Here is a 72,089-nt window from a genome sequence, read left to right as displayed (position 1 = left end):
TGCAGAAGCAACTAAACCCAGAGGACAAACACTTCAAAAATGGACAGTTAGTATGAAGGGTATGCAGCAGAACGACTCACTCTTTATTCATAATGCATGATATGTACCATCAATCAACATGTCTCGTCACAGGTGGTCTGACTTTTTTTTTTTTACCTCATCCCATCCGAATATACAACCCTCCTCGGTGTCCCACAAACTCTCATCCCCCCTCCCCGAACCTTTTACATGCCATTATAAAGCCTCTCCTCACATATGCGTCCGCACGTGGACAAAATGAGCAAGGGTGGGTGATAGGGGTGTGGGTTGAGGTAGATTAGATAAAAACTCACTAATGCTTTTAGATGGATGGTCTAAAAGCTGCAGTCCCTCCCCCCTATACGGACTCCGGGGAATACAGCCTGGTCCTTGATAGCAGACAGCAGGAGCCGCCAACACGTTAGTGGAAGGTATCAGGTTTGCTCCTTTTGTTGGAATGGATCAAAGCTAAAAGCCACCACACCAGTTTGCCCCTATTTTTGTTCCATATTAAAAGCGATTAATGCTGTACAGAACATGCTTCCTAAACATAGATATGGAGGACTGTGTCCTGCTGAATAACCTCTGCAGTCTGCAGTAACAGCTGTGTCTCACCCTTTTAGCTCCCCCTCTTGAACTCAAAGGTTACGTAGCAAACCGCTGCTACACAACTGGAGGCCAAGGGCGTGGATTTGTTGCCAACTCTTGATAATCAGTGTAGCGTCAGCTGTCTGTATGGTTCCCAATATCCAGAGTCAAACGGATCCAGATGGGAACGCTGGGATCGCATTCCCAACAGGAAACAATCCACCCGAGGGCCCATGGCTGGCACCACACACACACACACACACACACACACACACACACACACACACACACACACACACACACACACACACACACACACACACACACACACACACACACACACACACACACACACACACACACACACCACTAATCAAGATCCTTCTTCAGTGGAATGTATACGTGTCGGGAAGAAGATGAGAGGGAGACTGGGAGCGTGTGCATGTGAATATGTCACTAGTTCCGCTGGGAGAAGTGATAATTGGTAAGTCATCAGTACATCCATGACGACCCTGGATCAGCAACTGAGCCAACATACAAAGCACTCGTATAACAGCTCAGTACTGGGGAACAGATACTTAATCAATGGACTATCATGGGTGTGGTGCTACGATGGACATGGTCTTCCTCTAAATGGCTGGCCATAATATATTTGCATTATTGATTGTTATATCAGCTATATTTGCTATATTGGGTTACACCATCGACAAAGAATCAAACGAGGGACAAGCACACATAAGTTTGAGATACTCAAACAAACACACACATACAGATGCACACCACAAAGGATAAAATGATTCAGACCACTATCCTGGGTGCAAAGGCTTGTCTCAAAGTAAACCAACAACTTCAGTTAGCGCAGGCATACTACGTTTTCTTATAAAGCCCCCTGAAAAAGACTTGCCCATGGGAGACAAATCTCTCTGGGACGAGTACAGACCAAGCCCCAACCACAGCGAGTTCTACCAGCATCCAATGCGGAAGTGACAAACATTGCAGTAGCACCGGGTGGCCACTACAAGGTGGTACCAAAAGTGAGCAATTCTTCGTTGACTCACTTGTTAAACAGGCCGTTTTCATAGTCTTATTAACCTATTTACAGCCTGGTCCAAAGAACCATTCTAGTCAGTATGTTTCAGACATGCAAACGGCACGCTTTTTGGCACGAGTCGCTTTTTTATCATACATTTTGGGGACCTGTGTGGTTCGCGGAGATCCGAAGAGTTTTCTTTCAGGGGGAGGGGGGGGGGGGGGGCTCGATCAGTGCGCGCGTCGAACGGTGCGCGCGTCGAACGGTGCGCGCGTCGATCGGTGCGCGCGTCGATCGGTGCGCGCGTCGATCGGTGCGCGCGTGCAGGTGTCAATAATCCGTAATCTGACTTTCTTAGCCCCCTCGAATCTTCAAAGTAAAAGTGACTCCGGAAATTATTATTCACAGCCCTTGCCGTCACGTCGATAGATAATTAAACAGCAAGCGCTCCGACAGGGTCTCCCGAGGCGTCGATTTACTGAACCTACGATTTACAGTACCTACTAGTTTTCAGAAAACTTCGATAACTTTTGGATGTGGAAGTGGATAGGGTAGGCTACACCACGGGATGAGACCACTGCCACATAAATAAAGGTAAGACGCAATCTTTTTGCTTAAGATTAGCTGGTGCTATGGCGAGGTATTTTGTGTCAAGTGGTCGGCTCCTGCCTACATGCAGGTTAACAGGGAGTTTTGATTAATGGGTACATAATGCACTCAAAATATGTGTATAATTTATAAATTGTCTCCAAATAGTGTTAAAAGTCCAGTTTTGGGAGTTTTTGGCCGTAACGGGTGTTTTCTAACGCAATTCGGCGATGACGTCATGTTGGGATCAATAGACGGGTTTCTTGTGTACAAACAATACTAGGTGCGCGCGCAGTCAGGGGGCAAAAGCCTGCTTCGGAGTGAACTGATATCAATGTAGATGCCGTATTGCTTGTAAGTTCTCCCTGACACAGTTGCAATAAAATGTCATTTTACTGAAAAATCGCTTTGTTTTTCATTGCATCACAAATCATAAAAACACTTGCTGAAATGTCCATGAATTTCACTCAACTTACCAGGTTTCGACGGTTGTTTTAGATGTTTCCAATATCAGGAGCACGGTCATAATGTTAGTTAATGCTAACAAAGTTAAAGTAAAAATGTTTACGGCGAGGCTTCTTTACGGCCTGCCAACATTTAAAAAAAAAAAAAAAAACGCCAATGTCACTGTAAATATAGTTTTACACTACAGGTCTGACAGCTTGTTAGCTAGGTCTTGACAGAGATGGCTCAGACTAATTACATCAACAGCCTTAGCAGCTCAGACTGCACCGATTACCTGAACAAACTGGTCCTCAGCACTGGTGAGAAATTACCAGACCCATATAGTATTCCGAGTGAGGAATGGATTGCAGATATGTCCAAATGGCCAGCTATAACATGGCCCGACATATACAGTTATCTGATTGAGAAGCCTAGTGTGTACACTAAGGACAGTTTGCGTGCATACAAATCTTTGGACGCATATAATTATGTTCTTTGTGGTCATGTGCAAAACTTAAAATGTTTTGACACAAGTTCAGGGTTTTGCGCTTTGAGGGCAGGTGTCCTGCCCAGTCAGAGACAGGGACTAAAGGCAAAACCTTATGATGCCTGGGTGTACGTGCACAGGAATCTAGGGTACATCCTGACAGCTAACTGCACATGCATGGCAGGTTAAGTCTCACACAGCAGATATTGTGAGCTTCTGAATTCACTTATTTTTACTAATAGATCTATCCATCGCACCAGTCTTGCTTCTTGTTGCAGCCATGCTGCAGCCATCATGTGCCAGGTTGAGTTAACAGGGCGCAGACGCACCGAGGAGGAGGTCGCCTGCACTTCCCAACCAAACAAGTGGAAGGACATGTCCCGCAAAAGGGTTGAGCCACAAAAGTTGAAAAACATCAACTTCAGCCGACCAAAGCGACACCTGACTGAGCTGCCTGAAGTCCATCATACACCAACACCCCAAAACATACCAGGTAGCCTATGAGAGTGAACACGCTGATACATGTGAACTATTACGCACAACCGTCCGCAGTGGATTGAATCTTCAGGAGAGTGACGGCTATTAGCCTATTATATATTGGTATAATTTAGGCAGTGTGCGAAATAACCGTGATACTCGCTCGCTCTCGATCCGCATATTAAAAATAAAAACTAGTGAGGAAGAAATAGGCCTACAAACCCCCCGAATATTGACGAGTATTTCGCACACTGAATTTATGTAATAATGCACAAATAATTTCACATTTTTTTCTGCAGGGATAAATTAAACGCAATATTTACAGATCAAGCATTTTAATAAAATCATAGCCTAAATGTTATTTTAAAATTGCTCCCTCTTATGTGACAATCCTTACAAATACATTTCCTCCTTCACTCAGCAATTACAACGGAAGATCTTCAGGCCCTCAAAAACATTTGTCCAGAAGCTGCTATATTCACATCCATCAACACAGCTGCAGACTCGGACACAGACACAGCATCAGACTCTCGCCGCCTTTAGGACCTTCGGGACCCCAATCCGCCCTTTTAATGGCCTGGAGCCACAATCTTCTTCTTCTCTTGGCAAAAGGATGAGATCCTCTTGGGATATTAAACAGTTTCCATCCATCCTTTTGCCGATTCGTGCAGTTTACAGCACAACAGCTCCTGGTCATTTTCGTTCTCCGCTGACTCCGCTGGTAAACAAATGACAAATGTCCCGCTTTCTGCCCCCTGGCTGCGCGCGCACATCTGCGATGACGTTGCACAGAAACCCGTCTATAGCAAACTGCTAAAATAGTACCTACTTTTTCGCATAACATTCCGTTTTGTGATACCTAACAACATTAAATACAATAAATAACAGTTTAAATCTTAATTACCAACAAGCAAATTGCAGAAATTCGTTGGAAAATAAACCCTGCAACACAGCAATTGATTTTAGCCATAGCCACCAAGTAACATAACTTAACCACGGTTTGCGTTCGTACAGTGTTGGGTATATTGGGGATGACGATAGTGGAGTCGGTGGAGTCAGTCTCTTGTTGACACAAAGTGACTTTTGGTCATTCTTGCTTTGCTTGAATTCTTTAATTATTGTGGTGGGGAGTGCATGAGTTTTGGTCAGAATGCCTGATTAGATTGGATGGATGCGTGTTGTGAATTGAGAACAGCCACCTCATGATGTGATATAGCGTTCACTGACAGGGGATATCGCTGTCATTTATTTCTGAAAATAAGCCCCGACAGGGCGAACCGAATCTTGTTTCGCCCCTATTTTCCTGATAATGACGGCGTTCTATACGTTATCCCTTACATACAATGATGTTTAGTTCATATCTCCATGACAACACTGAGGGGGGTGAATTTTTTTTTAGCAGGCTCGTTTTTATTTTATTGGAGGCTAAATGTATTAATATTAGGGGCGCAGTCTCTTGAGTGACAGCTAGCCGCTGACCCTCACCTCGCCTCGGAGGCTAGTTTTCAGGATTAGCATGCTATCTCTGTCATCTTGACCTCGACTGCGTTCATTCCGGTGCCAAGATGCCTTGATCTGCGGTCAAATGTACTAATGGCACCAAGTGGCTTTCGATGGCACCACTAAGCGCGAGTATGTGGGAGCATGATGGGAGCGTTGAATGTTGGGAAATGTATTTTGAGTTATAGGCTCGCCAGTTCCGCTCGACTACTAAAAAACTACATTTCCTGAACATTCACACGTTGAGGAAGAGGCTTTGTAACGGTCGCGGGAAATTCACTTTTTAAGCTAAACAGAAAAATGAAAAGGTATTTCCCTGTATACGGAAGTGGCTGGTCTATGACCAATCAAGGAAGTCTATGTTTTGTAAATATTGCCTCGAGGTAGGGGAAAGGACATCAGAGGTTAATAAATAAGTGTTTGTTCAATTTGTAATAATTACTTAATTTGTTGAATGTGTTCACCACTTCTGGCGGCTGATGTTTTAAAAGAGGCTCTCATAGTCACTTTACTATTTAATATGTTCATTGTCACTTTACTGTTGTTAAATTTGTTCATATAGTGTTACTTTTGTATATACGTTCATATAGCATTTTTATTTTTTTTCACTGTAGTATACGTGCTACCAAAATTATTTTTGTGCTACTGAATTTTTTCGCTGGCTAGCACCATTGCTACCATTTAAAAAAGTAAGCGTACAGCCCTGCCGTCACCTAGATGGGCGTATCTCCCTCCCCCCGCCGTCATATAAATGCCCTTTTTTGGTTAGGAGTCAAATTATGACAAGATGGCAACACTCATAAGTCAAGAGAATTGGATGCAGTTGGAATAACTGAGGTCTGCCCGGATGCTACATCCATTTTATATACTACGTATGGAACAGACACAGGAAAGACGCATTGGCTTTCAGAAAGTACATGCCTTTGTAATAGAAAGACAAATTGGAAATTAAGCTCCCGCTTCCACACAAAACAAAATGTCAAAAACGATAAATTGAACAATATTAAACACATCTAAAGTACAAACAGAGACTAGTAAACGTGGAAGGGGCGCGTCAGTAAATCCGGAATCTGTAGCAGGCCAATGAGTGTGAGAAGGATGGGGAATGGCCACTGTTAGTGTGGAGGGGGTCCTAGAGATTATCGAGCGCGTAAACGTCTATGAGAAGGAGAAAGATTGGACAACCTGCTACATGCATTTGAACAATAAGCAAGCAAACTATTTACTCGTACTTCCGACCTTCAGCTAGTGGGCCAGTGCTATTCAGAGTCATGCACGGGTCCCGCACCCTCCCATACCCGCAATACTTAAAACCGCATCCGACCCGTGTTCCGACAGTAGCGTGAATTACATTGCGCACCCGACCAGACCCTCTATAAATTGATTACGACGCCCGACCTGCACCCGAAGGAAAATTAGAAGCACTATCTGGTGTTTGGTGCAGTGCTTTAGATTGCTGTGCAAAAAACCACATCATCCACTGTTGACGGTTTTAGTTGACTCCGGTTTTAGGGGCGCAGTAATAGATGGGGGTCCGGTGGTATCCCCCCAGAAAATTTTGAATTTGGTCGATTTGATTTCCTGTATTCTGGTGCATTTTGGGGATGGCCATTACCTATAACTTTCTATTCATTCAGATTCATAGCCTACATCCTGACTTGCAGGGCCTGGAGAAGCTTACACTGCATATTCAGACCTACTTTATGGCCATTTCACCAGCACCAGCACCACCACTATTTGACCCATTGTTGTTATTCTGATATTGAGCAACAAAAGAAAAGCGATACCATTGGCCTGGAGCGCATATTCTTGGGCCGATGAAAATCTGTCTTGATAGACAGCAGAATGTTAACGAGCTTATATTGACTTCAACGTGGCCGGCGCCCCTGACTTGGAGGAGGGCTTTATTTCAAGTGAGCAATAAATAGCCTAGCCAAAATCATTGATGTCCAGACGCATTAAAAGGTTGCTGGCAGTGGCAAGGACGGTCTATCACACAATTAAACAAGGATAAACGTTACCTAGTTTCGTTGATTTATAATAGTCGATCAATAGTTGGCAGATACAGTATATTCGAGTTAATATTTCATGGAGGGGCGGCACCCTAGCGCCCTCTTTTGACCCACCACCACTGCCTCCGCTACTGAATAACATCACCAACAAGTCTCGCTCGCAATCGCAAAACACTGCGACCAACCCGCGCTGTTCAGGCGTCCGACTCGACCTGCACCCGACACAGTACATTATTTTTCACCCGTTTCTTCCAAATTGTGCATGTACCCGAACCCGTGCAGGACTCTGCTTCAGGTGCCATAAAGGGCTTTTCACACGGGAGGCGTTTGTCGTGCCTGCTAATGCATTCTCAATGGAGAGGCGAGCGGGCAAAGAGGAGGCGCAGCGTCCTGTCAAGCGGCACGACGACAAACGGGCTCACTCGTTCTGTTCTCGTCGAACGCATGCACATGTGGAAACCGTTGAGACAAAATGTGAAACAGAATTTGAAACAGCACATTGTACTTTCTGCATCTATCATCGAAATATTTATTAGTAATACAGTGAAAATTAGGAGAAATGCAAGTGTTGATTTAAGGTGTGTGCCACTAAAATGTCTGGTTGTACCCCAAATATTTTCATTTGGGGGCCACAGTGCTCCTAGTGAAAAATGTTGGAGCCCTGCACATATTTGTTACTCACTTCTTGGCCACGGCAGATAGGTGAAAAGCCAAGCAATCGTGCTGACCATATAGGACCAAACCACTAGGCTCAGTTCTTACCACTTGGTTTGATGCTTATATCCCACATTTCCCCCGTGTGTTATCCCTCAGTATTGGGCTTACCTTGGTGAAGAGTACAGAGAGATGGGTCTCACTGCCAAGAATCCAAATAGGGAACTTTGGAGACTTGAGGAATGCCCCGACCTACGCAGACACACACACACATTTGCATCAACCATCACCAACAGTTCGTATAAAGTTTCATAGAAGCGTTTAATCTGAATATATTCAGAAAGAGAGTGTGATGGAACATGAACCATTTTGACCCTCAATAAATAATCCAGGAATAAAGTGTGCATTAACCGTATTCAATTACACATTTCACTGGCAGACACATGATTTAACGATCCCATGCTTTAATTAACTGCATCATATCCAGCTAAATTACTATATTCATACTAGGCCAATAAATAAAATAAGTGCAAGACAAAAAACATTCCGTTTTATTAGGAATCAATCTCTATATAAGATTTTCCATGATACAATACTATGGCTTACCTGGGAGCACATGAACACTCATAAGACTATCATATTTTGTTGCTATATTTTCCACTCAAAACCTAATCAATGTGCATGCTGATTTTTATGGTAAAGTGTCAGAGTTTGGGAATTCTGAGTTGAGGCAGCTGCTCTCCCAGCACATATTTTCAGACGGGGCATGTTGCTGAGATTAGAGCTTTGTGTAAAAGATGTGTTGCGCTTAGTACAAAGTACTATCAATTGCCTTGTTTACACCTACCCGATAGTGGGCCCCGATGGTGCCCGATGGCTAAATCAGCAGCTATCGTTATAACATCGGCAAATAGCGTGGTTGCATCGGGAAACACTTACTCTTCCCGGGAACATCGTTAGACAACGGGAAGAAACGGGAAGAAATGCTCAATGATCGGGCAACATCGGCAAAGAACGAACATGTTTGTTAATTTTGGGTCTATCGGGGTAGAATCGGTTACCAGGGGTTGCTATGGGCTAATCGGCTATAATCGGTAATAGAACGGGAGTATAACGTAAGACATCGCAAATCGTTCGGGAATTTTCCTGGGCACATCGGCTATATTCGTTAATCTTCCGCGCTTTATCGTGTTTTATCGTCTTTATATCGGCAACCTCAACACACGAAAGACCCTCGAGAACCCTAGACAAATAACGATTGTGAGTGACCAGATTGTGTTAAGGAAGACCCTCAATCTGCCACTTGGGTATAAATAGGGGGTGATGGATGGATGTCCGACTTTTATAATTACAGGGTACTTCGCCCATTTAGAACCGGCGTTCTATTATTATAAAATCGCTATTGTAATATAAATAGTCTAAACCAGTCTCCCCTTTGCCTTCTCCCGAAATGACGCCAAATGACGCCAAACGCGCCATTTGACGTGTTTGGCGTCATTCGAAATGACGTCAAATGACGCCAAACGCACTTCGGGTGTCTTCCCTGGCATAAATCGTTATGTTATCGTTATAACATCGGGTATGTGTAAATGCTACCCCGATAAATTGACCCGATCATACATTTTTAGCCCGATGTCACCCGAATCACCCCGACTTCCACATCGGTGGTCCATCAGCCATTAGCGGCCATTAGCGGGCTGGTGTAAACGGGGCAAATAGTAGTAGACTAATTATGGTATTTTGGTTCGGGTTGGTGAATTTCTAATTCCCCCAATGCTTACTTGAGGTTAGAGAGCTACATGTTTAACCAGGAAAGTGATGTGCTTGTACCTTGCAGTAGCGCAGAGACTCCATCAGAGTAAGGAAGCCAACAGATGCTTGTTTATGGATACCATGCAACTCTGGACACAAAAAACACATTGGAAATCATTTAGAAAAAAAGACAGGGACAAGTGTACAAAACACCTAAGGTGCTTGCACACCGCCGTGCTGCAACCGCTCTTATAACCGCCTCGTTGGCGGAGGGTTCAGCACGGTGGTGTGAAGGGCCAGGCGTTTTCAAAAGCGGCTGCTGCTGCCACCGCCGCCGAAAGTTAAAAAAAAGAAAAGAAAAAAAAGCTGAGCGGTAGGGCAAAATCTGTGCACGTTCACGTGGTTGGCAACCGCTTCCTGGTCTACAGCCGCTTTTGTAACCGCCTCCCTTCCCTCATTGAAATGAATGGAGGCGGCGAGTTGCCTCGCGCGGTGTGAAATCAGCTTTAGGGGGTACTTCTGCAAAGCCTACACTTTTATGACAAGAGTGCCCTCTAGTGGCCACAGTTCAGATGTAACTCAATACATTTTTATATACAGTGCATGAACAGTGTACTTACCGTTTGTGCTGCATATACATTGTATTTTCAAGCGTGTATGCTTTCATGCAGAAAGGTAATCATTTAAACAGGCCCTCAAAACCCAAGTTTTCAAGATTGCTTTCATCCCATAAGCTCCTCCCCTTCTCTCCCCTTCCTCCTAACTATCCCTAGTTTGTCCACCTATTTCGGTTATCTAGCTACCTGTTTAGGTCTATCCTATTTTAATTTTTTTTACTTACATACGTTCTTATTGATTCTTATTGTTTTATTTTGTGTTTACTCTGTAAAGAGTCTTGGAGCATTTAGAAAAGCGCTATACAAGTTTATTGCACCCTTACGTACTCATGCCAGAGCACTCCCTGTCCCCGTCCCAGACGTTCGAAACAGCATGGCCAGTCACAAAGAGGTTCACCAGACTCTGACTGTAACAATCAGAGCAGATGACAACAAGGCTTAGAACAATGGCACATACATTTTCTGAGATAATTGATCAGAAAATAAAACACCAATCCCTAACAAAAAGGAAATGTACACGCTGTTGTTGCTAGGGGTCTAGTACCTGCCATGACCATGCACAGGGTCTATGAGTGGCTCCATTGTGTCCTGGATCTCATTCTTTATATTTTCAATACCCTACAGAAATAGAGAAGCATAGATGATTACTAGGGCTGTAACGATACACAAACTCACGATTCGGTTTGTATCACGATTTTTGACCAACGGTTCGATACATCCCACGATTTTTTGAAATTTAAAAAGCATTTTATTTAAACAACACTTATATACCAATTAACTTAATGTAACATTTAATAACAAATAATTTGGAACACTGAATAGAAAGAATACTATTAAAGTATAGCTAAATGAATAAAGAAATAACGTGTGGGAGGATGCTTTTTTCAACTGTTTGGTTGGTTTGGTCAAATATCCTTATTAGCACTTCTTATTAGGCTATGTAGCTTAAATAATGACATAATCAGGCCGTATAGAATGCAACATGTTTAATAGCCTAACTTTCAATAGATGGAGAAAAACCTGAATGTCATGAACGTCGCAACGAGGCGTTACGAGTAGCATATGTGTGTGCGCCAGAATGGCAATGTGCGTATGCGTGTGTGAGTGACGTCAGCGAGTGAGTGGACGAGCGAGGAGAGCGAGCAGTAGCGCGTGCGTCTAGTGAAGAAGCGAACGAGTCCGGTAGAATAAAGTACCCATCCTGTCAATAATCGGTGGCCGCTTCATTCCGACCTATAAGCAGACAAACTGCCAGTCAAATCAGACAAAACACTAGAGACAGGATCACACAGGCCCCCTCTGGATAAATGTCGTTCATATCGCATATGAGCACTTCGACGGCTGTGGAGAAATGCGATCCTCCGTAGCCACGGAGGATTGCAGTCGCATACTTACGGCATCGATAGGAGGGGGCGCTGTCAGCAGACTATTATTTAGACAAATTATTAGCAAATTTCAATCGGACAATTTGACCACAGAGTTAGAAAGGGCGTATCGCGCTTCTGCCTTCTCACACCGCGAGACAGGTTCGTGGCTTTGAGTATCGCGATTTTCGGTTTGATACGCGTATCGTTACAGCCCTAATGATTACAATTAGGATTTTTAAAATCCTGATGGATTAAAACAAAGTGGTTACTAATTTACGTTTCAAATTTTGAATTATTGGTTGGGAGAACATGAAGAAATTCAGAAAACCAACATTCCCAACAAGTGACATAAACTAGCTATTCCCATTCATACTTGTACACCTTTGTGAGGATGACAGAATACAGGAACAGCAGGACTCCACAGCCTCCCCTCCAGGTCAGATAGAGAGACAGCATCTCCTCCCTCAGCTCAGACAATGACTGAACAGTCCGCTTACTGGAGGAAGAACACACATTGAATAGACAAACCCCAAAGACAGACAATAAATAATGCTTTCCTGCCAAATTGACGAACAGTTTACAATCAGTAGATTCGGAAATGCTCATTTTCGCCCTTAACTCCATCTTTGTACACACTAGAGCCCGACCGATATATCGGCAGGCCGATATTATCGGCCAATATCAGGCATTTTTCAAGCTATTCGGTATCGGCATTTATAATGGCCGATAAATGATTAAAAAAAAAACAAAAAAAACACGCCCAAACCCGCTGATTCAGCCAGAGTTAGGCAGAGTGAATGACGGAGATCGACGGAGATCATCGGTGTTGCTCATGTGTGCAAGTGTGTTCATGGTAAGTTGGCAACTGTCACGAGACAGACATTGCTTGAATAACAATTAAAAGAAGATCCCCATCAATTCTCTAAAGTCGATAAGCATGACTTAATTCATGACTACCATGTCCAGGTTTGCCGTTGTTACGTGTTAGCTGAGAGTGAAAAGGATTACTACAAATAACCAATGTTAGGGAAATGTGTTTGTTTTGTTGCGCGTTTCTGGATTTTTTTTTTTTTATATATATATATATATATATATATATATATATATATATATATATATCGGCCGATATCAGCATATCGGATTTTTAAATCACAAATTATTCGTATCGGTCTTAAAAATTCTATATCGGTCGGGCTCTAGTACACACACACACACACCCTTTTACATTTCTGCATTTTTAGCAATGCTTTGCGCTTTTCATTCAGCTGTCACTTTATTTTTTTCCAACCATTTACTTTTTCTTAAATGGTGTGCATGTTTACTCCATTTAGACTTTTGAACTTTTGTTCAAATCCCTTCATTTGATTTAAGCCAATTAACGTTTCTTTAGGTCTTAATCTATGTGGCTTTATTAAAAAATATTTTCAACCTCACTTTGTACTACAGCACTCACCTCCTTTTCTGCAGGAAATGCATTTTCTAGTTCATTATTATGCCTTTATATCGATGGTGAAAATATTAAATGGACAAATTAAAGACACTACAATTATTACTCTGGCCCAATAAAGTGTGTAATGCCAACCTACTGGAGGATGCTGTGAAATCGCTCAAAGCCAAGGTCCTCAGCAGACACAGTAGCTATGCAGACAAAAACACACCTTTACTACAGAATGACAAAATGAAAATCCCTCTGGCTGTGAGCAACAGCAAAACACAAAACCTTATGTTAGCAATTCATATCTTTTCTAATTCAAATCACATTTCACTTTAACAATTATTTGATGGTTGACTCACTGGGCTGCAGCTCTTGTGGTGCCTGGCTGCTCTCCGGCTCTGGCGTGCACCGTGTCTGTGATTGTGTCCGTGGTTTGGCATGGGTGATTGCATGAGGGGTCTGCCCCTTAGCCCAGGAGACCAGGCAGTAGCTAGTTGAGGGAGTAGAGCAGGCCGACTCCAGGATCTCACTCAAAGTGGAACACAAAGCAAATTTCTGCTCCTCTTCTATAGGACCAATAAATTTGCAATGAGTTAGGATATTATAAGGATATTATACAGCAACACCCTTTGTTGCTGTATCAGTGTTGACAAAATTATTAACAGGGACAGTTTTTAAATTAATTATCATAAAGCCACAAGGTCCATTTAACCCACCCAGCACTAAAAGGTCAACCAGTTTACCTGAAATGTGCCTCCAGTTTGGACTTTCTTTGTTAAAGAGAACATACTTTAGAAGAAAAGCCTGCAAAAGGTAATTTAGCATAAACAAGTATAAGCGTTTTCATCAATCACTTGTTGGATTTATAGACCTCAATGGAACATTTAAAAAATGTAGTTACTAACCTGGACTGGGGCAATGACGGCACATGGTCCTCCTTCAAACTGCTCCAGTGCTGAGTGTTCATTTTCACTGAAAAGAAACCCTGTGCCACAAAAGATCACATCAGATGGCTTTCTACAACGTCAGAAGAGAACATTCATTATAATTGTGTGATAAGAACAATGTCATTTCTCGTACCTTGGGTCCACCTCCGAAAGATTGAAGCCGATACACCACCACTCGTGGGTCTCCCCCAGACCAAATCCACCACCTCTTTATTCAATTCCGACATGACTTTTTGGGTGTTGGTGAATACAACCCGCACTCTTCTTTGGTCTAACAGCTCAGGGTCAGGAGAAGAGGTCCACTCAGAACAGCTCGCTAGCGGACGTTGCGTTGCTTGCTCCTCGCTCGTCGTAGGTTGGCCAGTCCGGTCCGTTCAGTCGACGGATGTTGCATCGGCCACAGGACGGCCTGGTGGCTGGACAGCTTCACCTCAGTGACCGGCTTCAGACGGGCGGATAGAAAGAACATCAACGGACCAAGACAGCCTGTCGACACACGGGACAGACACACACGGGTCGGTTAGGTCTGTGTCTCTGGCACAAGCCCAGAGCGCTAGTTACCGAGGCTAAACACACCGAGACGTGACACGGTACACATCAAGGTAACAATCAATCAGGTCACATGCTTATTCTCTCAACAGCACCCTGGTTATCCCATGATTGACATCCACTCACCTCTTATTAGGTGTGTGTGCAGAAGTAACGACACATGCGGCTATGGTAACATGATCTCATAGTTTGGTTACTAACAAAATAATCTGGTTAGCGTAACTTATTTGGGAGAACACGTTAGTAGGCTGTTATAAATAAGGTTTTACTTGAAACAGATGAGCTGGCTAGCCAGTGCTACCGCTGATAGCAGGAGGAGGCTACCAGCAGCTAGTAATGCTATGTCATTCAAGTAATTTTCGTTAAACGGCGCTAAATACCACGAGTCACTGCTGTTTGGATATCAATAGTGAAGGTCGTACCTTTTGTTACTTCAGATTCACATTCAGACAATGTATATCCGTGTTACATGTGTTTGGCTTTCCTTGTTTTACTATGACCAACGGCTCTGTCATTCGTTTATTTACAACGTCACGTGACGTGGCTGGCCATTGGTCCAAATTCAGAACGTGAGCTGGACGTGAACGTCGCTGGCCATTGGTCCAAATCAAGAACGTCAAGCAGCGTCAGTTGGCGCAACATGGTGTGTTCAATCCTCGGACGTCAGACTACCGAGTCAAAAGTCGAAGATCTCCCAGCTTTCGTGAGGCATTTCTCGAAGGCACGCCCCCTTTTTGTCTTAATCTTTCGGAAATCTAAGAGTAGACCGAGAGCAGTGATGACGCTCTCAACAAAGTGGCGGCGCCCCTGAAGAGATTTACTTTCTTTGTATTTGTACCACGTTGGTCATTTTAATGTTAAATGCTCTTACACACTTACATTGCTACTTTATTCCGGTCACCAATTTATACATTGCATGTAGTGGTGCCGAGATGATGCCTCATGAAACGTCAAAGCCTCGCAGCCAGATGAACCATCAAAGTTGTTCGACCTCGAAGCTTCAAATGAGTACGCTGTGAATTTCATTCACCTAGTGGTGGATGAAATTATGATGAAAGAAAGAGTTTCCTGTGATGATGTGATGTTTGCTTCGTACAACATCAAAACGTTTAAGAATTAAAGTCATTTCAGTGATACTTGTGAGTGTGCCGTTCATAAATATCTCCCGAGCTCATGGTAGAGAACAAATCATTTGACAAAGATTTTAAGTCATCCCGGGCAAAATAGATTGTCTTATAACTACAGTAGCCCACTAATAATTGTAATAATAGAACTGCATGATGACTGAGATTGAGTGTGATTAAATACATAGCCATTAAAGTGATCTTGGAACTGGGTAGTGTCTTCTTCTTGTAAAAATGCAAGTGCCCCTGACTGCAGCTCGCAGATCGAGGAGGAGCTCCCTAAATGTGGGCTGGTCTAAACGTTTAACCCATTGTTTCACCCTCGCGGGCGCCATCTGGTGGCGGAGATCCGACAGAACATTCTCAAACGTCGCACAATGACTTAATGTGGAAAAAGGTTCATGCATTTGATATACTTAGACATTCCTACTTTTAACTTGTCAAATGACCATGAAAAAAAATATATATATATATATAAACCAAAGCATATATATGTTTTCCATATATATATATATGCATAAACATAAACCATAGCATTTCCATAAGAGAATAGACACATTAATTTGTACACTCAATTATATCAGCTAAGTCAAATAAACCAAAGACAGAAGACTTTGCATCATTGATTTTTATTTTCACCCCAGGCAAAAAAAAATTGATCTGTAAAGAAAAAAAAAAAAATGTTTTAGCCTAGCCAAATACATTCCTTAAGCTTCCATAAATGTTTAACAATGGCAAGTATCAGGGTATTTTTCTGGGCCATAACAAGCAACCCTGTTCCCGGTTTCCAGTTCTGTCAATTTCCCAGCGTCTAGTAAGGAAACAGATTGCGGTTCTTATAGGCACAATAACAATGCAAGATGTCAAACAGATAATTGAAATAAGTGGAGGGATTACGACTTAGTCTAGCAATAGTTGACTACAAGACTAATTAATAACATGACCTCTCACCTGTAGCCCTCCTTGCACTCGTCGCCGTTTTCTGTCCTGCAATCGCTCTTCTTCAGACCTTAGTGATTTAATGACAACATACATTCACTATGAAAACATTCATGTTGGTCTGTTGACAGTGAATAAAACTGTTTTTTTGTGATTTAATTCAAGTGTGATATTCAGGGCACTTACGGCTAAGGGAAGTTCTGCAGGAGAGCGAGACACCACCATCTCCTAATTTGCAGCATGTTTTCCTTTGAAGAAGGAAATGCAGGAAGATGTTAATATGTTGTAAAAAAAATAACACCTTGTACACTAAGCATAATGTTTCCCGATTTACACATAAATCGATTTACACATCTTGCATCAACACTTCATACTCCACTAAAGTAGCCTCCCTCCCTCTTTTTCCCTCTTCACTAATATTTTCTGAACTATGAACTTTCACAAAAGCCTTTGCTAACATCTCCCCCTTTTCTTCTTCCTTCATTGCTATTGTTTCCCCTACCTTCAAAACTTGATATCCATATTCTCTCATAACCCCATTCATCTTTTTAATCATGCCCAAAATCTGTCCCAATTCCGTTTCCCGTCCCACCGAATTGCAAAAATTCCTCCAACAAGTTTTCCTTGCATTCTTAATAGTTCTCCTTACATTTGCTTGACTTCTTTTATATTCAATAAGGTTCTCAAACCTATGGTTTCCCTTTAGCCTTCTAAATGCTTTATTTCTACTCTTGATTGCTTTACTACATTCTTTGTTCCACCATGGTACCATCCTCTTTTTCCCATTTCCTTCTTTCCTCTTAATTGTTCTCTCAACAGCCTCTAATATAACTCTGCACACATTCGTATTTAGCTGGTCAACATCTTCTCCTATCTCAATTTCTAACATTTCTTTCTCACTTATTTCCTTAAATAGTTCCCACTCTGCATTGTGAAAGTCCCAATTCATCACTCTTTCTAGATTGCATTCTTCAATTGTCAATTCTACTCCAATGATTATAGGATAGTGATCACTTCCAACAGTCGTTTCTTTCCTTACTTCCCATGAACATACTCCTGCCAGTGTATCTGTTACTAGTGTAAGATCTAACGCTGACTCCACTCCATTGCTTACATTTATTCTTGTCCCCTCCCCATTATTTAAACAAACTATTCCCTTGTTGTCCATTAATTCCTCTATCACCTTCCCATTATCATCATATTTCCCTCCTCCCCATAACGTGCTGTGTGCATTAAAATCTCCACACCATATAGCATTTTGCCTTTGTCCTACCCTCTCCAATTCCTCCAACTTCATTTTCTTACATGGATTGTACAAACTGATTATAGTCATTTTCCTTTTATTAACCCAGATTTCGATAACAATTATCTCTAGACTAGTTTCATAATTCATTGGTACTTTCATACAATATTCCTTCCTTAATAAACGTTGCACATCCCCCTGCCTGCCGCTCATTCCTATCCAGTCTAACTGAGTTGTATCCTACAATTTTAAAATCCAAGTGTGATTTCATCCATGTTTCTTGTATACAAATTATTTCTGGTTTAACGTCTAATTTCTCTATATATCTCTTAAATTCTTGCCCATTCGATATCAGGCTTCTGGCATTCCACTGCAGAATAAGGAACACCATAATTATACTACTTAGCAACCCCTTCATTTCTATTGATCTCATCCTGTACCATCTCTCCCGTTACATCCTTTATGTCTAAGTATTCCCTTGCTGCCTCCACAACAATCTTTATCCGATCTGACCTTGTATTTTTGTCCTGCATAGCTAGATTTATGACCTTCGCCATGAAGAATACAAAGTTAGCCTTATCCACAATCAAAGTGTCCTTATTCACATCACATTGCATACCTACTGGCTTTAAAGCTTGCTACAACGCCCACACTTGCACCACATTGTGGTCCTTTTACTTGTTTGATTGCCTCTGCATATGTTACTTTATTCTGGACTTTATATTTCTGAACTTCTTTTGCTTTAATCTGTGCTTCGCATCCTTGATATGCAGCACTGTGATCCCCTCCACAATTGCAGCATTTAGCTTTAGCATTTACCGTATTCATGTTCCCCTGCACATTTGGCACATCTTGGCTTTGCCCTACATTGTCCTGCTATATGCCCAAACCTCTGGCATTTAAAGCACCGCATTGGCCTGGGAACAAATTCTCTAACCGGGTAACTCAGGTATCCAATCGTAACCTTATCCTTTATTGCCCCTTCAAACTGAATAAGCACAGACAAACTGTCCACTATTTTCCCCTGGTATCTAGTGGACAACCTTTTTTCCACAGTCACTTTGGCTCCCTTGATTTGTTTCTGCAGTTCTTCAATACTTAAGTCTATTGGCACTCCGGTTATCACTCCACGTATCTTACGATTTATACCAGGGATATGACTTTTGATTCTCACTTCGTTCTGTGTACTCATTTTCAAAATGAGTACAAAATGACTCCACAATCACTTTCCACACTTCTCCTTCCTCCTTCCTCCTTGCTTTTTTCGACTCATTCTGCTTTTCTCTGTCACTGTCACTCATCTCAGAACACCTTCTTGTTCTATTCTTTTTCCTACTGGTCACGGGATTCCAAATTTCTGCATCTGAATCATCATACTCCATATCATCACTAACGATACCAGACTTCGCAGTGTTCCTTCTCTGCCTCGAGGTCGGCGTCTCAGAGGAGACCACTTGCTCCTGGCCGAACATCATAGTTGCTCCCACACAAACTACTTCCCGTTGTTCTCCTGCTAAAGATGTCCTCGGTGGTTTCCGTAGTTGCCAACAGAGAGGCGCATGCGCAGAACGTGTGAAACGCTCTCCATGCTTGTGGCCGTTGGTCCTACTGTCAACTTGATGTTCTAACTTAAGTTCAATTCAGAAACATTAATTAGCAGTACAGTACCATGGGAGGGCAGGCAAAGGGCAAAAAGAAGAACAAAACGAAAAGAAAAGACAACCACTCAAATGGAGGTAATATCCTCAGGGTTCAGGGCTGGCTTTATTTGAATTATAAACTCAAGCTAGCGTGACAACAGTTTGGACTTCACGTTGACGTTCTCTTTGCCTTATATGTGTTAATCATGTACAATATAGGTACAGGAATGGCTGACCTATCGCCTCACGAAAGGGTCAAACTACGTATGCAGGAGAAAGCCAAGAAAAAGACAGCCGAGAGATATTCTGTACAACAACTCCTAGAAAAGGTGCCCTCCATATTCTGTTGTTGCTCTAACCTTTCAAGGTTTGGAAACACTGCTCAGTCGGGAATGTTTTGCTGTCCTGTCATTCCAGACGGAGGAGTGCATGGACAGCTTCGACTTTGAGATGGCAAATCGCTTCTGTCAGCGGGCGCTGGATGTAGAGCCGACCCATCTACAGGCACTAGACATCCTGGGACACATCTGCTCAGAGCTAGGAGACAGACAGAAAGCTAAAGAAATATCCTGTGTGTGTGTGTGTGTGTGTGTGTGTGTGTGTGTGTGTGTGTGTGTGTGTGTGTGTGTGTGTGTGTGTGTGTGTGTGTGTGTGTGTGTGTGTGTGTGTGTGTGTGTGTGTGTTTTAGAGAACTAATTTCTGCCAATGGTACAGTGACTGTCTAGTTTATTTTACACACACCAAAAAGCCCTGTCTCCTCCTTGACCAAGAGTGTTTAAGTGTTTCTGCGTGCTGTGGAGATAAGTCCAAATGAAGGCCACAGTAAATACATGTTACTGGGACAGATACACAGTGGACCAGAAGCTGTGGAATACTACACTAAAGGAATAGAGATACTGCTGTCCGTTCTGGAGAAAGAAAAACAGACCACTGTAAGTGCTGAGACCTTTTATTCTTTTAGAATCTACCCTACAGCAAACCAATTACACATCTTGCTCCAACCTGCTGAAAAACGTATGTGCAGGACATATTTGTTAAATATATAGAATAGACCACAGCTGTTTTTGATATATCCTACAATAATATGCATTTATAGAATAACGGCAATATCTGTATTTAATACTTGTAGGACAGGGCATTAGCAGTACAAAAACAATCGCAGAACGACATACAATGCCTCAAAACAAGAACAAATACCAAATACCAAGAACAAATGGCAATTCATTGGATTGGTGGTTTGTTATCGATGTTCAAGGGTAGTCAGTCCCAACCAGAAAACCCAATGGTTCCCTCATAATTACGCTTCCTGTCATTATCCTTTAGAAAGACGCCTAATCATAGTCCTACTCACTTTTTAGCAAACTGTATAGGCCTCTACTGGAAGTCACCATGGGAAAACATGATCCTCCATTAATACAAAAAGAAAATATGTCACATTTTGTTATGCCATAAATGTTCCTGCCTACAACCTGATATCTACTTGTGTGACCCCCGGGGTTACGTTGCTGGTCCCCTGGTTGGGCATCACTGTTGTTGACAAACTCCTAGCTACCCCACCCCTCCTTACCTGTCTCTTACTGAGAATATAAGGTAGCTGCACACACATGGGCAAGAATCAGCCTTTTAATAATGTGTGATTTAGGATTAGAACTCCGGGCCCTGCTTTCGGACAGAGTGATCTTTACAATTACATTTAGGGCATTTGGCAGACGCTTTTATCCAAAGTCACTTGCAATAATTAGTACATTTGTCATAAGAAAGAGTAACAATATATCGCTGTCGGTACAGTAAGGATGTTCATAAAAACGAGTGCCAAGCACCAATAATTGCTAGGTTAACCAATTCCCCGTACAAAAAAAAGCTAGCTACACAACTATTATTTTATTTATTAATATTTATTTTATTTTATTTTTTTGTGCCAGGATCCACCACATACAATAAGTGTGTATATTAAGTGACCAGATGTACCACAGACAATAATGGTGCGTTCCCGATGTCTCGGACACCTGCCTTCTGAGTTGCAAGTGGGGAAATCTCACAGCTTTCTCGCGGCACTCCCCCTTTTGGTTGGGCCCCCTCAGAATTAGAGAGTATACCGAGTTCAGTGATGACTCGGTCATCACTGACCGAGTCATTTTCTTTCTATTTGTACCACGTTGGTCAGTTTTAATGTTTATTTTAAATGGTCTTACACACTTGATTACATTGCTACACCAGTTTATGCATTGCACGGTCTTGCTGTGCGTGCAATACAATGTAAAGTTGCGTTGTTTGTTTTCAAGCTGGTTTGCAAAAGAGGCTAATGTAGCTAACAGTAAACTACAACTAGCCAATTTCATGACACAATCACAAAGACGAACGGGAATGCTATAAGTGCTACGAGACAGGAAATTACGTCAAAAGTGTGATGCGGAAGGCTGGTGTCCGAGGCATCTGGAACACACTATAAGTGTACATTATGTGACCGGACATACCACGTACAATTCGGCCCCGTCCACACGGAAACGATTTCTTTGTGAAAACGAATACATCTCGTGCGTTTTGGGCCAACTGTCCCCTACTTAACGTACGTTACGTGACAGGACGTGCAACATACAACACGTGCGTTGCGGTGGTGCTAGGGGGCGGCTATGCAGAGTCTGGGTGAACTCTGAACATCTTTGCAAACCAACAGGGATAATAATGAAATGAAACAAGTGTCAATAGGCAGCTCAGGATTAGGTTGGACAGGATGGCCCATGGCACATTTTGGTAATAATTGTCCAAAGAGATTTGTATCATTAATTGATTTACTCATTAAATTTTACATAAGAGGGAGCTGTTGACAGTTGAAAAATAATGTTTGCTTTTTCTTAATTAGGACCTGTGTTAAGTCATTTATTAGGTTGAGTTATTTGTTGCACATTTGCAAAATTTATATTGTACATGCACTCCGCAATTAATATCATGAAAAGTCATTATTACTTTTCATGATATTAATTGCGGGGTGTATGTACAATATTAATTTTACAAATGTGCAACAAATAACTCGACTTAATAAATTACTTAACACAGGCCCTGGTAGGAGCTTGCGCAGCATCTGATGAGGATGCTGAAATACCAACAACCAAAGACGTATGTGTGGCCTACTGCTCTGTGGCAGAGATCTACCTGACAGACCTCTGGTAAACTAAAACACCTTTATATTATTCATCTTCTATGTTTGAACAGGCTTTTGTCTTTCATTGGAGCAGTGAAGAAAGACAGGAAATTGGGTTGAATGTGAGAAAGTGGCATAGTAAAGTAGTATATCGGGGTTAGGGTTAGGTCGTTAATGGGGTCGTTAAGGGTGTGTATCGTTTACATCCTATGGTTAGCGCTCTGGCGGGCTAAGCTGACAGTTCCCTTTAGATTTTTGTACTGCTATATGATGTCACTCTGACCAGTTGTTTAAAGTTTTCTGTGTGTCTAGCATGGAGGAGGGAGCGGCGGACAAGTGCAGAGAGTCCATAGAGAAGGCGTTGCATTATCACCATGACAACCCCGAGGCCCTCCAGCTCATGGCGAGCTATCTGTTCAGTGCTGAGAGGAACCAGGTCAACACACACACACACACACACACACACACACACACATACACACACACACCCCTTATGACCACATTAAACCAGGAAACTGGTTAATTAATTTTGGAATATTGAATTGTGCGCTATTAATCAGTGGATGGACATTTACATTACACACGCACGCATATGCAAGTCACAAAGCAATGTTATTTAACAGCTGATCCAGGTTATGTAGAGTGATCTGGTAAAGTGGGAGGACTGAGAAGTCTACTATGCTCAGAGCTCGAATAATAAGCTGAGCTTTTCTAAGAAGCAAAAATATTTTCCATGGGGCTGAGTGAAAAAAGCATATCGTCTTTTTTTCCTGATCGAGCTTGAAGGTATAATCTAACATTTCCACATTAGTATCTATTAGGGATGGGCACGAGTAGTAAATTCCAAACTCGAGTGATCGAAGGAATTCCTCGAGGATCAATCGAGTACTCGTTAAATCAAATCTATTTTTAGAATGCAACGCATCTGCAGCAGGAATAGGCCTGATGATGAACGGCAATATTACCAACCATACATGTAATGCTTATTCTCCATCAAAACAGTCAGAGTTATCAGAGTATTCATTATTTATCACATTTTCCTTACAAAAATAAATATGCGTCTCACAATTTAAATCACGTCGAACCAAGGCCTGTAAAAGTTTAAAAAAAACGAAACAAGTAGCCTAACCATTGCAAATAATTTAAGGCGAGACACCACAGGTGAATAGGGTAATTTTTTTAAATAATAGATATCACCATGAAACTTCCTCAGTTGATTACTTACACATGTATGAACAAAAAATGTATTACAAGTTTCTGAAATTATTATGTTTGATTATGCAAATGAGGCCTTATCTAATTAAATATGCGCAAATTTGCATATATTTCCGGTAGATATATCTGGACATACGATAAAGCCAGGTGATTTTTTTTTTTTTCATTTTGTTTACACACAAGATGCAAACAAATTTACAGAGGGATTTCAGGATATCTGCTTTCATTACCTAGAAAATCAAAATATACTGTCTATAGCCTTAAAAAATCTATTTTCGCCACTTTTTTTGATCAAAATGTCACATAAGTCAGGCCAGGAATGATTTATTAACAAATCCCTCTGTAAATATCTTCAGAATACTGCTAAGTGTATAACTGGAAAGTTTGGTGTACATAGGTGCTACATAGGCTGAGAAGTATCTACCGGAGAATGACAAAAAACTCATTTTGAGAAAACGGCATTTAAAGATTTGAATAGGGGAATTTAATTCATTTCTATTGGAAACAATTGCTCAAAAACAGAATAAATGCTCAGGCCCTTAGTAATAATAATATAAAACATTTCAAACTCATGAATTAACACAGAACACAGAACAAGACCATCAGCTTTCTATTGTAAATGTCCATTCCAGCACCATATGTAGGTCCCTCTGACAGTTCTTGCTGGTGCATCTCCACTTTCTTGGCTGTGCTCACCAATTTTCGTTTGCGCTTCACAGTTGCGGACTGAATGGCATTTGCCTTGGACACTCTGAGCAGGTCTGCCTGCTTGATTGTGTTCACTGTAATGAGTGTGCTCTCCAGCCATAAGTTGGCCATCACATTAAGCATAGCTGAGGCACCCTCATTAAAAGAGGAGATGGCCATGCTCGCTGCTGCCTCGACCCTGTTCTTACCAACAAAAACTGTTTTGGGGCATCGGGCCCATATGACAGAATTGAGGCACTCATTCACATTTTGTGTGCCACCATGCTGCATTCTTTTCAGCAAGCTGTCGCTAGACATGCGGTGGTAGATGGGGAGAAGTTTCTCGCCCACCTCTCGGGTGAGGTAATTGGAAGCATGTCGTGTGTGGCTTTCGGGGGTCTCACCTTTATCCTCTGCCCTCCGATACCAACACCAAGACACATTGCACCTAGTATGCAATGGTGTCTCATCTGTGGACATGGAGTGGAGAAGGCCTGCCCATATTTCAGCTTTCATTGCATCTACAGACCCCTGATTATTCAAAATAGCCCCCCTGTAATAATTTTGCATTGTTTTGCATTTTTTTGCAGTAAGTTTCCCCAAACCCTTGCCTCCCAATTTGCGCTCGGCACTAAATTTTCTGAGAGCTGTACCCATTCGCTTGTGAGCATGGTTAATACACTCCAGCTTCACAATTTCATTCCCAGGGTATGGGTTCAGTGATAGTACCTCCTTAAAGGCAGAGCTATCACCATCTGAGAGCATCTCAGTGTAGCGCAGCTGGTGGCGACTCACTGATCTGGCCCACATTCTCCTTGCTGCCTCCTGCTCCATTGCCTTACTTGAACCACTGAAATTCTTTGCACAGTCAGTGTGCTTCTCCCTCCAGCTGTCCAGTTCATCCACCGTAATCTTGCCCTCATTCACAGCACTTTGCTTTAGGACACAGGCATGGCAGTAAGAGGATAACACCTCAAAGTCAATTACCAAACCTGTGAGAATGTCTATGCATATGCCAATCCCATAATGGGAAGTGAAACCTCTTTTCTGCCATGTGCCATCAAAAGAGACACCGATGTTGATAACAGCATCAGCATCCTCCCTCAGCAACTCTGCCAACTCGGGGTCAACATCCGCATAGGCCTGCCTGATCTGCTCCCTGGTCTTGTGCAGTGACTCCAGTCCTCTTTCAATTTCCGCCACTAAAATAAAAAATGCCAAGAACTGTTGCTTTATTGTTGACTTAGAGTGGCAAAAAAGACCAGGGAGCAGACTATGCAGCCATGTTGGGGCGGTGGTAGTGTAGTGGTAAAGGAGCTGGGCTAGCGTGCAGTATGTGATGTAATGTCATAGCCAATTGGACAAGCCAACTGTAAATGACTATAAAGAATAAGGCCATCCTATAATGTTATACTATTACAACAGGTATAGCATAATAGTCTCTCTCTCTCTCTCTCTCTCTCTCTCTCTCTCTCTCTCTCTCTCTCTCTCTCTCTCTCTCTCTCTCTCTCTCTCTCTCTCTCTCTCTCTCTCTCTCTCCCATAAGGCTGCATTATTTCAGTGTCCTTTGTTTTTGCCACTGAAGTAAAACTGACCAATACAACACAATGTGTATGAGATGACATTTTATTCTACTGTTACAAATCCATCCTTGTTCCATCCATGACAATATGTTCGCTGTTAGAGTCTACAACAACACCATAAAATGTAACAGGTCATTAGACCTCCAAAATCAACATCCCTGTACCATCCCTGTTTCCATAGCCTACCTGTCACTCTCTTGTCATGCCTCTGGTATGTTTTCAGGTGAAGGGAAGGGATCCCCAACACCTTACTGACCTTCCTCAGAGCAGCATATCCCATGCCTAGTTCATGGGCCAAAAGCACCATGCGGACATTGACGTCAAAAGCGACGTCCCCTCTCGTCTAGCTTTGAAGACGTGTGGATGTGTACACGCTCCGCCTATACCTGCTCTCTCCTTTGCAATTAGTGCACTCTAAAAGCAGACTACTGCAAAAGCCATGATTCTCTGGATCAACCTTTATAAATAAACCCGACGCAGTAGCACAATTGGGGCACAAGAGATCATGAATCAATTAATTCAGACGTGTGACATGCACAATTAGCCACTGCTGTGTCGCACAGTCAGTGGCACTGTCATTAACCCCCCCTCGGTTTCCCAACGACAGCTTACGATCAGATGTGCTGCTTGCTGGTGTTTTAACAGCTAATCTAATAGATCGCCTTCCCTTTCCACATCTTGCTATGCTCAATTACTTTTTTCTCTCCCTTGTCATTTGCGGTGGTACCGGCATTTTGGAAGCTCCCGCGGTAAGCTAAACACGGAAGTGTCAAAGTACACCACGTGATGCGTCTGAGCGAATCACGTTAGTAGAAATCAGCAATAGCCAATGAGATTTCGTCATTAGCTTTAAAAACCCCGTTGGACATTCACGATTTGTTACTGATAGAAAGGAAATGCCATTATTTGGAGAACAGATCATTGTGCAGGGGACTCGGAGCTTTACAACAATACCGGACACGAAAGTCTTCAGTAAACAGGCGAAACTCGGCATGTCGCGTTGGAATGCTAACTTCTTGGTAAATTCGGGAGTAACTTACTGCTGCAAGTAAACAAAATGTATTAAAATAAACATCTTTGTGTACATTTTCAACGTTTTATTTATAGTAGCTTGAAAGAACACATATTGAAGGAGTAAACTAGCCCAAAATCTCAAAATTGACCACTGCATGAAAAATCGATGTTTTTGCCTGCCGTGTCTCGCCTTAAAGCTGCAAATAAAACGGCAGCAAATGGACTATGGAAATACTCAGCGTTGTGATCTTCTCTACACGCCCGGGATTACAGCTGCGTCTTGCGGCGGTGAAAATAGCCGACACACTTTCACTTTCACCGTTGCTGCGGGTCTGCTTTCCCGAACTCACCGTTGTGTTTCAGGAGCATATGTTGCCGCATAGTACTTTCTGGTAGCTCGATTTCGCTTGGCATATTTTACATTTCACCTTATGATCTCCTATTTCTTTAAAGTATTTCAATTCTTCGCTGCGGTTTGCTTTAACCGCCACCTCTTAACTTTTTGAATTCTGGCGTGCCTGCACACGGCACGGAACGCGCCATGGAAATGGATGCATTTAAATTTCTTTGTGCCCACGTCATGCGTTAGTGGCGCCGACAGAAAATTGATACATTTGCTTCAGAAAACTTTGTTTGTGTGTGTATATGCAAACTCGAGTTTGCCTGTCCACCAACCGAGTTCATTTGTAACGAGGAGTACTCGAGTAATCGATTCCTCACGCCCATCCCTAGTATCTATAATGACTAGACCTATGTTAGATATTTTGTTAAGTTGTTTACTCACATCATTTCAATCTATCCAACAATCCTCAAACCTAGAGAACTCCAGTATTTCCCCTGTGATTCTACATGCCAATGAGGACCCCCGATAGGCCAAAGAAATACAGTAAATAGTAAAAGTAATAAAAAAATGAATGCAATAAAAATGAGGCTGCGTTATCTTGACGTGATGCGAGTGGCACTTTTGAGTGCCGTTGGTAACCAAGTTCTTTTAAATGACTGAGTGAGAGCGCACCAGCGTATCAAAGAGAAACAGCCCAACATTTATCTCTAAAATGTACACTAACATAAGCCTATCTCACCCTTCTCACCGGGGGCTCCCGCATGTGAAAACGAAATGCTTTTCTCATGTCATACCTGAGAGTGTAAAGTCTACACGCACGTTAAAAACTATTTACATCAGCTGCGATGCAAATATGCGTCATATTTGTGTAATAATCGCGCAGGTGAAAAGACGGATGGAATACTTGACTTATAGAGCCTGTATAGCCTAATGCTCATGCTCCGTCCCTTCAACCAAACATCCTATGTATTAAGAGGATTCAAGCATACTGGAATTTTACTTTGAATCCAAAAGTTAAATAGCACTGTTTGGCTGTTTGCAGATGAGGGGGATTACGATGAGTGGGTCGTTTTCCTGTTCAATAACTAAATTAGGCTGTCATCCTTTCATAGAAAGTTGGTTTCCAAAACGAATCTTTTGCCATACAACTGCACGCCTTTCATGTTGTCAAAAACAACCTATATTCACATACCGTGTCACCATTGTGGTGACTATGACAAATATACCTGAATGTGATTGGTTAAAAGGATTTATCCGCTGGCAAGCCATAAAAAAATCCACCTAGGTGATTCACTCAATGATTTGTTATTTAATTGTCGTCTGAAGAAATCGCAACCAAGAATGGCGTTGGATGTAAAAGGGACGTGCAACGCGAGTTGTGAGTAAGCTCTCCATCACCATGGGCAACGCGGCTCATTATAAAATAACGGTTGAGAGGCAGTGTTGTCAAATCCCTTTGTGCCTTATATTTACTGGGCAAGAGAGAAATGTTTAATAGTAGAATGCCCTCTAGTGGGCAGAACGTTAAATAGTGGCATTGGCAATGCATATTCCTGTGTATACAGTATAAAAGTACATAATAAATGATGATAATAGGCTCATTATCCTATCCCCCCCTCTACCCCCTAAACTCTGGAGAAGCAGATCTGCAGCGGAGACCTTATTTATTGATATATTTCAATACCAATCAAGCTTACTACGATACTATGACAACTGGCTCATGCCAGCCACCAAGCTCAAATAAACCGTAACTTTCTAAGGTTACAACCCGGTTTATTTCTGGATAAATGAAACCCCATTAATAAAACTGGTTAAAATAATAGATATATTTTTTGATATATTTTATTCACATATATTTGACCATTGGAGAGACCAGGCCGGCCCTAGTCCCCAAATGACTAAACATTTGTATTAATCTTCGTATTTATAAAAGCCATTATTCAATTGTGATGTCTCCTTATGGGTTTGGGTTATTCTGTTAATAACTCTAAACAGAAGGGAACGCTAGCCCAAACATCTACATCCCTCTTTTCACCCTTTCCTCCTCTGCTCTCCCAATATTATTCATAAAAAAAAATGCATCCTTGCCTTGACGCATTTATTCTACTGTGCCCTGAAAGTAGGATTGGTCTGTGAAGTTGTTTGTAAAGCTAACATAACATAACATTGGACTTTGAGTCTTTTCTAATGTCGACTGATTATATTATGCTTACTCACCTGCATGTAAAAAATAAATAATCAATTGTTATAGCTGATTACAAATGTTCATACTATTGTTGCCTTCTCATTGCAAAGGCTACACTCTATACCAGCGGTCGGCAACCCTAGGCATGCGTGCCACCACTGGCACGGGGCAGCATAATCATTGGCATACTTAAAAAAGAAAAAAAGGAATATATCTCTCTTTATTTATATATATATATATATTTAAAAAAAATTACAGCACAATGTGGCAGCATGATTACTACTGATTCTTTTTATACTTTATTCTGTTTTGGGCATTTCCTCCCAGTGCAAATGTTTAAATTAGTTACAGAAAGCAGTTTTTCTGAAATGGGATCAATAAATAGTTTTTAAACCTATGTTGTGAGTAATAGAGAAGAAAATATTTAAACTATTGTTGCAAGTGGCCTGTATGCATCGCCCTTCACATGGTTTTGCAAAGCTGTGCATGTCTTAAAGATATTGATGTGGATGGTTCCAACATTCTCATATATTCGCGTTTTTAAATTTTCTCACAGTGCAAATATGTTTTGAAATGAGTTTCTAAAAATTGTGTTTTAAAATGGGACATGTAATTATAATTTGTAAACCCATTTTGCAAATATAACAACCAAAAAAACTATTAAAATGTTGTTGACTGATTGTTGACTATATGAAAATAGTAAAATTCCAGGTCTTCTGGAAATGTTTTTGGTCGCTATGTCATAATTCAGCTTAATTTTAAATATATTGTTGCTTAAGGCACACTCATTAACGAGAGACTGTCAAACTGGCACTGCATGTTGAAAAGGTAGCTGACCCCTGCTCTATACTGTGCATCGTCGGTATTGCAACTTGTTAAATGTTTTATGAGATCAAAGGAAGGGAAGCCTGAGCATTTATTTGCAAATTGAAAGTCAAACACATTGAAGGCAGAAGACTAGTTTGATTTCAGGAGCAGTTTCAAAACAAAAGGAATTATGTTAAGTCACCTGGCTATTTTTATAAGTTTAAACAAAGAACAGTCCCTCCAGGATTTCAAGGGCCTTTTTTGAGATTGTTGCGGCCTAAAATGCCTGATGTTGCGTGAGCTTTTCCAAAAAGTTGCGATGAGAGTTGGGGTTTTTGTTGCGATTACAGTGCGAAAGGAAGTGAAATTTGTGATTTTCCTGACGTTAAATATTAAGTTATTACTGCAATTTTCCCCCGAGTAATCAGTTAAATATTAGGTTATTACTAAAAAAACATTAATTAAAAGAACAAAAACACTGAGAAATAGTCCTATGAATAATTGATTCTTGATTCTTTCCGCGATGGCAATTGACTTGGATGCCACGGCCTGTGTCATAGTGATCTGCCTCGTCGTCTGACGTCCTGCCTGCAGTTCTGTAGTTATGTTTCGTGGTGGCAAAATGCTTATCAATGGAAGATTTCCGCTTATGTTCCACCACATTGTTGCATGCAGTGCAAAATATTTCCCCCCGCTTTCAGTTTGAATACCAGGATACTGCTTTTCGCGATCTTTCACAGTTATTTTGGTCGGCAAGTGGGAAACGCGCACATCCTGCATGAATGCTTGAATCGCTTGAACGTAAACGCCGAAGGTAGTTTGTCGACGTCAATTGAAGACGACGCCACTGATTGGTCAAATTTGCGGGAAAGTTGCGGCGGTTGGTTAAAATGTCGACACCGCCCTGAATTTGCGGTGTTTGGTTAATGTTGCGTAATGTTGCAAATCGCGACATCACAAAAACCTGGAGGGTCTGAAAGAATACATTGTATGGACACCTTTTATTACTGTTTCCCTCAGAGTTGACTATCTATGATTCTATGGTATCAGGTTGTTCAATAATTTAAAGGAGACATATTATGGCATTTTCACAACAAGTAAAAAATAGTATTTGAGTTCCCGAAAACATGTTTTTGACGCTGTTTGCTGGAAATAGCTTTTTCCAGCAAACAGCTTCAAAAACATGTTGTCCATTATTGGACAACCTGATATTCCAAGCCTATACTCCAGTCCCACAAGGGTACGGAGGCAGCTACTTTCCCTAGGGGGAGGCTTCACGGGTTTAGCTCCCCCATCGTAGACCCTGTTAGTTCCATGGCTGCCGCTGCTAACCAACCAGGTAACCTAGTTCCAGCTCTGACTACTGCACTTACTGCTGCCTTGGTTACTCTCCAAAAACCAACCCCAGTCCCCGTCCCCAGGGGAGGTCGCATAAAATTGGGATGTTATGATGGCCTCAAATCTTGGGAAACATACTGCGCCCAGTTTGAGCTGCTAGCGACAGCCAATGAATGCTCCCCGGCTGAAAGGGCTGTTCAATTAGTCTCAGCATTGGAAGGGGAGGCAAGAAGAGTACTGTTGGATGCGACCACAGCCGACGTAGGAAATCCACAAGCTATATTTATAGCCTTAAAGAGGCGTTTTGGAAGCAGTTGTGATGCGACAGAGGTTCAACGAACGGGTGCGGGAACCCAGAGAAAAATTATGGGTCTTTGCGGCTGAGCTGCGTTATCTTGCACAGAGGGGATTGCCTGATTTTGATGATGCAACACGCTTGGTGTCAACTAAGGAACTAAGGCCTCTTACCCCTCCCATTGCACCAGCAAGTCCGGCTCGCTGACCCACAGACCTTGGAGGCAGCACTAGATAAAGCATTGGTAGTGGAAGACATACTCACAGAAGGCTTGGACTACCAACCCAGCAGGTCTCCGTACGGCCTAGAACCCAAGCTGTTCAGCCTCCTGGACCTACCTGGTACCCGACAGGCTACGAACGCAAAGCGGTGTCGCCGGACGACCGACAGAGCCAACTCTGCTGGAAATGCCACCAAAGAGGTCACACATGGCGCCTTTGTACAGGGCCTGATTCTGCCCTGCAAGAGCGGGGAAACGCTCAGGGCTCGGTGTAATGGGGAGCGACCCGAGCCACCCTTGGCTCCCCAAACACACGACCGTTGCAAAAGCGCTTCCTGCACCCAGACCTCATGCCTGCTGGAATCCAAACACAAGCAACAGATGTTCAACTCACCACAGTTACCGGAGGGAAGGCTCCCATGCTGGGGAGGTGGGAGGCTCTGATTGAAATAGAGACCTACTCAGCCTGCCAACCAGTCTGGGTCGCTGAAATAAAAGAGGACTGTTTACTGGGAATGGACTTTCTGTGTGCGGCAGGCATTTCTCTAGACTTCGGGGCACGTAACGTAACGCTCAAAGACAGGGCGTCCATCCCCTTCCTGAATGATCCCCACACTTGAAATGGCCAACAAGGTTGGTGAGAATGGGGATGCGGAGGGGGACCCACAGAAATGACCACACGTCACGGCTGGTTGAAAGCCCGGAAGGGCATTTATTCGTAGTAAAGCAGAAAACCGCGCTAATGAGGATCCAACGCGGGGAAAACGATAAATCATACTGTGGCTCCGTGAGCCATGACAAATCGGGTCAATGTTCTGGCCTCACCGGTAGAGGGAGGTCGATCCCGTCTGGGCATCCGATCTACGGCGATCGGTCCTTGTCCAGCGTGCGTCCTCCTTTGGATGCGCCGGGAACGGCTCAGTTAAATCCTGTCGTCCTCTCGTCCGTACAGGGTTCTGGGGGTTCTCTGGTCTTCCCGTGTCTCCAACCCTGTTTATTGGGACAGGAGACACTCTTCCACCTCGTTCCCCGCCGCAGGTGTTCTCTATCTGGCCGATTAGGGTGACGTAATGGACGCCTCTGGCTCCGTCTGCTGGAAATCAGCGGTACACGCCCTCCACAACCACTCCCCTGGGCCGCCCAACCCAAGGGGTTGGGGACGGGTTGCCACACCAGTCACACCCCCATGCTGTCATACGGATTGCACGTGTGGTCCCCATCTCTGGGCAAGAGTCACCAGCCGGTAAAACTGTCCGAGGCATCTGGGAGAACAGTCGGGAAGGCCTAAACTCTGAGCAACAGGATAGGTTATCGAACCTCCTGTATGAGTATCGACACAGTTTTGCCACTGGGCCCAACGACGTTGGCCAAACACATTTGGTCCAACACTTTATTAAAACGGGGGATTCCCAGCCAATCCGCCAGCGGCCTAGACGATTGCCCAAAGCCAGCCAAGCTGCTGCTGATCAGATGATACAAGAGATGAGGGATGCTGGCATTATTGAGCCATCAGAGAGTCCATGGGTGTCACCAGTCGTAATGGTTCCTAAGAAGGACGGAAGCTCAAGGTTTTGTGTCGACTACCGACCACTGAATTACAGAACTTTGAAGGACTCCTACCCACTGCCGCGGATAGACGTGTCCCTCGATTACGTGGCTGGTTCAGCATGGTTCTCCTCATTGGACCTCCAGAGTGGGTACTGGCAGGTGGCCATGGCCCCAGAGGACAAAGCAGAGACCGCCTTAACCACAGGACATGGCTTGTGGCAGTTCACCACCATGCCATTCGGGCTATGCAACGCCACGGCCACATTTGAAAGGCTGATGGAAAAGGTCCTTGTGGATATGCCCCCTGAACGCTGCCTCGTCTAGCTGGATGCTCTCCTTGACCATGGACCCTGTTTTGACTCTGCATTTGGGAGCCTGATGGAGGTACTGGAGTGGATCAAGCGTGCAGGCCTGAAGCTTCACCCGGGGTAGTGCAGCTTCCTCGGGCAAGACGTCTCCTTGGGCCAGAAGATCAGTGGAGCTGGCATCATGACAGAGCCAGATAAGGTAGCAGCCGTCAGGGATTGGCCTACCCCCCCGACATCCACCAGCTGAGATCGTTCTTAGGACTCGCATCCTATTACAGGCGCTTTTGAGTTCTCTACTGTAGCTGCCCCCATGTTCGTCTTATTGCGCAAAGACACTGTACAAATGGGGACCACAACAGAATGCAGCCTTCCATGAGCTGAAACAGGCCTTATCTAAGGATCCAGTGCTGGTTGCACCAAACACAGAGTTGCCATTTATCCTTGACACGGAAGCTAGCGACACAGGCCTTGGCGCTGTACTCTCGCAGCTGACCCCTGACGGAGAGCGGGTCGTTGCTTGCCACAGTCATACCTTGGATAAGTCGGAGAGGAACTATTGTGTCACGCACAAGGAACTGTTGGCAGTGATTGATGCAGTAAACCATTTCAAGCACATCCTCAGCGGCCTTCCATTCACCATTCACACTGATCATGCTGCTTTGAAGTGGCTTATGTCCTTCAAAGAGCCTGAAGGACAAGTCGCCAGATAGATCGAACAACTCCAGACCTTTCAGTTCACCATACAACACTGAGCCGGTGAGTGACCCAAATACAGACTCTCCCGCCGACCGTGTGCCCCAGACTCACCACTGTAACCGGGTAGAAGAACGGGAGGCAGCTAACCTACAGATGGGTGAGTTGATCTGTCGAGCCCTATTACCAGCTGATGTTAGGGGTTGGGCTGGACTGCAAATCGTCGATCCTGACCTTAAAACTGTCATGGGGTGGCTGGAAACAGTCAACCGGCCATCCTGGGAAGATGTGGTGGCCCAATCGGCCACAGTCAAAGGCCTGTTGTCCCAATGGCCTGGGGTAAAGCTGCAGGAAAGAGTCCTGAATAGGTGCTGGCGTGAGCCAGCCACTGGGGAGCCACACTGGCAGGTGGTTGTGCCGAAGGACCTCCGGGACAAAGTGCTGGAGGCACATCAGGGATCCCCCGGAGTGCGTCACTTTGGGGTGAGAAAGACATTGAGACGGCTACGACAGGCATTCTGTTGGGGCCAGAGCAGGAGCGGTGTTGAGGACTACTGTCGCCGCTGCGACTCCTGTATCGCTAAAGGTCCCCAAGGTCAGTCCCGTGCACCTCTACAGCAGCACCGTGTCGGGGCACCGATGGACAGGGTGGCAGTCGATGTGTGGGCCCACTTCCCCGTACCAGCAGAGGGAACCGGTATGTGTTGGTCGCCATTAGGGCTGGCCCGAATTATTCGAATATTCGAATACTCGTTCGGAAAATTTGTATTCGAAGCTTAAATCAGTATTCGGAGCTTCGTTTTTTTTTTTTTCACGTACGTGACGTTACCAGAGCGAGGGAGCCAAACTATAAGCGTCAGCGTGCCGCAGTGCAGTCCAAGAATCCACTGGCTGTACCCCTGCAATGTTGATGTTGGGCAGGGAGATCAGAACGCCGCCCGAGCTTTCCTACGGACGACGGCACGATGCACTAGAAGCCATGGCTGGCCTGGAGTATGCCAGGCAGTTACAGGACCGCTTGGAAACGGCCCACAGATTCGTCAGACACCAGGCCCATCAGGCAGGGGTTAGTCAGAAGCCATGCCATGACATGCACGCTAAGGGGCAGGACTTCCAGGCTGGGGTACTCGCCTGGGTGTATGGTCCTAAGAGGATAAAAGGCTGTTGCCCCAAGCTGGACAGCAAATGGGTTGGCCCCTGCTATGTGGTTGAGAGAGTTGGCGAGGTTGTGTATAGAGTCAGACTTGCTCCCAGAGGCCGCACAGTCGTGCTGCACAGGGATAGGATGCCACTGTCACACCATAATTGTACCGGGGGCGAAAATTATACCGCCTACGTAATCCGCGTTCGAAAATTCCAAACCTGCCTGGCAACTGATGATCGCGTAAAACGTTTCCTGGCAACGGACGATCGTGTCGAACGATGACGTCTATTATCTAAATTAAATTAACACAAGCTAGGGGGAATCAGCAGCCCGCCTTCCCTGTGACGACTGCCAGGGCGCGCGTCTGGTCACCTCACCACAGGAGGACCCCACGAGACAGCAACAGAATGTGCCTCAAGGGGAGGAGATGACACCACCACTTGGAGCTGTGGTGCCGAGGAACACAGCTGCAACAACGGAAACTCCTCTTTTGGATGGTTGAGTAGGGAGGTCGCAGAGGGAACGGCTCCCGTGTCGCTTTCAAGACTATGCTCTTCCTCAGGGACGAGGAATTAGAGGGGGGGGCCGTGTAGCGACCCACCAGGACTATGGGGGGGATTGACGGGGAGTTTGTGTAGGGAAGGAGTTGCCTTGTTCAGCCTGATAGGCCAGTTGGGATTGGGGGCGGGGATAGCTTGCCAGTGTTCGGTTTCGCCATATTGTTTTGGGCACTCCTCCAACCCCGTAGTTAGTTTGTACGGTAAGGATAATAAAGCCTGGTTCTCCGGTAAAACGTCAGCCACTCTGTGTCCTCCTCATTCCGCTAGTTAGCCCCCGCAGTGACGGGCCGCAAACGCTACAATAATATATAATAATGTTATATATGGGTATTTATATGATATTATATCTAATACAACGGCCAATAGTTGGGGATATCTCGGCCATGGTTGAGAAGAATTGGGGGAAAGGAAATTTGGCCTTGACTCTCTGAAGTCCATGAACCGCGACATTGAGGAGAAAGGGATTGTACTCTGGGAGCTGAGCTGCCGAACTGCCGCCAAGCTCCCCGCGCCGGAGCTGCCTCACTGCAGCTGAAGTTTCGGTGGCAGCTCCGGCGGTGTCCTCCGGGAGCTGAACTGCCGCCGAAGCTTTCCTGCTGCTCCGGCGGGTGTCCTCCGTGAGCTGAAAAGTCCGGTGGGGGTAGCTCGGCGGCAGTCCGGCAGTGCAACTCCGGGAGTACAATCCCTTTCTGCTCCATATCTCCTCCTCCGGACTGCCGCTGAAGCTTCAGTGGGAGTCCCTCAGCTCCGGCGGTGGGAGCTTGGTGACAGTCCGGCAGAGAAAGGGATTGCACTCCCGGAGCTGACCTGCCGCCGAGTTTCCCCCGCCGGAGCTGCTCGTCCGCTGGTCCACCAAATCTTAACTATGCTCTGATTGGAGGGGAGTGGCGAAGTGGGAGGTAATATTCAACTGTGCCCCCTTCCTACGTAGGAGGGGGCGCCGAAACGGACTCCCTCGTTTGGTAAGTGTAGGCGGGGTACTTTCAGAAATGCATATCTCACTCAAAAAATCATGTACAGACATTTCTCAAAGTTTGTATGCGTGTGGGAGCACCGGAGACCCAAAACAACACCCCAAATCCCAGGAAAAGTGTTGGTTCCATAATATGTCCCCTTTAATGTATCAACAATTTCATGGCTCCAGTAAAAAGCTTTACATGAGGATACATATTGTTAGTATTATATAGTTTTTTTTTCTTGTTCTGAATAGCTTAACTAGTTATTTGAATGAAACCGTCCACCTGGTCAGTAATCATATGCCCCAATGCGATACCACACTTATATTTAATGGGGGAAATAATATTGAAGGTCTGAACTGAAGATGTATTACTGTTGAAGACATGGTTTTCATATTCAACATCTGCCTCATTTTAATGGTAGCCTGAATAAGTATTCTAAAGCTATTCTTCATGCTGTCACCAGCCCGATCCCGGGAAGAGTAAATTGGCCTTTTTTGTGCCGTTGAAAAGACTTCGAAGCTTAGAAAACCGAAGAATGGAGAAGTGGGTGTAATTCCATTACAGTTCAATAGGGGGTGAGCTGGTGCCAATGTCGCTAAATATCATCACTTATAAGGCAATGCAAGTTTGTATTCTGCAAAATGGCAAATGTATACAATTTGCCATTCAATAATTGCTCAAATTCTTTTGGGAAAAGAAAATACAGCAATTGTGTCATTGTGTTCTATGCATTATAAATAAAATTTATTATTATTATTAAACCTAGAAATGCAATATATATTGTCCAATGTTTAAATGTGTATTTTGTTTCTAGGAAGGAAAAGACTATCTCATGAGGAGTGTGGGGGCGTGGCTTCCTGCCTTCAAACAAGCAGAAGCTTCATCTGGCCTGGAGGACGAACACGACCAGGTGAGACGCTCCCAATGCAGTGGTGCTAGAAGCCTTATGACTCATGTCACAAACATGTACAGTGGTGCTGAAAGCCTCATAACTCATGTCACAAACATGATACATTGGCGCTGGAAACCTTATAACTCAAACATGTACAGTGGTGCTGGAAGCATTATAACTCAAACGTGCAGTGGTGCTGGAAGCCTTATAAGTCAAACGTGTACATTGGTGCTAAAAGACTTATAAGTCAAACATGTACAAAGCCCTAATGGCTAGCGTTTGTCTCTGAAAGATAAGAGCCTAAACCTAATCCTGTGGTGATGCAGAAGAGGGTGCATGGTGAAGGGGTAGTAAAGGAACTTGGTTGAAGATTGAGGGGAAAGGATGGGCGAGCAGCGGGTAAATGAGCTCCTGTAGGGAATGACTAGCAGACTGGCCATTAATGTCAGTCTGCAGCACATAAATGAAACCTGACGTAAGCCCTGAACAACACGGCGAGTGATTTGGGGAAAAAGTTGCACTTCTCCACTGTAACGACCCTTATCAGACAGAGCAGATAGATCCCTGCTCTGCCGGCCTGCACTTGCCTTGTGATTAACAGCCACAGCAGTGCAAAAAATGCTCCTTACCTGGAAAATGAATTGTGTTATTGTCAGACAAAGGAGGAACTATGGTTTATAGTGCCTCCAGCAAAACTCAGTGTGTGTGTGTTTTTTCCAACCAGAACACAATCCCTCCCTATGATTCCCGCATCAGTACTGCCAAACTACTAATTGAGACCGAAGAATTTGAGGTAAGGTTTTGTACATCACCTCACACATCCGTGATCTTACCCCTGATGAAGGGGTACGTTTTGCGGTTGTGAGGGCCCTTTTGTGTGCTCTTTGTATGCCCCTCTGTAGTGATGGTGTAGAGAGTAGCGATTTTTACAGAAAAGGACCCCGGTAGGTGTGAGATCGCAGTGTATGGGAGGAAAGCCCAGGGGAGAGGCCACTCAGGAGAAAAAGAGAGGGAAAAGAGGGAAGGAAGCTGTGATGTGCAATGCTGACAAATTGCAGACATTTCCCCCTGACCCCTGAATACGTCCTCCAATTCCTCACCTCATTCCTGTGTTCAAGTTGTTTTAGTTGACGGAAAAAAACAATGGAAATTCTACCTTAAAGGGGACATATTATGAAAACAAGACTTTTCCTGGGATTTTGTGCTCCTACACGCATACGAACTTTGAAAAACGTCTGTACATGACTTTTTGAGTGAGATATGCATTTCTGAAAGTACCCCGCCTACAGTTACCTAACGAGTAAGTCAGTTTCGGCGCCCCCTCCTATGTAGGAAGGGGGCACATTTGAATATTACCTCCCACTTCCCCACCCACCTCCATTCAGAGCATAGCTAAAGATAAAGTGGACGAGCTGCTCAGGCCGGGGGAGCTGGGCGGCAGCCCGGCACCCGGAGTCCGGAGTAGGAGACATGGAGCAGAAAGGGATTGTACTCCCGGCGCTGAGCTGCCGGACGGCCGCCGAGCTCCCCCCGGCGGACTGCCGCCAAAGCTTCGGCGGCAGTCCGGCAGCTCCGGGCGGGGGGAGCTCGGCGGCATTCCGGCAGCTCAGTTCCCGGAGTACAATCCCTTTCTCCTCCATGTCGCGGTTCATTATGGACTTCAGAGAGTCAAGGCCAAAGTTCCTTTTTCCCCAATACTTCTCAACCCTGGCCGAGGTAACCCCCACTACGAGTCTTTACTTGTTGTGGATGTACCAGAGACGTCAGACGCAGTATTTATGATTCATAATATCATCTGAGGCGCACATAGCTTTTGGCCGTGATATTAGATATAATATTATATAAATATTATTATTAGGGCTGTCAGTTAAACGCGTTATTAACGGCGTTAACGCAATCCAATTTTAACGGCGTTAATTTTTTAATCAATTCTTAATCAAAAGGGATTTTAAAAGCAGTAGAAACGTCAATGACCATTCCCCATCCCCCACACCTTATCAGAACTTCGCAGTGTATGCTCATGTGTGTAAGACGGGCTGTCGGTGGTATCAGCAAAACAGCGTTTCGGTCCACAGTTTTCGACACCTTGTTTGTCTTCATCCTCCTGTTTGTGTCATCAAGCCCTGAGCCCACTGTGCCGGCTGCTTCCAGTCCTGAACAACGTGTCTGTGCATGCATGCATGTGCGTGATTGTTTATTTCTAGCCAGTGGCTAGAGGTTTTTAATGGAAATTGACTTTATGACTGGAGGCAAAGCACTAAAGAAGCTGTTTTCTTGCTATTGCTCGATCTCAACCGGATCTAGAAACACCCTTTTCCCCAATCTTCTTCTTCCTTTTTATTTTATCTCTCTATCTCTCTCTGTTCATCTGTCTCTCTCTGTCTTCGGCTGTCTCTCTTTAAACAGCATTCAGCATATTTTGTTTGAGATCTCAACAGTAAAGAACTGCTGTCGATCATATAGCCCTCTATGATTCCACCAAAATATGTTAGTGCCGCATCCATATACTAACACATCCTAACACCTGCATGCATTACATCATTCCAAATTCATCATCATCTTCATCATCAACCGTCACCAGCCAATCGTCAGATGCCACACCGATTTGAGCTGTAGTCCCCTGACAACGTCTGAGGTGTCTTTTGGCTGTTTGTCATAGCACTGATGGATACCTATTCGCTTTTTCTGCTATTTGGAGGAGTTTTCCCATTGCCTCAACATTTAGCTCACACGAAGCGTGCCAGGCTGCGCTCCTCGCTGCCCGGGGATAAGGTTAGCGCTGACGTCCCCAGGATTTATTTCCGGATGTGACGGAGTGCGTGCCGGTGGATGTATGGCTCTCTGTGTGTCGGAGATACAGCCTGGCCTCGCTTGTAAAGTCATTTGTCTTTCTCCTGTCTCTGCTGTGCACTCTGGTAAAATGATTGTGTTAAACAAAATTGCCTGCAGATTACACACAAGCGTGCATATACAATCACGCACACACACACACAGGCAATAATAAATGAGCTCATCCCCAGAGGATCTTTCTCCCTTTTCTCCTTCCTAAAATAAAGCTGTGTGTTTGGGGGGGGGATTATATGGCTTGCAGTGCTGTTTTGTGGCGTAGCGTTTTGTATTGTCTGGATTGTCCTCATCTGAAGAGGTTCTCGATCCCACTGGAGGATAAGGTCACGATTACTACATCTTCTTCCCTTTTCTACCCGCCTCCCTTCCTTTTATAGTTACAGGGATTATTAATGTTGTTGTGGTTAAGGGTTTGAGGCGGTCTGCATATCGGTGAATCTTCAGCTACTTGCCTGTGGGTTGACCACTTTAGCTAGGCTGGAAACATGCTTATCAGGCGTCTCTCATCACGTCTCCCAGGTATCGCTGGTTCTATTTTGGTTCCACCTTCGCTGCCTGTCCCTGTCAGCTGTTTAACACCCAGATCTCTTATCTTCTTATGCCCCTCTTTAAGTAATTTTTCTGTGTATATGTGCACACGCCTGTATGTGGCTTGAGGGAGCCTTTGTTGTCTTTGAGTCTCTCGTGTGTGTGTGTGTGTGTGTGTGTGTGTGTGTGTGTGTGTGTGTGCGTGTGCGTGTGTGTGTTAGAGGTTCTTGGGCAATGGATCTATTAATGGCAGTTGGATCAGTTGCTTCTGTTTGTATTTTAATCAGTCATTTAATTAATGAACCACAATGGATCTCCAGCTCATAATTGGCTAAACTATCAATCATCTCCCTCACTAGCACACAAACGTGAGTGTGCAGGCACACATACACTTAAAAAAGATGCTCTCAATTAACCTGAACCTCAATCTCCCTTGGCAACAGACCTCCCTTCATTGTCACGGGAACCACATTGTCTTAAGGCCTAAAAAAAAAAAAAGTTTGGTTCCTGTTGGTTGTCAGTTGAGGTCATGGGTAGGTAGGGAATTTATTTTATTTTTTTATTTTATTTTTTCCAGCGGCAGCGAATGATAGGTAGGTTGTTTTCATTTAAAAACGAGACAATTCGCTCATCCTTGTACAGAATGAAGAGGTGCTGTACCAAAACGTAATTATAGAGGTGCTGTACCAAAACGTAATTACATAAAAAAAAAAAAAAAAAGATTTTTGTTTTTGTTTTTTATACAACTCATAAAATAATTTGGGTCGCACATAAATTGACAGGGTCGGTCGGAAACCGGAACCAAACAAATTTTTTTTTTAGGCCTAATGGGAAAAAAAGAAGAGGACAAAAACACAGAAAAATAAATAAGGAGGCTCTAGCTTATGCAACCATCTCAACAAGTAACGCGTGTCTCTCTGTCTGTCTGTCTTCTGTGCGCTCATGCCCTTCTCCAGGGGTGATTGGCTAACAGTCGCTTTCAATCCCAGGTTGACAAAAATCAATATATCATCACCTGGGGCCTCACGCACTCCTACACACAAACACACACAATCAGGGAGCCCTCAAGGGGAGAGTCACAAGCAAAGGAAGCACATGGCCGCTTTGCACATAGCCCTCTCAGTGATAGGCTGTAGCAAAGGTCACCTTCTTTTCAGCTCCAGTGGGATCGAGAACCTCTTCAGTGACAAATCACAGAAATGAAAAAGCGGAAAGAATTACTGCTGAGGGATTTGCTCTAGCAAAAATAAGGGGGTAAATCAGAAAAATGTATGGTTATGCATGGTCGTTAAATGGCGTTGTCTTTTCCTGCTATTTGTTCTCACCTCTCTGTGTGCTTAGTTGTACACATGTCTATACTTGTACTGAGGTGTATCAATGCAGTCTGTTTATCTTGGACGGTAACACATTGGATCTGTAAATGCAAATGAGTGTTGAGTGGTGCTGGTAGGCTCTTGGGCCTGTGGTCACAGTGAGTGGTGCTGGTAGGCTATGGGGCCTGTGGTCACAGTGAGTGGTACTGGTAGGCTCTTGGGCCTGTGGTCACAGTGAGTGGTGCTGGTAGGCTATGGGGCCTGTGGTCACAGTGAGTGGTGCTGGTAGGCTTTGGGGCCTGTGGTCACAGTGAGTGGTGCTGGTAGGCTATGGGGTCACAGTGAGTGCCATCGATCTGCTGAGCAGCACCTGGGTCTCGTGTGCCGGTATTGACAAACAGAATCTCTTGTCCTCTTGCAATGATGATCCATGCTACACCGATTCATCAGACCCACTAATCGCCCGAATTTATCAAGGGTGTGTGTGTGTGTGTGTGTGTGTGTGTGTGTGTGTGTGTGTGTGTGTGTGTGTGTGTGTGTGTGTGTGTGTGTGTGTGTGTGTGTGTGTGTGTGTGTGTGTGTGTGTGCAGTGTTTCCCATACATAGACCAATGTGTGGGGCAGCGCCACAGAGACAACACCAAGAGCCACAAATTGATTCAGCTTTTTTTCTTTTCTTTTTTTTTTGCGATTTTGAAATATAAATATCGTTCAGTTCATTCAACTCCGCATCGCATTCTTTCTCCCTCGCAGTCATTCTCGTTCGCACACGCACACAGAGACAAGCACGCATACATGCCGATGGTGCGCGGGTACACTACCACTTATTGGATCAACCCGCGTATCACTGATACATGCACACGTACTGACAGCGGATTCGCCCGCTCCTCCGCTCAATGCGCCTACAAAAGAAAACCCGAAGCAGCGGGATATTTGGCACAGTGAAGACGGTCGGCGACATCTGGAGTTTAGCAATGTTTAGTATGATATACTGTGCTCAAACACACCTCCCCAAAATTATTGTTGACTCAGAAAAGATAATATTAGCCTTATGAACTCAACCTTATTGATATTGAACATCCCGCATTCTAAGTCAGCATAGACAACGTTGGTAACGCAGCAAACGATTAGATTAATGTGAAATGAGGTTATAGTTTAGATCAGAGGTCTTCAACAGGGGGTCCGCGACCCCTAGGGGGTCCGCAGAGGTACTGCAGGGGGGGGGGGGGTCGCGAAAGTTTTGGTTGATTAGACATTTTTTTTATATTCCCTACTAGCAATTTTTTCCACGAATGGAAATGTCTTTAAATACATATTTACATGAATCCAACACACTAGCCGCAATTAGATGGACACTTTTGATCCGATTTCTAATCGGAATAGATCTATTCCTATCATGCGAACGCTCTATATATATGGCATTTACAAAAGTGGTAAGTGTACGTTCGTGTGTCTCTTGGGCACATCCAATCCACAGGTGCTAGACAATAGTATTGAATATAAGAAAAAAGGAAGGCGCACATCTGGACTGGCTGCGACATTTTTATGTATTTGATTTTAATGAAAGCCCAGGAGAGGGCTTTTCTCTGCCTGCTCCTCCAATTGAGAAGGACATCACAGCGACGTCAGTTCCCGTCCGGTCTTTATATCTACCCCCTCCGCCGAAAACAATACGCATATTTGGATAAATAAGGATTTTTTGGATAAAAGTGCACAGCCAAGACTGTTAAGAGAGAGAGAGAGAGAGAGGGAGAGAGAGAGTGCTGTTATGTAAGGGATAATGTACAGAACGCCGGTCATTATCGGGAAAATAAGCGATCAGCAGAGAAATAGTCTGCCAAACAAGTTGACGTCGCTTAGCAACCGGACACGCTGGGGTTGATAAGTTGCCGGACTAATTGCGGAGTGATAAGAAAGACACTAACAAACGTCAATTTTCGATTCCACATTTATGTTTTAAAAATGTCCATTTGAATAGCTTTGATGCATGATAACATGCAATTGAAAGAAATTGTTGATCTTGGCAGGTATCAGTTTATTATGTTATGTTTATGAATGGCAGTGGCATGATTCAAGATGCTTTATTTATCCCGAGGGAAATTACTGTTCAACAGTTACAATACAAAGGTGGGAAAGTAATACAGGGTTAGAGTCAAAATAGATGGAAATAAAATAAGTACAAACTAAATAAGTGAAAAGGAGCGATTGGATAAAAGTGGTATTAGTGGTAATGGTGGTAAAGTGATAAATATTATAGCAGCAATTGTTGGCAGCATAAATTAACTAAAGTTATTAATTGAAAATTAGGTAAAAATAAATAAATAATTAAATAAAGTGACATTGGTCTCAGGGCATAGTGTCTCCACGGTCCCTTCTGCAGCCGGAGGTAGATGCATTAAACAGTCTGATGGCCACAGGAAGAAAAGACTTCCTCTGGCGTTCTGTGTTACACCGGGGGAGGATGAGTCTGTTGCTGAAGGTGCTTCTGCTCGAGGTCAGCAGGCCTCGCCTGCTGACCATACTTGGCGAGTGGCATGGCCACCCTACTAACTGTACCTTGCACAATCAAAACATGAATATATGAACCTGTGTATTATTTGCATACTTTAGTATTGAATGCAACAAGGTACATTTATACATGGCACTATAGGACCAGTTTAATATAAAACACAATTTTATACAATATATAAGTAGGGGGTCCCCACTCCATCTCTCCATCAGTTTGGGGGGCCTGTAAAACGTTGAAGACCCCTGGTTTAGATAGTTTACGGTGTTAGACTGGGTACCCCGAGCCCGTTCTGCCGGCGATTTGAATTCGCTCTGCAGCAGGGGCTGGAAAGGAGCAATACATTTCTTTCTGTTTCCGATCCCCTTTTACTGGAGCCACCTTTTCCCCCTTGCGTGCTAATGGCTGGTTTAGCACAATGACGACAGGGAAGCGATTGCTGCAATCGAAGCGGTCGTTGGTCTGATAGTTTGAAGGACTATTATTATAGATTATATATTATTATAATTATTTTTTTTATATTGTTAATTTACAAATCGTGAAATCCCCCCCCCCCCGTCTCAGGCCTCCTCGTCTCACTCTGCTATAATTTTACACTATTATTTTTATTATTTTTATATTGTTAAATGAGCAAACGCCAACCTCCCTCCCCCGTCAGGCCTCCTCGTTTCCCCCCCCCACCTGAAAGTCCGGAAGCGCCGTACATTGCTACCTGGTCTGTGGGATACACTGGTGTGTGTGTGTGTGTGTGACAAAGGTATTTTTGCCCATAAAGTAAAACCATTGCATTGAACTTTTGGCTTGAAGGTTGTATAGGTGATTTGCTTTTTTGGCCATTTTTGCAAAATTACTTGAAATCCTTATCATAACCCGCTTACAGCCACTGAGTTAGAAGTACTGGCATGAAAATTAAACAAGTCAATCATCTGTGGAACGGGCAGGGCTCGAAAAACTCCAGCCAATCATTTCCATTGCCACCGAGTTGCATTGGACAGTAAGTACGTCAATCAAACGGTCGTACTGCACTCCCCCTCCCCCGCGCCCCGCGCGCGACCCCTCCGTGCAGTACTCGTGACCTAGAGCTCGTGACCCAGAGCAAGCTCCTGTTTGTTGTTATCCTGCGGTAGCTACTGGAACTATAGTTAATCCACATTTGGACCTAGCAGTAGAAGACAATTTCCATGGCAGACAAGACGCCACCATCCCCACCACCACCACCACCACCAGCAAAGAGAAGGAAAACTCTTTTTCAGAGAGTAATTGATAATAAAAACGCTGAAAGAGAAAAACTGAAATCAAGAATAATCCTAGGCGCTGCTTTCGAACGTTGGCGGCAACTGAAGGACGAGAAGGGTCTAAAAACCGATGCTTGTGTGGCGGTTGACATAGTTTCAAAGTTTATACCGTTTATACTCGGTAATACCGGTGTGGAGACGAGTGTATTACTCGGTGTGAAAATGTCCACACCGCGGCAACCCTAGTGAAAACCAGGACTTCCAATACAATTATATGAAACAAACATACATTTTCTAAAAATAGTAATGATTTATGTGACCGTTTAATGTTTATAACATCTGGTCCAACCATTGCAGCGAGAACGTATTCTCAGCAGGGGGTGCTGGGGAAAAAAAAAACTCAGCCTGCACTAGACTCGCAACTCGTTACATTGATAAAAAAAAGATGTATAGCAGCGCAGCTCAATTACACCAGTGCATGCGCGGAAAGTTGAAAATCGATCGTCCAGCTGCTCACAGAACAAGTTTAGCGCACCACCGCTACCCTCACACTTTTTCATATAACCTTTTTTCAGCACAATGCATTGGACAGCAGCGAGGATGACTCGCTTTGCCACGGGCCGAAACAGTTCGGAGCGACCACAGCCAGAGCGAACACAGCGGGGCAGAGGAGTGTCAGGAATAGTCTTTGGTGTACACATCAGTACGGCCTATTTGCACTACTGTTTAGTGGCAATGCAGTGTTTTATTCGATGCCTTTTTATTTTCGTATATTATTTCAATGAATACAATTTATTTATTCATAAAAAACGGATCTGGTCTTCAAACCTTTTTTCCAAATATAGGTCGTCTTACAATGGGGTTTGTGTTTATATTCGGACCAATACGGTACAGTGGGCGCTCACATGACGTTAAGCATTTCCTGGTGCATAATGTGACGCTTCAGAACCTAAAATCCCGTTTCTCCCCGTTGACATGACAACACATAACCGGCGTTTTCAGAAATCTCCACTTTGGCCGGAGTTTTTAGAAATGATCGTTTTCTGTGATAAGACAGGGCCTCGGACAGGGGGTGTTGCAGCACCCCCAGCACTCCTACTTCCCGCGGTACTGGGTGCAACTTACAGCTGAATGTAGTGCCATGTTGTTAAACGAAAACCTACTCTAGCCTGGCTCGCTCTCGCGCATCTCTGTTCGCGCTCGTGCATGATTGCGCGTCCAGGTACTTGGAATGGGTGGAGTCAGAGTCAGCGTTGAAGGAGAGGGGGTAGGACCATTTGAGTTGTGTATTTTCAAAATCTGCTGGCGTTTCGCAAATCACCTACCCAACCTTTAAAGCATTGCTTTTTGAATTATTTTAATTCCACTGTTATGTCTCTCTCCATCTCTCTTGTCCATATTTTCCTCTCTCTCCATGTCAGATGGCGGTGGATGTGTTGGAGGGGCTTCTAGAAGAGGATGACGAGGTGGTCCAGGTGAGTAATCCAGAGCACCATTGGCTCTTTCGTTTTACAGAATGATTGACAGCCTGTTTGAGTTACGGCCGTCAGTGCTCTGCGAACAGGTAGCGTCTGAAGGAGCCTCCTCTCCCAGGCAGCCTGTACAGCCCGTAGCCCCGCATTTTACTTTGGGTGCTTCTCGGTTCTCCCGCCTAGAAACAACGTCTATGGATTCAGATTTCAACCCAGAAAGCCTGTAATCGCTGTCTGGGTGCTTTATGAGCGAGGTCTTTGATGTGCCCTCATAAGCAAGCGCAATAATAATATAGTTTCTGCTGCTCGACCCAACCAAACTCTGCCCTCATTCCCCGAGAAGCAGAGCAGAGGCTTTAAACAACTTAAGCACCAAGACCTTGTGCAGAGCCCCTCTTTTGTGTGCCTTTTCCTTCAATGTCTCCCTTCATTCACACTCGGGTTTTGGTGTGGGTGTCGCCAAATGCCTGACATCTATACACACACCTACACAGGGAGTACTGCGGGGAACGTGAATCTGCATTAGTGGTATAAATGGCAGTACGTTGTGTGCTTTAGTGGGGAGCCTTGTGCTGTCAGCCTTCAACAAATCCCCTCTAAGTAGCACAGAAAATCAAGGTGTACTTCCACCTTTCTCTCTGTCTCTCCCTCCCTCTCTTGCATGCTTTCTCTTTCTCCTTTGGTTCCTCCTACACAGACCACTTAGGTGACAGATTGAGAGCAGTCATCAGGGGACTGAACCTTAAAACTTGATCCAAAGGCACCAGGCAATCGCACTGCAGTTGTGCCCAACGAAATAACTACTCACCTGCACACGCATGTGCAAAGGCACAGGCAGGATCCAGGTGTGTGACATTAATCACATAGATGATGTCAGATTTGGATTCCAGACATGGAAAACCTTTTTTATCTCAAACCTTCAAATGCAGTAGAATAATATGCTAGCTGCTTCTTCAGTAGCCCTTCTTGCAGACAACACCAAACCGTATTGTGCCCAGGAGTTAGAACATCCTTTTATATAGCGCCAACTAACACAAAGAAGAGCCAGTTCCTTGTAACTGTTGTTTCAAAGGTATTCAGTTTGATATGGCAGTCGTTGATTCTCCTCTTCACAGCGTGGAAATGGGTTGTGCCTTCTTTTAAAAAAAATGCTCTAATCTCTTGGCATTGATTGACACAAGCAGACATTCAGAAACATACTTTTGACTATCTTTTGTTTCAAGTTTTTTAATTAACTTAAAAATTTCAATATTGAACGCTTTACAGTCAATGCACAAAATGTGGTCCATCTTTAAAGAGAACCTTTAAAGCGACTGCTTTGGAGGCCGACTTTATATTGGGACTGAAGTGAGGATTTATCTCTCTCACGGACACATTTTTCTACATGCTGGATGACAGCTCTACATTTGAAGTAAACGGACAGAGATGCACACCATTACAATAATTCATTCAAGATCATCCACGGCAGGGCTGACATTCCCAGCATGCTATCTCCACTCTCCTTGTTCTAACCGGCGGCGCTCTGTGGGCTACAGTAATGCATAGGTTCCATTCCAATTATGGTGGAGCTCACACACTCCTACGGTCACCCGGAGCTGCAGCTCCTCTGATAAGCCACCGCTGGGGGATGTTCTTTCTCCCACTCCTGCTGGATTCAGCAGCATGGTATGCCTTGATGAGTTTGTAAGCTAAATGGTTGATTTGGCAGAGGTGTAGTTACCGACCGCCTCTTGCACCAATGAATAATGAATAAAGTTAATGTCCGTCTCGGTCGGGTGATCTCTGGACCTATATGTGAGACAGACATGACTAACACACACACACACACACACACACACACACACACACACACACACACACACACACACACACACACACACACACACACACACACACACACACACACACACACACACACACACACACACACACGTTGTACTTCAGGGGTGAATTATCTGATCTCCTGATGTGCAAGTGATTGTGTTTTGCAGAAATGTTGTGTGCGTTCAAATGGATGTTGGAATTAATAGAACGTAGTAATACAATTCAAACTGTAAATGTATGAGAATAAATTAAAGAGATGAGGCATTGACCTCCTTGTTTCACATTTTCTCAACGGGCTTAATCTATAGAATAAATGACTCAAAAATAAAATCCATTATGCATTATCTAAAACTGACTACAATCCAATTCAAAATAAAAAGTGCAGTTTCACAAGGAATCCATTGGGAATTTATTAATCCTGTTGGCATACTTGAGAGTAAATCTATTTTGTAAATCCTAGTTGTTTTCAGTGACTTGAGAACCTGAGCTTGATTGGAAATTAATGTTATCTAAATGTCTTGTACACTAGAGTCTCGCTTCTATTCGGTAGCAATGTTCCCCGTGTAGCCTTAATATGCATCAGAACATTCTTCCCCATCTGCATATGTATATTGGGGATGTGGGTCATGACTGATGACTAGCAGACACATTTACGTGTGTGTGTGTGTGTGCATGCATGTGCCTTCCAAGTGTTTGGACATGGAGGGATGCACATAATAATTTAATGCCAAGGTTCTCCCTGAAAGATTACAATTATTTTTTCCCTGCCACAACTCACTAAGTGCAAGAAAGATGTTCTCTCTCTCTCTGTCCCGCCGTCCCTTTCAGTTTGTTTTTTGGTCTCTCGCTAGGTCTGGTATTTGTCTGGCTGGGTGTGCTACCTTCAGATGCAGCGAGCGGGAGAGCACTTGGCTGGAGAGGCCAGAGAGGCAACAGAGGCAGAACAAGAGGAGTACGATGCCTTGAAGGAGGCAGCGAGGTCGTACCTGACCAGATCTAAGAAGGTATGTACGAGTCACATGGACGGGACAGCATCTGGTGTGGTTCACTCCCAGCCAAGAGGCCCTTGTCTTTCTTAACAGTGTCCAAGGTGTACCAATAGGTATCCTAGAGCAAATGCCTGAAACATTATTTATTTATTCAGTTCCATAAGTTTATTCTGATTTATTTAGTCTTCGCTTGATTTGTTTTTGCTTTTTTTTACGAAATGTCTTTATGCAACGAGTAGTGCATTATCTTGGATGGTTTTTGGGTTGTCCGGTGGTCTTTGATTCACAGAGGTGACGCCTGCACACTAAAGAGAGCCCTCACTAAATGCTCTGCAAACGGCCGCAGCAGACGGATGGTGTTGTCCCAAACACAGACATGACTCACCCTGCACCTGACTCTTTTTCTTTCCCATGCCTCTGCCTCTCTCCTCCTCCCTCTGACTCACACGTACCCATGTGTACTCGCTCCCCTCACACACCGGCACATACACACACATCAACAAAACTAGCGATGTTTCTCATTCTTTCTGTCAAGGAGCATTTCCTCCACGGAGCAGTGATTCATGTTAGTCTAAAATTCATAGGCTTGGAAATCAGACGGCAGAGTCGCAGGGATGGCTCGGCCAGCCTCCCTGGTCTCCTCTTGTTCCTCCTCAGAGCTCCCTCCTCCCCCTCTGCTCCAGATGAGTGCCGAGTGGCAGGCCGTTGATGTGTGTCTCTCTGGCAGTCTAATGGAGCGCCGTCTGACCGCCGTCCACTGGGAGGGCTAGACGCATAAAAAAATCTGGATGGTAACGGCCAGAGATGAAAGGAGGGGCGGGTGAGGGGCTGTGACGGAGGCAGGGAAGCTGCAGCAATGGAAGGGGGAGATGACAGCATCAGTTGACTGAAAGAAAGACGTGTGTGTGTGTGTGTTTTTAGAGGCCCAATATGAACTGTGGCAGAGGGTGAAGGGTCTGTGACTGGTACTCAGAACGCACTAGAGCTATTAGAAGGATACAAAGCATGAGGACGACTGGCTATGAGAATGAGGAGAGTAACAATTGACACGTCAAACTGTATAAAACGACTTTCAGGAAAAGGGAGAGTTATGGGAAGCTAAATTCCGAGGACGTGATGCCCTATTCACAGGAGACAGAATCCACTTCTGTGTTGGTGCGTTTGAAACACACCTCTCCATTTTGGCCTGGGTCTTGTATCCGAGCGTAGATGTGTTAATTATTAAACACAAGTCGGTCTGCTCTTTAAAATGGGTCGCAGTGTGGAAATGAGATCCCAAGCCCAATGGCTTATTCTGGCTTCATTCTACTTTGTGTGTGTGTCTGTGTGTGTGTGTGTGTGTGTGTGTGTGTGTGTGTGTGTGTAACCTATTACATTTCACCTAATATTGGTGCACATTTTTTATTACAGCAGATGAATGTGCGCAAACTCGCATATATAATTACAGTAATGTCTTCACTATGATCCACTCTAGAATACGTCAACATGCTGTAACGCACACACATGGATCCTTTGAATCTAGTGTTGGGGTGCTGTCGATAGACTAAAGCGATGAGGCAGTAAGGATTCTAGAGAGGTTGAAGTGATGGTCATGGGTGTGTGTGCAGGAGGCACGACAGGGCAGATGCAGACTAGAAGCAAGGACAAAATCAATAGTAAACCGGACGTGAAATGGGAGCTGAGCTGAGGCCAGACAGGCTGTGTCTTAGGAGGCTTGTGTGTGTGTGTGTGTGTGTGTGTGTGTGTGTGTGTGTGTGTGTGTGTGTGTGTGTGTGTGTGTGTGTGTGTGTGTGTGTGTGTGTGTGTGTGTGTGTGTGTGTGTGTGTGTGTGTGTGTAAACTTTGTGGGCTCTGTTCAATTATAAAATGTCTTTGTTTTTTTATTTAAATGAAAAATAATAGAACTACATTATTACTTACAAAACACATCCGTTCCACCAGACATACTTTTTTTTAAGTTTTTTACGAAATGTCTTTATGCAACGAGTAGTGCATTATCTTGGATGGTTTTTGGGTTGTCCGGTGGTCTTTGATTCACAGAGTTGACGCCTGCACACTAAAGAGAGCCCTCACTAAATGCTCTGCAAACGGCCGCAGCAGACGGATGGTGTTGTCCCAAACACAGACATGACTCACCCTGCACCTGACTCTTTTTCTTTCCCATGCCTCTGCCTCTCTCCTCCTCCCTCTGACTCACACGTACCCATGTGTACGCGCTCCCCTCACACACCGGCACATACACACACATCAACAAAACTAGCGATGTTTCTCATTCTTTCTGTCAAGGAGCATTTCCTCCACGGAGCAGTGATTCATGTTAGTCTAAAATTCATAGGCTTGGAAATCAGACGGCAGAGTCGCAGGGATGGCTCGGCCAGCCTCCCCGGTCTCCTCTTGTTCCTCCTCAGAGCTCCCTCCTCCCCGTGTGTGTGTGTGTGTGTGTGTGTGTGTGTGTGTGTGTGTGTGTGTGTGTGTGTGTGTGTGTGTGTGTGTGTGTGTGTGTGTGTGTGTGTGTGTGTGTGTGTGTGTGTGTGTGTGTGTGTGTGTGTGTAAACTTTGTGGGCTCTGTTCAATTATAAAATGTCTTTGTTTTTTTATTTAAATGAAAAATAATAGAACTACATTATTACTTACAAAACACATCCGTTCCACCAGACATACTTGAACAACTTAACTATTTCTCTGACGATGGGTATCATGTCATTGTCATGACAGAGGCATATACATTTGAGCTTTTGCTTGGGAATTCAACACATTTAGAATTCACATTATTCAAACTTGATTATGCCCAGAAAATAATGCAATTCAGGGCTAAAGAATAGTATTTTCTACTGGTTCCATTGGTAACATTCATTTGAACGTATTCAATTAACAAAAAACTCTCCTCACTCTCTTCCTCCATCATATTTAAGCTCGAATGGCACTTTATAAGGTTTTCTAACATTAATGACAGGTAGCCTTCCTAAGGTCCCCCAGTAGCTAGAATTTGGCGTTAGGTGTAAAACGAGCACTAGGTATCCTGCTCCGCCTTTGAAAAAATGAAAGCTCAGACGCGCCGATTTGGAATTTGGCCCCATATGTCGTCATAAGGGGCCAGGTTATGGTGTGATCCAGATGCCTTGGACACCAGCCTTCCGAGTTGCACTTGTGACTTAATTTCCGGTCTCAGAGCACTTATAGCGTTCCCGTTCTTCTGTGATTGTGTCATAAAATTGGCTAGTCATTGTTTATTGTTAGCTACATTAGCCTCTTTAGCAAACCAGCTCGAAAACAAAAGACACAACTTTACATTGAATTGCACACACAGCAAGACCGTGCAATGCATAAATTGGTGACCGGAATAAAGTAGCAATGTAATCAAGTGTGTAAGAGCATTTAAAATCGACATTAAAATGACCAACGTGTTACAAATACAAAGAAAATAAGCAGCCATTTTTGTTGAGAGCGTGCGTCATCAAGGCACTCGGTCTACGCTCAGAATCCCGGGAGGTCAAGGCAAGGCAAGGCAACTTTATTCATGTAGCACTTTTCATACACAAGGCAGACTCAAAGTGCTTCACATATAAACATTGTCATACAATACAATTACTTAAAAATTAATTAATAGAAAGGAAACATGCAAAAAATTAGTAAAATTGATAGAAAGTAAAGGCAAAGTTAAAAAAGCATTTTAGAGAAAATAAAGGTAAAGTGCAACATATTTAAGATTTAGCAGAAAGATAAAGCAAACATAAAAGTCTTCAGTCTTGCTTTAAAAGTGGTCAGCGTTGGGGCAAGTCCTAACTCCTCAGGGACTTTATTCCAGCTATTTGTTGCATAGTAACTAAATCCTGCTTTCCCATGTTTCGTGTTTACTCTGGGGATAATTAACAGATTGGTCTCAGAAGATCTTAGTGGTCTAGAAGGCTAATGTAGTGGAATCATATTAGTTAAATATTTTGGCCCTAAACCATGTAGGGATTTATAGGTTAGCAACATGATTTTTAAATCAATTCTCTGACCTACAGGAAGCCAATGTAACGATTTAAGAATTGGTGTAATATGTTCAGATTTGTTGATCTTTGTAAGAACTCTAGCAAAAAGGGGGCGTGCCTTCGTGGACAAAAAGGGGACGTGCCTCCGTGAAATGCCGCAAGAAAGCTGGGAGTCGTCCCACTTCATAGCCGTCCTGCTTTTAGTGTTATGGTACATAACACGCAACATAAGGTACGGTTTGCGTTAAGCTCCCATTTGGTGAAAAGACTGCGTTCGGTTCTCTGACGTCTCTTATCCAGAGACTCGTAATGGGGGTTATCTCGGCCATGGTTGAGAAGGAATTGGGGGATTCCTGCAGGATTGTCTGCAGCCTGAGCCCCGCTGCCAGGCGGCGGTGCCCTGCGGCTCCGGCGTGAGACAATCGCGGGCAACAATCCTATTCTCCTCCATGTCGCGGTTCAATCTGTACTTCAGCGAGTCAAAGCCAAAGTTCCCTTCCCCCAATTCCTTCTCAAAAATGGCAGAGATAACCCCCACTACGAGTCTCGTTGTGGAAATACCGCGAGTCCACAAACGGCAACAATCCCTTTCTCCTCCTCCATGTCGCCGCTCAGCCTGTAGCCTACTTCAGATTGACCTGGAAGTAGACGAACCAGAGACGTCGGAGAACCTGACGCAGTCGTTTGAGATTATATCATCCGGAGGCGCACACAGCGTTTGGCTGTGATAACATATAGTATATTATATAGATAACTATTATATTATTTAGATATAGAGCTCCAGGACTCCCACCGGAGCAGACAGAGTGTTCTAGAATATTTACAGAACACGTCCAAAAGCTGTGTGCGCCAACCTCCACCTTGACCCGCCTCTAAAAAACTTAATGTTTGTGGAAAGCTCATTGTGGGACTGGCTCGTAGTGGCTGTATTTAGTTATTAAAAATAAAGGCTGTATTTCTTGAATGTCATCAAATACTGTATTAAGGGCCCCCTAACACCTACAGCACCCTCGATAATTATTGGCACCCCTGGTTAAGATGTGTTCTTCAGCTTCTAATAAATTCATTTTTTTTCTGAATAATATAGGACCACAATGAAAGAAAGTGTGAAATCCAGCCTTTAATTCAAGTGCATTTATTCAGTAAGAAAAAAAGGGCTCGAAAACTCCAGCCAATGATTTCCAGAGCCACCGAGTTGCATTGGACAGTAAGTACGTCAATCAAACGGTCGTACTGCACTCCCCCGCGCCCGACCCCTTCGTGCAGTACTCGTGACCCAGAGCTCGTGACCCAGAGCAAGCTCCTGTTTGTTGTTATCCTGCGGTAGCTACTGGAACTAGTTAATCCACATTTGGACCTAGCAGTAGAATACCATTTCCATGGCAGACAAGACGCCACCATCCCCATGTTGTTTTTTTAATGTTGCCATGTTGTTTAACGAAAACCTACGCGAGCCTCGCTCGCTCTCGCGCATCTGTGTTCGCGCTCGTGCATGATTGCGCGTCCAGGTACTTGGAATGGGTGGAGTCAGAGTCAGCGTTGAAGGAGAGAGGGTAGGACCATTTGAGTTGTGTATTTTCAAAATCTGCTGGCGTTTCGCAAATCCCATACCCAACCTTTAAGAAATAATTATTCAACATCAAATCATGCATGCCACAAATATTAGCACCCCTGATGTTAATACTTTGTACAACCCCCCTTTGCCAACAAAACAGCACCTTATCTTCTATGTTTCACAAGATGGGAGAAAACAGAAAGAGGGATCTTCGACCATTCCTCTTTGCACAATCTCTCTAAATCATCTTGCGTCCTCGTCCAGGCTTGTTTACCACTGTTCCAGTTGTTTTAAACTTCTTGACGATTCCTCTGACAGTAGATATGGGCAGGTGTAGGCGAGTAGCTATTTTCTTGTAGCCATTGCCTGATTTGTGAAGGTTGACACACATCTGCCTTACTTGAACGGTGTGTTCCTTTGTCTTTCCCATGTTGAAGAGAAATGGCCTCTGTGGCACGTCATATTTATACCCCAGGGAAACAGGAAGTTATGAATTACCAATTAAATTTTCCTACATACTCTTATCAACTTTTTAAACTACTGTAGAAATAATTTAATTACATTTATTTCCTAGGAATTGTTACGGGTGCCAATAATTGTGGAACAGGTGATTTTATGAAGAATAATTATTTCTTAGTCAGGGATTTTTTTTTTCACTTAAAATTCACTTGAGTTGAAGGTTATATTTTGCTGAAATTTTCAGCAAGAGAGTATGCTTCTGCAATAAAAAAATAATTTATTTTAAGGCTTTTAACACATCTTAAACAGGGGTGCCAATAATTATGGAGGGCGCTGTATATAAAAGCATCCATAAAGTAGCATGCCATGGGACACTCACCCAAACTTTCTTATTCTTTTCTTCTACAATGCGATTATTCCACTCAGTCTGGTGTGCGAGGAAGCTCTGCTTCGGTCTGGTGTGCGAGCCACTTTACAAGAATCTCTGCTTCAGTCTGGTGTGGGAGCCGCTTTACAGGAAGCTCTGCTTCATGTAAAATTGTATTATATTTCAGTGAGGGCTGATTCTGCTCTGTTTACTTAACAGCTCTTAGAGAGTGTTTGTCTCTGTGGTTTTTGGTGTCCAGCCAAGCTTATTGAATGAACTGGGGCGTGAAGGGGTTCAGTGGAGGCCTCCAGACGAATCCTGAAGAGGCAAAAAGAACCCTCAGTAGAAACTGCTCAGGGTGGACCTGGTGTGGTTCTCTGGACTTAGCATTGCTATACATCTCTATTCTATAAGGGTATTCAATACAAAGCCCTATATAAAAAGTGATCATTGTTGATAAATATCTCAAGGCATTTGGCCCAAAGTGACACTCTGAATGAACACCACTGCTGTACTCCACATCTCTGTGCTCCTCTGAGGAGTTCCAGGCCAGCCTGGTTCTCTCCCCTGATATCAGACCCTCTTGCCTGGGTAAGAGTTCTGCAATGAGTCACTGGAGCTCCTTCCTTCAGAGACCAGCCCTTATAGTTTGTGCATGCTCACATGGACACAAAAGACCATGCGTTCACACATGCACGTGCAGAGATCTTTGCACTCCAAATGAGTTCTCGCGGGACTGCGTGTCGGCTGTCAGGACCTGCTGTTGCTTAGAGACTGAGGACGGCTATATGTGATGCTTGGCCCCAAGATCCATCTCACGGCCTCATTATACTGTAAGAATGATGGCACTCTGCAGCTTATTGTCCCCTAAACTTGTGTGTGTTCAACATTTCACATAATAATGGTCCTTGAATTTCCCAAGAATGATTGAATCTCTTAACTGCCCCCATTTTCCTTCTCTTTCTGTCCTTTGCGTCTGTCGCTCTCTCCCTCTCTCTAGCTGTGTCTTTGTCCCGCTCTGGCTCATTTCATGCTGTGGTTTTGAACAGTAAAGGGCTTAGTTCTTCAGGTTGTAGCACTCTACTGTCTGCTGGCGGGAGCAGTAGTGGTCAGCACCGCTTTACCTTCAGGCCTTGTATTCTTTACATATTGCACATGTTATGAAGAATAATATTTACATAGCAATCACACAAAATACTCTTTTACCGTGTCCATCCCTTGTGTGTTATTTTTCTAACAAGCAGGTGAATGCTGTGTGCATTTACTTTTGTGTCTGTGTGTAAATCTATTTCCATGCATTTTTGAAAAGGATAGAGTTAAAAACGGCTTTGTTTTCCTTCTCCGGCTGAAGACTATCAAATATGCTGATTTGCCAAAGGAGAGAGGAAAACAGTTTACCAGCGTTTTGCCAGCCATGACAATGTGTCTGACAGCATGCAACTGCTGCTGGGGGTTTCAGGGCCTAACCAGCGCTCTGAGACCACTCAGGGCGGCTCACTTCCTTCCTCGTCTCGTCCGTAGCTCCGCTTACGGAGGCCATAGTGATGCCCTGTTGACATCAGTGACACAACGCTATAGGCAGAGGGAGAGTGATCCTCAGCACAGCTATTGTGCTCCAATCCCGCTACGCTGGGGAACATAGAAGTATACTGTCTTTGTAATAAGTTGTATTCCTTGGACTTTTGACTTTCATTTAGCATTTCGTTTCATTGTTGTCCATTTCTTCTGTAATACACATCAGGTTCGTCATTCCATATTACATAAATAATAAATGGGAATCCAATCACCTAACCCAGGTGGACGTCCTGTTCTCCCAGGACCGCCCTACATCGTCTAACATATAGCTCTGCTTGTTAACATCCGTCTCTGCGTCTTAGCTCTACATCAAGCTGGGCTGTGATGACCAGCCCATCCTGGACCACGCTGAGCAGCTGCTGGGGGAGCTAGGAGGTGAGACCGAGGGGGACGAGGAGCAGGGAGACCCCAACCTGGCAGGGGACTACGAACCCTGCAGCGACGAAGAGGAGGAGGAGGAGGAGGAGGGGGATGCAGCCATGGAGCACTGAGAGCCCTGGATCCCAGCGAGGTTCATTGACTGTTGCTTATTGTCTGCCTAACTGACTTTGGTGAAGTTATACCATCGTCTTTTTAAACCCATGTTCATTCAAATATGAACTGTTTGTGAACTAGACACATTAAAGGAAGTCACTCCATTGGTTGTTTTTACTCTATATTTCAAAGTGTCGAAGAGGTTGAAACGGATGGAAATCCACCATTGATCTTCTCCACGAATGCTAATGAAAACATGCATGTGGTTTTAGAGTACATTCTTGGCAAGGAAGGAGGGAAAATATGTTATCCCCATCACATAAGTACATGTAAAACTACAGCTTACCACTTCTATTAACCCAGGTTAATTTCCCTATGGGGACGGAGCTCTCTGCCAGGCGGAGGAGTTTCAGGCAGATAAAGGCTAAACCAATAGAAGGCAAGTTGGGGAAACAAGCCATCATGGGCTGTATAAAGGTAGTTGAAAGAAATCGACAAAGACCAATATTTACATGCAATAGGGTTAGCAATAGGGTTAGACACTTTATGTCACCATGGGACAGTGTGTGAAGTACTCGATACACGGCTAAGGCTGCAGATGTCTGGCACCAAAGAAGAACGTGTGCTTTATTTCTGCTCTTTGAAAAGGCTCAGTCTTCGATTAGGGTAATGAAAGGACCGAGCTAATAACTTGAAAGGCTGCACTCTTGACCCAGCCAGCTAAATAACATGGAGCGGTTTAAATGCTCTGTATTTTGGGCAGAGGGAACTACAACTGAAAATAAACTTAATAAACAAGTAGTAGAAATGCAGACTCCAATACTATAAGTCAGCGGTCGGCTTAGCTCAGGACGTAGAGCATTTGTCTTGTAACCGAAAGGTTGGTAGTTCGATCCCTAGCTCCTAGCGAGTGTTGATGTGTCCCTGAGCAAGGCACTTAACTGCTCCTGACGAGCTGGCTGTTGCCTTGCATGGTTGACTCTGCCGTCAATGTGTGTATTAACCGGTGTAAGTCGCTTTGGATAAAAGCGTCTGCTAAATGCCCTAATTGTAATTATAAGTCTGAACAGACTTACTCGTACTGTCATTCTACTTTCTACTACTTTATACTACTGTCATTCCGTTTACACGAGGGCGCTTGCGGGTAAAAAAGACAAAATATTTTATCTGAAGTGCCTTTCATTTAGGCGGGACGGCGTTTTTGGGGCTTAAAATCGCAAAAATCTGAAACCACCCTTCAAAGTGTAAAAATTGAATACGCTCCGCCATAGCGTTTCCGTCTACACTGTCAAGACGCAAAACTCTGCTCAGATCTGCTCACGTCGCATACGCGTTTACGTTGCATATGTAACCGGTTAGTTTCTGGCGTTGTCTGCGTTGTGTTTTGATGAAGAGGCCCAGACCAGGGCCCCATTTCCCGAAAGCATCGTTAGCCTAAGTGGATCGTGAAGTGCGTCGTACGAGCATCGTACAGTTTTCACACAGTTTCCCGAAAGCATCGTTGGTAACGTTGTGAAAACGCTCGTAGCTAATGAGGACTCCAGGGGTACTCGTAGGATGCTAAAAGCATCGTTAGCCTACTACAGCCCCAGTGGCGTCACCAGCGGACATTCCATGTATTGGATGTGTTTTATTAAAACACATCCAATACCACGGAATGCCCAGCTGGCACAAATTCGCAACCAAAAACAGTGGTTACCACCGATATATTACTCATAGACTACTGTTAGATTTAAACAGCAAAGATAGAGACATGTTAGAAGTCAACAACAACATAATTTATTGCAGCAATTTAAAATTCCAAAAATATATGTGCAGCCGAAATGTACCGATCAATCGCCACGTCACAAGGCATATAATAAAATCACATGATTCTATCGCTCTTGTGTGGGAGGTCACTTTCGAGCTGCACTTGCTGTCTCCTTCTGATTTTAATTCAACCATCATGGTTAAAATTTCCTCATATTGATCATCAATGACAGAAGACATAGGCTACTGTAGACTTGAATCATGCTGAGACCAGCGGGTGCCGGATAATTTCTGCAGGCGTTTTTTGTTGCGATTGTTTGCATTAAGCACTGTAGGCGCTTCAGTGGCTGTGTTGAAGTTCACTATTTATTAGATCGTGTCTAGACAGTAACGAACATCCCTGACCATAGTTAATCGCGATTATAGTCTACACTCAGACTTGATCTCATTATTGCATGCGGGTTTCATTAATAAAAAAAAAAAATTCAAACATTTGGGAGTATGCAATAATACAAATTATTCTAAAGAGGTCTAGACTCCGTGTGCAGCCTGTGCTACACTGCCGCCTTCTCCAGTGAACCAAGAAAGCCCGTGCCGTGACGACCGGGGGTTGACCCCCTCGGTTTTACACAGGAAACTTGAGATAAGAAGGTGAAATCGCCGGGCGTGCCAAGCTGCGACCGAACCGGCTTGGTAGCGTAAAAAGACCTATAGCCCACATCATCCTGCCCAACAATATGGGCAGGATCTAGACAAAGCTCTCCTAATCGGGTCAGCAAAAGCCGTGTGTCAATGCCTAGACTCTGCGTTTGAATGATAATGAATGAATGGAACGTTGCATAATATTCTAGACTAGAGAATGCGTGCCAATCAATGAAACCGTATGCGGAATCAGATAAAGTCAGCTCTCTTTGCTGCGCAAAGCATGTTTCAGAAATCAGCACCTTTTTGTCACACAAGCTATTTTTGATTTTTGTAATATGGAAGGGGGGGGGAAAATGCCGTGAAAAAAAAATTACGCACAGTGGCCCTCATTTATCAAACCAGCGTACGACAGAAAACGTGCGTAAAATGGACGTACGCTCATTTCAACGTTGAGCTTGGCATTTATCAATTTGATCGTGAGCGCAGGCTGCGATGAAATCTCACGTCAGGTCTGAGCTCGTGTACGCAAGTTTTTTTGGCGCAACATACGGGTATTTCACTGATGAATAGTGCAGCACAAGTAGCCCATGTTGCACATCTGTATTAATTACTAAATAAATTGGAATTAGCCCAGCCGTTCAAACAATTACAATCAAGTCAGGCCTAATTAAAAACAGTATTGCTATGAAAATAATTAGAATGTGACAGGTGAAATGTTTATTCAGCTGTCTATATAAACAGGAGCTTTGCCAAATAGGTGGTCGAGTCTCAGCGATGGCAGATCTGGCTCTGTTATTGGAGGACCTCAACGCACGTCTAAGACGAGAGAGAGTTTTTCGAGACCGCGCCGATTGGCTCTTGAGTCGTTTTCGTCTCCCAAGGCATCTCCTGATGGACCTATGCAATGCTTTGGAGACACAGTTAAGGCGAGAATAGGCGATCAAACGCAATACCTGTGCTCTACCTTGGGGTTTTTGGCCACCAGGAGCTTTCAGCGGGAGATCAGGTCTGGTATTTCCCAGCCAAGTATTAGCCGAACCACGCCAGCAGTTTTGGCAGCTATAATGTCCCTCTCCGAACGTTAGATTAAATTCCCATATAATAACGATCAGCAAACTGGAATCAAACGGGATTTTTATGCTATTGCTAGGTTTCCAAATGTGATTGGTGCGGTTGATTGTACCCATGTGCGTATGAAGCCACCATCTATTAATGATTACGCGTACATCAACCGCAAAAGCTACCATTCAGTTAATGTTCAGATTATTTGCGATGCCAGAATGTCAATCCTGAACATGGTAGCCCGATTGCCTGGGGGCACGCACGATTCTTTTATTTTCCAAAAATAGCATTGTCTACATCAGGGCGCACTACAAGGTCAGAGTCATCTCCTCGGTGAGTTACGCTGCAGTTCTCTTGAAAAACGTTTAAGACATCGCACTAAAAGTGTGATGTGATTCATCTAGGTGACAAAGGCTATGCCCTGAACGAGTACCTAATAACTCCTCTGGCTCATCCGAACACTGATCAGGAGCGCAACTTCAACAGCGCTCACGCGCACAAGGGCAACAGTGGAGCGATGTATAGGCCTACTCAAGGGCAGGTGGAGGTCCATCGGGTCAGCGGGGGGAACGTTGCTCTACAGCCCAGAAAAGACCTGCAATATTATTTTAGCCTGTTGGGTCCTGCATAATATTGCGCTGGCAAATGGGGTGCCATTTGCCGACCTGCAGCCAGATGACCCGATGCCCAGAGATCCCTGGCCACTATTTCAACTGGCCCACTTCACAGCCGCAACACGTTTTTTGGTGCTGAGCTTCATGTCGGACCATTTTTTCTTCACCTTATTCGGAATAAAATAACTTTAACGCAATGCAAACAATAGCATATATGTGAAATGTTTTAAGCTGGATAACAGAAATTTTACATTTAATTAATTATTTAATTAATTTAATTAACAAACCTCTTCCGTAGTCCGATGAACATTGGAAACACTATTCACTGCAACATTTATTTCCTTCCATATAGCATTATTTTGCTTGCCTTTAATGCCAGCTTTTAGGCTACCAAACAAAACCAGACGGTTCGCATCCACCAGTGACACGAGCGTCTCCATTTCGGTCTCGGAATAATTCCTCTCTTTTATTACCGTTGGACGTTTCTCCATGTCGTAAAAGTTAGGGGCGAGACGTGCTTTTATATGGGCGTGTTACGTTAATTACGATCGATCTCAGCCGCCGTATTTATCAACACCAAGATCCTTCGTACGCTGGGATTGGTGTGATACGAAAGTTTCGTGAATCTCACGTGGGTCCCATCGTAAGATGAATCATGCGTGCAGATTTGCGCTCATTTCTACGTTTGTTTGATAAATGAGGGCCAGTGCATTCAGGATTAGGGCCGATAAATATGTCGGCCTAGGCCTAATCAAATGTGTTTTAATATCTTTAGCATTCAAATAATTGCAGTCTATTCTTTTCGTAGGCTACTCTGCTGTTGGCCTTGATGGGGAGATATTTTAACGCTTTTTAACCACATTTTCCTGTGACATTCCTGCGTCACCCTCAGTACGGAGCCCATTTCAGCAACGTGTCAGTAGACAGTTACAATGTATACGAAGGTCGTGAGTGCAGTGATCACGCGTTCATGTTAAGAGGAGTTTCGGGAAACGCTCCAAAGAAATTCATGATGGTACGCAAGATCCATCGTGAGAATGATCGTACGAGTGAAGATCCATCGTTATCGGGAAACGAGGCCCAGGATATCTTTGGAGGCGATCTCCAAAGGTGTAAATAACAACAATATCCTCTGGTCAACTGTTATTAACGTGAGCTCCTACACAAATTAAATGACAGAAATATGTTGGCGAACTACACAATAAGTTTAAGCTAGCAGGTAAACTTATGAATGTAGTTTAACAGCGGCTAAAACACGGAAATTTCTGTGACCACAGTGTCGCTCATCTCTCCCAAGGACTACAACAGCAAAAGGGGAGAGGCAAAAGCATGAAACACATTTATAGGGGGGACCCACGAAAGTGATATCGGGGTACAGAAACTGAGTCTCAAACGTTCCAAATATTTCCTCAGGAGGCCGAACATGTCAGGTTATAACTATTTAAACAGATTTTGTGTAATTATAATACTACACATTACTGTTGTATATTTTACTCTGTTACACATACTACTGCTGTATAATTGACCCTGTTACACATACATGCGCCAGTACAGGGAAATAAACAAACATGTTGGATTATTTCCATGCGTCGGACCTTCAAGCTGCTCTGGCAGCTCTAATAAACGTTCAGGAGTCTTTGAGTCACGAAATGTACAGGATATGTACAGATAGTATTACTGAACAGAGATGGATCTTTTTGGTTTTCGCAGCGCAGATAAGAGATGAAGGAAGATTCTACGCATGCGCTCAGACATGGCGGTGTTGCGTAATAGCGGCTCGCCTATAGAAGGCGCTGGGGCGCCGACCGGCCCGCACATTTCTTTTTTGCAGGGTGGTAGCGGGAAGCTCGTGAATATTCATGAGGGAACTCATCCCTGATTGGCTGGGACTTGGCGGGACTTGTTGGCTGGGACTTGGCTCGCTGGGACTTTGTCAGAGGGCTTGTGTGAAAATCACGAACGCAAATGAATTAAACGTTGTTATAAATTAACACGAATAATGTGACACATGATACCCACCTACTACACGGCAATTCTATAGCTATCTTCATTAAGTACAAACTTTATCTCACTCGTCTAAAAGCCCCTGTAAAACTGTTGTGTCACAGGGGCTACTGTAGTAAATCCTTTTTGTATTTATTATATTTTTAAACGTTATGTATAGAGCATCGGCAAATGAATTAAACGTTGTTATAAATCAACACGAATCATTTTAGCAATAATGTGACACATGATACCCACCTACTACACGGCAACTCTATAGCTACCTTTCTGTAAGTACAAACGTTAGCTCACTCGTCTAAAAGCCCCTGTGAAACTGTTATGTGTCACAGCCTGGGCTATTGTAGTAAATCCTTTTTGTATTTATTATATTTTATAACGTTATGTATAGCGCATCGCAGTGCTTTCGGCAGCTGGTGATTGTTTCCAAGTTTTTCTTTTCTAATTGTTTGTCCATGTCTTGATATTTCCATTAAGATTCCATTCTGTTCTGTTTCTAGAAGTAGTGAGCATAATGGCAGGATTTATTAAAGCTTGCAACATTTGCCAGACCCATGTCAACTTTGAGGAGATGGAGCTGCTGGAGGTTAGGTGTAGATGGGTAAGAATAAACCGTATGATTTCTGATATTTGTTCATAGTGGTTCTGCCACACCCCACGACCAATTACATTATAGAAAGAAGGGCCATAAAATCTGTAGGCCTATCCATAGAATATTTTCGCGTAGGGCTACATGAATTAATATTGATTTTCACCAATCTATCAATCCACCTACTACATGGCAACTCTATAGCTACCTTTCTGTAAGTGCCAAAACAAACGTTAGCTCGTAATGCTAACTCGTCTAAAAACAACTACTGTATAACATGTGTCACACTATTGATACAATGATTTGTGTTGATTTATAACGTTTCATTTATTTGCGCTCGTGATTTTCACAAGCCCTTTGTTTTCACAAGCCCTCTGACAAAGTCCAAGCGAGCCAAGTCCCAGCCAATGAGGGATGAGTTCCCTCATGAATATTCATGAGCTTCCCGCTACCACCAGGCAAAAAATTTACTCGCGACCGGCCCTCCCGCCGACCGGCCATCTTCTTTTTAAAAATATATTTATAAATATATTTTTTAATAATCTTTCTCATTGTGAGAATTAATCTATTTTAATTGCATTCGAATAATGCATTTACTTAAGAATATCTTTAGAAATCCCCATAATTAAATCTTCATTCACTTACATGTTCAACATTCATTTTGGTGAAGTAGATGTCTTCCGTGGGGCGCAGTTCGCTCAGCCCCACATGCCTGAATTATTAGCCAATGGTTCCCCCGTTGCTAGGCAGAAAAGTACATCATTTTGCCTGTGGGCGCTCAAAATATAGCCCCAAGCACAGTGCACCGTCCACTGCGCGTAACCGCGCATTTGCCATTACCTCAGAGATCAGCAAGATGGCGACTTTGAGTACTGCTACCACTGTTTCCCTGTGAGTTCAGATAGCCCCAAATTCAGTTAAGTCTTTGCTTATGAATCCCTTCGAAAGAAGAACATTTGCAGAAGAATTGCAAGTAAAGGAATAAGCAGAAAAGCCAGAAGTGAACATAACCCAACAAGCAAGAGAAAAGGATAGAGCCTACAAGAGAAGTTTTTCCAGAGTTTGGTTCAGGCTTGGCTAACTAGCTGTGGGTATGCCAATGCAATTTTTTGCTTTCCTTGTATACTTTTTAAAGCAAGTGCGTGTGATAGTTCGTGGACACAGACAGGGTTGACAGACCTGAAACATCTGTCAGAACGGATAAAAAAAACACGACCGAGCAAGAGTGCATATGAACAACTGTGTGAAGCTAGCCATGCTAGAGGTAAGCAACTTATATTTATTCCACTAGCCTATATGTATTTCCCTTGAGGTGGTCACTGGTTGCAGACCCTCACACCCTCCCACCCCTTTCAAGTGTACTGTATATAGTTCTCTGCAAAGTGCAAACCTATGGTGGGACCAGGCCTTCAGTGTGCATATTGTATACAGTCCTTTGCAAACCTATTCAGTGTACATACTGTATATCAGGCATCTCCAAACGGCGGACCGTGGTCCGGGTCCGGAACAAGTGACGGCCCGAAAACAGACATTTTAAAGATGAATGGACTGACCAATACTTGTTCATTGTTGTGTCTTTTATGTGTTGAAACCGTGGCGCTGATAAAAAGCGGGAATATTAAGCGGCATTACGAATCCAAACACAGATCCTTCGAGGAAAAGTATCCCCAGAAGTCAGAAGTAAGAGAGTGGAAAATATCCGAGCTGAGAGCTCAGTATGAGAGGTCTACGCCTGTCTTCACACACTCATTTACAGGCCAGCAACGTACAAATGAATGCTCACTTAAGATTGCATGGATTTTGGGGCAACATAAAAAAACTTTCAGTGACACTACTGTTGTGAAGGAGTGCTTGAACGCCGCTGCCGAGACGTTACTTGAAGGTAAACAAAGGGATGAATTGTGTGAAAAAATAAAGCAAATCCCAATGTGAGCTGCAAAGAAAATCCGAAATGTTATCAGATGACGCACTGTCACAGCTTCATGCGGCTGTTCAGAGTGCCCCATCCTTAGCCATTGATGAGTCTTCAGATGAAACGGATAATGCCCAGCTTTTGGTTTATGTGCGATTGTTTCATCAAGAAAAGATCTGTGAGGACCTAGCAGGTCTTTAAATTGACAAAAAGAAAGTACAGAAATGCAACATGATCAATTTATATTCTTCTTGTGGACATGCTATAATCATGTCAACTTTGATTGTTTATGGAGAATGTTAGATGTACTAATGTCACTCACGTTGATTGAAATTGATTTAATTAAAACACTGATGTCGATGTGATCGAGTTTAGTGCTTTTCTGGCGCCAACGTGTAATTTGCATTGCGAGCAGAGGGTGGCAGTAGTGCACCCATAGGCTGGATTCAAATTGCGCTGAAGAAAAAAAGAGACGAAGGAGTGCATTTGACCCCGAAAATTCTGGAAGCAATCACATTTCCTCCTTCAGCCACAACGAAGACCAGCCCATTTACTGATAAAGTAAGTTTGTGAATTTGGAAACATTTGCACTACACTGCTATGGTTCACTGTGTAACTATTAAAATATTTAGTCCACTCGTTTGTGTGCGTAGGCTATGTACGCGTATAGGCTATATTTAGTTTTTAGCGCGCTAATTAGCCTGGGTCCGCGTGTGTGAGAGCCTAACGGCTAAAGCCAGTGGTTAACTTAGGCTATATATTGGAGGTATTGCATTTATCGTTACATGGGGGGACTGCGTGTGCACTAACGTGTATGTCACTCCCTCCAGAAGAATGCAGCGTTTTTTTGTGATTGTTGCGGCCAATAATCCTTGATTATGCGGCACGTTTTCTTAAAAAATGCGATGAAATATGCGGCATATTTATGCAATGAAACTGCGGGAACATAACGTTCCCATGAGAACAGGGGGAAATGGCTGCTCTTGTGTGAAGTAAACGCAACATTTTTCAACTTTCTGCTAAGATATGTGACTCTTTTGCAATGGAAATGCGGGAATTATGAAATCATGCATGCCCCGCATATTTTGTGCGGAATTAGGCAATTTAAGCAGTGAAAGTGCGGCACATTTGAAAAAATGTGACCCCCGCATGAATATGCAGACTTTGGCTGATTATGCGTTGAATTATGCGATCGCATAATCGCGTTTTCCTGAAGGGACTGTGTATGTGTTTGGGCGCCATTCTTTTTCTCACTAGCTGTTATTGCCTGTCATGACCGTTCATGCAAAGTATGCTCCAACAAGCATTCTCCTGAATTGGTTACTCCACCTTTTAATATATATTTCCTTCATTTGTGTTAGTCCTTGTATTTAAACACATTAATTAGGTAATTTGAAAGCAATAACAGATTTATGTGCTTTGAATTTTGGTATTGCAGCAGACCTTTTTGTTTCTGAATTGATGATTGGAGCTTTGATGAAGTTACTAATAATAATCTTGATGTATGTTACAGGGTTTGGTGGCAGTAATATGGAGTTGTAAAAGCTGCAAAGAAACTGTATCAAGTAGGTCCGAGCTTTTGCATCACTACAAGTTGAAGCATCCACATTTTGGACGTAGTTCTCGCTTTCCATGTACATATCTGAACTGCCCATGCACATTTAAGACATGGAATGCCCTGAATTCAGTTTGAAACCTGAATCCTTTGTGCTTATTTTGTGCTTGCTACTATTTAGATCAACGCTGAGATCAAGAGAATCACCACCATCCCACTTCAAGGCTGTTCCAAAGGAGAGGAGGACACCAAGGGCAAAATCTCACTCGTTGCACAAATGGCAGATGTAAGTTATACGTGAGTCCAACTTTCATAAAAAAAGAATTGACATTTTTTTGAAGATATTATGATTTTCTTTTTTAGAATTGTTGAGATGTTATGCAACACTATAGAATGTTTTAGTTGCCACATAAATGATTGGCAAGTAGGGTACATGAATTGTACACAAAGCCTTTTGTATTTGCACACACTAAACCCAGGACTCCGGCAACCGCAGTCCAAAGCTCCGACGTGAACTGCGGCCCCCGGTCCGAGGAAAGGTCTGACGGTGTGCCGAAACAGGCCACCCAAGCCATAACGAATGCCCGGGCCACCTCAGCTGCTGTAGTTGAGGACAGGGGAACCCAACCTTCTGGCCACCTGGTGGTCCTGTCCACCATGGTGAGGAGGTAGGTGTAACCACGGGAGGGTGAAAGCGGGCCCACCAGGTCCACATTCACATGGTCGAAACGCCTCTCCGGCACTTTGAAGAGTGCCAAGGGGGCTTTGGTATGACGAGTCACCTTCGCACGCTGGCACGCCACACAGACAGCGGCCCAGGCCCTGACGTGCTTCCGCAGGCCCGGCCAGACAAACTTGGCCCCCACCAGCTTGGCAGAGGTCTTCACCCCCGGGTGGGAAAGGCTGTGGATCGTGTTAAAGACCTTACGCCTCCAGCCAGCAGGCACCATGGGGCGCGGTTGGCCAGTGGAGACGTCGCAGAGGAGCGTATTGTTGGCCGTGCCAAATACCACATCCTCCAGGAGGAGTGCCGTGGGGGCTGTCCTGTAGTCCTGTACCTCAGAGTCCGTAGCCTGATCCCCAGCCATAGCTGCGTAGTGGAGGCCGCAGTGGACGGAACCAATAACCACCCGAGAGAGGCAGTCGGCTACAAAATTGTCTTTGTCGGCCACATGCTGAACGTCAGTGGTGTACTCCGAGATGGCGGAGAGCTGACGCTGCCGTCGACCAGACCATGGCTCCGAAGACTTGGCCATGGCGAACGTCAGCTGCTTGTGGTCAACAAAAGCCGTGAACCGACGGCCCTCCAACAGGAAGCGGAAATGACGGGTTGCGAGGAAAAGAGCCAGGAGCTCCCTGTCGAAAGCGCTGTATTTCCTCTCGTTGTCGCGGAGCTTCCTGCTGAAAAAGGCCAGCGGCTGCCCACCCACTGACCACCCACTGCTCACACACAGCCCCCACGGCGTAATCAGAGGCGTCCGTAGTAAGAGCAACAGGGGCGGTCGGAGACGGGTGCGCCAGCAGAGCAGCGTTGGCCAACGCGGTTTTGGCAGCATCGAAGGCAGCCCTCATCTCTGTGGGCCAATCCAACACGTCTGCAGGCTTCCTGCCCCGCAAGGCGTTGTACAAGGGTCGCATGAGCTGGGCCGCATGGGGGAGGAAACGGTTGTAGAAGTTCACCATGCCCAGGAACTCCTGCAGGGACTTCACAGTGCGCGGGCGTGGGAAACTGGCGATGGCGTCCACCTTGGCCGGGAGGGGAACCGCCCCCTGCGGGGTGACGTGGTGATCGAGGAAGGTGATGGATGACCGGCCAAACTCGCACTTGGCCGGGTTGACAATGAGACCATGCTCACTGAGCCGACCGAACAGCTGCCGTAGATGCGTCAGGTGGTCTTCCGCGGACGCATTGGCAACGAGGATGTCTTCCAGGTAGACGAACAGGAACGGCATGTCCCGCAGCACAGAATCCATGAGGCGCTGGAACGTCTGTGCTGCACCCTTGAGGCCGAAAGGCATCCTCAGGAATTCAAAAAGTCAAAAGGGCGTGATGACCGCCGTCACCGGGGACATCCTGCGGGCACCTGATGGTAACCGCATACCAGGTCCACCTTTGAAAAGATGGTGGCGCCGGCCAGGTGGGCGGAGAAGTCCTGAATGTGCGGTACCGGGTACCAGTCGGGGGTGTTGGCGTTATTCAAGCGACGGAAATCACCACAGGGACGCCAACCGCCATCAGCCTTGGTCGCCATGTGCAGGGGGGAGGCCCACGGACTGTTGGAACGGCGTACGATGCCGAGACGCTCCATGGTGGCGAACTCCTCCCTGGCGATCGCAAGCTTGGCTGAGTCGAGGCGGCGGGCCCGTGCATAGACTGGGGGGCCAACCGTGGTGATGTAGTGTTCCACACCATGCTTAGCCACAGCTGATGAAAACGTGGGCGTGGTGATGTCAGGAAACTCCGCCAGCAGGCGTTGATACAGGTTCCCGGTGGCAAACGTGTTC

At 44.3% G+C, this 72,089-nt stretch overlaps 2 protein-coding genes across 4 annotated transcripts in view; one reads left to right on the top strand and one right to left on the bottom strand.

Annotated features, from left to right (window-relative positions):
* mindy3 (MINDY lysine 48 deubiquitinase 3) overlaps window positions 1–15,030 on the bottom strand; it is a 52,771-nt gene extending 37,741 nt beyond the window's left edge. For both annotated transcript variants that reach the window (XR_003978597.1, XM_030371200.1), the window contains exons 1-11: window positions 14,888–15,030; window positions 14,050–14,402; window positions 13,875–13,954; window positions 13,713–13,773; window positions 13,329–13,535; window positions 13,121–13,172; window positions 11,916–12,030; window positions 10,712–10,785; window positions 10,495–10,574; window positions 9,629–9,699; window positions 7,970–8,050 (exon numbers count right to left, since the gene is read on the bottom strand). Coding sequence is in view for 1 of the 2 variants with exons in the window: in XM_030371200.1 (XP_030227060.1) it covers window positions 7,970–8,050; window positions 9,629–9,699; window positions 10,495–10,574; window positions 10,712–10,785; window positions 11,916–12,030; window positions 13,121–13,172; window positions 13,329–13,535; window positions 13,713–13,773; window positions 13,875–13,954; window positions 14,050–14,143 (915 nt within the window). In the remaining variant the exon portion in view is untranslated. The remainder of the gene's footprint in view (window positions 1–7,969; window positions 8,051–9,628; window positions 9,700–10,494; window positions 10,575–10,711; window positions 10,786–11,915; window positions 12,031–13,120; window positions 13,173–13,328; window positions 13,536–13,712; window positions 13,774–13,874; window positions 13,955–14,049; window positions 14,403–14,887) is intronic.
* A 4,284-nt stretch (window positions 15,031–19,314) lies between these two features.
* si:dkey-12j5.1 (probable assembly chaperone of rpl4) lies at window positions 19,315–59,621 on the top strand. Of its 2 annotated transcripts, XM_030371203.1 has the most exons (11): window positions 19,315–19,507; window positions 19,631–19,740; window positions 19,829–19,975; window positions 20,191–20,343; window positions 22,466–22,575; window positions 22,863–22,986; window positions 38,264–38,359; window positions 39,066–39,134; window positions 48,191–48,244; window positions 50,917–51,069; window positions 59,286–59,621. In XM_030371203.1, exons 1-11 carry the CDS (start codon window positions 19,441–19,443, stop codon window positions 59,472–59,474), a joined length of 1,272 nt encoding a protein of 423 aa, XP_030227063.1. In that variant the 5' UTR covers window positions 19,315–19,440; the 3' UTR covers window positions 59,475–59,621. The 2 variants fall into 2 exon arrangements, with proteins under 2 accessions (XP_030227063.1, XP_030227064.1); XM_030371204.1 differs by lacking the exons at window positions 22,466–22,575; window positions 22,863–22,986.
* The last annotated feature ends 12,468 nt before the right edge of the window (window positions 59,622–72,089 follow it).

Source organism: Gadus morhua, chromosome 11 (genome assembly GCF_902167405.1).
Source record: "Gadus morhua chromosome 11, gadMor3.0, whole genome shotgun sequence".
NCBI classification, from domain to species: domain Eukaryota; kingdom Metazoa; phylum Chordata; class Actinopteri; order Gadiformes; family Gadidae; genus Gadus; species Gadus morhua.
The sequence above is the reverse complement of the archived record's forward strand: the minus strand, read 5'-3'. Positions and strand labels throughout refer to the sequence as shown.

Bases quoted from the DNA above. Each gene is read 5' to 3' on its own strand.
- si:dkey-12j5.1 (XM_030371203.1), top strand. From the start codon at position 19,441: ATGGGAGGGCAGGCAAAGGGCAAAAAGAAGAACAAAACGAAAAGAAAA. The intron at 38,360-39,065 runs GTGAGACGCTCC...TTTTCCAACCAG, and splicing joins TGGAGGACGAACACGACCAG to AACACAATCCCTCCCTATGA. The intron at 51,070-59,285 runs GTATGTACGAGT...TCTGCGTCTTAG, and splicing joins ACCTGACCAGATCTAAGAAG to CTCTACATCAAGCTGGGCTG.